The sequence below is a fragment of the Panthera onca genome, chromosome C1, assembly GCF_046562875.1.
Source record: "Panthera onca isolate mPanOnc1 chromosome C1, mPanOnc1 haplotype 2, whole genome shotgun sequence".
NCBI lineage: Eukaryota > Metazoa > Chordata > Mammalia > Carnivora > Felidae > Panthera > Panthera onca.
In genome coordinates this window covers 193346323-193416917 of record NC_138346.1, presented here as the reverse complement: position 1 = coordinate 193416917, position 70595 = coordinate 193346323, and the positions used below count along the sequence as shown (strand labels likewise).

General features: G+C 51.6%; 3 long non-coding RNA genes across 4 annotated transcripts; 2 read left to right on the top strand and 1 right to left on the bottom strand.

Moving 5' to 3' along the window:
* Positions 1 to 31247: 31247 nt before the first annotated feature.
* Positions 31248 to 42346, top strand: LOC132672952 (uncharacterized). The gene is made up of 3 exons (XR_009607800.3): positions 31248 to 31733; positions 33213 to 33379; positions 38909 to 42346. It is a non-coding gene; the product is annotated as an uncharacterized LOC132672952 (long non-coding RNA).
* A 4037-nt stretch (positions 42347 to 46383) lies between these two features.
* LOC132672464 (uncharacterized) lies at positions 46384 to 58485 on the top strand. 2 transcript variants are annotated; one of them, XR_009607526.3, is made up of 5 exons: positions 49659 to 50360; positions 50864 to 51330; positions 54105 to 54217; positions 54356 to 54509; positions 58374 to 58485. It is a non-coding gene; the product is annotated as an uncharacterized LOC132672464 (long non-coding RNA). The 2 variants fall into 2 exon arrangements; XR_009607525.2 differs by lacking the exons at positions 49659 to 50360; positions 50864 to 51330; positions 54105 to 54217 and adding an exon at positions 46384 to 46486.
* Positions 58486 to 59079: 594 nt separating this feature from the next.
* Positions 59080 to 62194, bottom strand: LOC144617271 (uncharacterized). Its single transcript, XR_013557640.2, has 2 exons — positions 61965 to 62194; positions 59080 to 61055 (listed from the first exon to the last, which is right to left on the bottom strand). It is a non-coding gene; the product is annotated as an uncharacterized LOC144617271 (long non-coding RNA).
* Positions 62195 to 70595: the final 8401 nt, after the last annotated feature.

The following is a 70595-nucleotide window of genomic DNA, read 5'->3' as shown; positions in this document are numbered from 1 at the left end:
ACTCCCCAGGATGTTCCCAAATCAATCACTTGGGGCTTCCCACTTTAGGCTTCCCAATTCGTCAGGTCCTGGGTGACCACCCCTCCCTGGCTGGAGCCCTGTAAGGGGACCGCTTATAATAATACCATTATTCTCCTTAGCCGGGGGCAGGCTGAGCCCTCAGTGAAGCGGGCCTGCCATTAGAACCCTGCAGAAACAAAGTAATAGCCTGCACAGAAAGCCATTTGTAATGTTGCTATAATTCCCATGATTCATTAAACAGGAATGGGAAATGATAACGTTTCCCCTGGAAAAAAACTCCTCTTGGAGTCACATGCTGAGTTCACTTGGCTCAATTATTTTATTGACTAAGCATCTTGTTGTGCCAATGTGAGGAACGCACGGGCCTGGCGCCATTTAGTTTTACAGCCGCTGAAATGGAAGCAGGGGAGGGGGTCCCGCCAGGCCGGGACTTGACCTTGGAAATAGAGCCGTTGCCCTCACTCGGGTGGCCCAGTCTGGCATCTCCTGCAGGCCTGGGGCCCTCTGGGGTCCAGGGTCTATTGAATGATCCTGTCTCCAGGACCGGGAGGGGAGCAGTGTGAGAGGGCCTGTTCTGTCTGCTGAACCCCGAGGTGGCATTGCCCAGAATTGCCTGCAGCAGGACCCTTCCCCAGCCCTCTGGGCACAGGTGATCTGTGACCCCCGGGTGCTTGCCCATCGCCCTGCTTCCGTTATATGGTCTTAGACCCTCACCGCTCAGCTCCCCAAATGGGAACCTGGGTGTCATCCTTGATGCCCCCCTTCCATCAGCCACGAGCCAGCTGTCAGCGCCCCGTCCCCCCTTCCCCCCAAACCAGGAGTCTCTGGCGGAGAGACCTCCTCTCTCTCCTCTGCCACTGACAGAGTACAGACCTCACCATCTCCTGCCCGCCCAGCCATGCCCTGACTGGCTACCTATCTGTGTCTCTGCCTCCAGCCTCCCCCTCCCCAGCGAATCCTCTATAGTGACGCCAGCTGATGGTTCCAAGAAGTAATTCTGACTGTATTTTGCTTGGAACCTCGGCTGGCTCCCCGTTGCCCACGCGATCAATCCAGAATGTCCTTGCGTGGCACCCAGGGCCCTTTCCATGCTGGCTGTAATCCAGTCTACCTTCTCAGCTCTACCTCCAGCCCCTTTCCACCATGCATTCCAGGCTGTACCAGACCTCAGGGTCACTCAGGGTCTCCAGGGATTACACAGGGTGTCCCTGTGAGTTCATGCCTTTTCTAGGCTGTTCCCTTAGCCCGAGATGCCCTTGCTCTTCCTCCCTGGGGAAATCCTGATTTCCTCTTGCAACAAGCCTCTCCTGTGCTCCTCCCCATTGCAGGTAATGGCGCTCCACCTTGAGGCTCAGCCCCAGGCCTTGGAGGCCTCCCCTCCCCTTTCTCTCATACCCTGTATCCTTGTATCTGATCTGTCACCAAATCCTGTTGCCTCCATCTTCAAAACATAGCAAGAATCTGACTACTTCCCACCACCCCCGTCCCCAGCGGGCTTGTTGGAACTATTGTCGTAGCTTCATCACGGGTCTCCCTGCCTCTCTGTCCCTTTTCTCCTTCCCAGGACCTTCTGAGCATGCTCCCTCAACCTGAAATGGGGTCACAGTGCTGGCAGTAAGCTGGGGGGATGTGGCTCAGACTCTGTTGCAGATTAGGTATGCGGACTTTGGCATCTCTTCTCCGGGCACTCGGACCCTGAGCTGTGGGTCGTCCATTCTCTCCCCACCCCCTCGCCCCCACCCCCCATCATCCCGTATCATTGATTCCACCCCCCTCATCTCTGGGCCCTTCTGGCTGACCTTCCGCTGTCACCTGTCCCCAGCAGTTTTCCCTGTCTCCTGTCTCTGCTCACTCGTCTGTCTCTGCCTTCACAGCTGCCAGCATGAGCTTTCTAAACTCCTGTCGCTACGTTTTTCACTCTGCACCTGTATTAGCAGGTGTTGATGTTACCTGCTGTCTAGTTAGTATCAGGTATATGTCGACTGAGCTCAGGAGGGTGGGATCCGGGGACCCTCCCCAGACATTCAGTAGGTGCTCAGTAAATGTTGGTTGAACCGAGCTGACTGCCAGGTTGATCCAGTCCCTCCCCTGCTCCACAACCTTCACTGGCTCCCCAGGGTCTTGAGTGGAGAGCCTGACGTAAAGGCCCAGCATGACCTGCCCCTGCTGACCTCTCCAGCTTCGGGTTCCAGAAACTTCACCGCACCCCCACCCCCCACCCCCAGGCCTCCATCTGATCATGCAGGAGCCTTGAGGAGCTTTGTGTGTCCCTCCCTTTCCTTGACCCTGGCAGAGCTACAGACTCAAAGCTGGCAGAGGACAGGCTAGAAGGCAGTACGTGAAGCAGGCTGCATGTAGGGGAGCAGGGAGCGGAAGCTACTGCAGTGAACTACTGAGAGCTCATGACCTCTGAGCATTTATGCCCAAATGCCCAGAAAACTCGGTGCCTGTTGACTCCCAGCGGGATCTGGCTGAAGAAATGCAGCCTAGGCCATGGGCTCTGCCCATGCAGACCTCCTTGTTAGCTATGGACCCCTTTGACCTTCTCCTTGTGAAATCTAGCTCCTCCTCCAGAGTCTGGTTCTGATGTCACCTCCTCCATGAAGCCTGCCGGGATTCCCTCAGCTGGCAGGACTCTTTGTCTACTCTGTGTTGTCACAACCTTTGGAACTTTCTAGTATTTGTTTCCTTTTGAAAAAAAACAAACCAAACCAACAAAAAAACAATGAGCACTTACTATGTTCCAGGTCCCATGCCAGGGGCCTTCTACATATTTCATCTCATTTAATATATACTTTAAAAATTAATATTTTGTTACTGTTTAACAATATGACATATATGCAGAAAAGTACATAAAATAGAAATGTAAAACATAACAAGTAATTATAAAGCAACATCCATGTAAATACTGTCCATGTCAAGAAATAGAATTTATTTCATTGATGAGGAAACACGGGACCAGAGAGGCTGAGTGATTGTCCTCCAGTCCTACAGTCAATAAGTGGGAAAACTAGAATTTGAACTTGAGGCCATCTGACCCAGGTTTCTATCATTCCAAAGAGGCCTCACCTATGACTGGGGTTGTCAGATTTAGCAAATGAAGATATAGAATTCCCAGCTTGTTGTGAATTTCAGATAAAGAATGCATATGTTTTAGTATAAACGTGTCCCAAATATTGTCTGAGACAAATATTGTCTGAGACATACTTACACTGCAAAGTTACTTGTGATTTATCTGAAATTCAAATTGAATACAGGGCGTTGTGTTTTATTTGACAACCCCCATCTCTTGAGCTTTCTTATGTGATGGTCATTGCGTGTGTGGCTTTCTCCTTCTCTTTTGAGGATGCTCTTCTGTGCAGGGTAGACCTTTGCCTTGTTCCCCATATACACCCCGGGCCAGACTCAGAGGGTGCTTGGTAAGTGCCGCTTGTATGGAGTGGGGCTGTTTCTGCTGAACTTGGCCCTGCCTCCTTCCTGGGCAGACTTTGGATGTTTTAGAGAAAGGAGACGAGAGCAGCTGGGTCCCCCTCTTTTCCCACCCACCCAGCACCCCGCTCCAGCTGCTGAGAACTGAGACCCTGGCTGCCTGCTCCTGAGACCCAAGCCCACCCTGGGAGGACCGGCTGGGGTGGCAGAGCCTGGAATCCTTGACCTGGAGCACCTCAGGAGCAGGGAGAGGAAAAGCTTGTTGTTCCCCTTTTACAGATGAGGAACTGAGGTCCAGCAAGGCTAAGTGACTGCCAGAGGTAACACAGCAGGTTTGTTTGCATTTATTTGTGTTCTAAAGGGATTTGCGTAGCTTGGTGGAAGTGGGATTTAGAGCACACGCTTCTGAGTCCGGTTCTGTCCCATTCCCTCCCCAGCCCCGGGACTGTGGATCCCAGCCTACAGGTCCCCTTCCTGGGGAGGGGGCGAGTCTTATGCATCAGAGGGTGGCGGCGGGGGCAGGGGGTGGCAGAGATGGAGGTCCCCCTCACAGACATAGGTGGGGAGGGTCTGGGGACCCATGGGGGACACCTCAGCCACAGACACTCCTGGACAGGGGCCATCCTGTCCCTCTGCGGCTTCAGAGAGGACCACGTCCGCCAGGATAGGCCAGGGGCTCTCCGTGTTTCAGGGCAGACTCCAGGCTCAGGCTGCCATTGTTTCATTGCCATTACACCTCATTAGCCGAAAAAATAAGCCACTCGTCAGCCACTGCTTACAGTGACAGTCAAGTCCTTGTCTCTTGGCTTTCCAGCTCTGCCGAAGCTGAAGACCCTAGGAGCTTATCTCTGCCCCCTGCCCCTCCCACCCCCTACCCCCCCACACCCCCCACCAGGCACAGGGCTCCAGCCCCAGTGTCCAACCCAGTCTCAGCTCCAATGTCAATGCAGGCCAGCCGCATCCTGATCCTCGTCTGCCCCAGCCCCTCTCCAGCCTCTGGGGTCCGAAGCCACCAGGATCTCCGGCTATAGCATCCTAAGGACCCTGGGCTCAGGCTTTGCTCTCTCTGGGTTCCTCTGATGGCACTCTTAGCCCGCACGCAGCGGCCACACCTACAGCAGGAGAGTCCTGGGCCGTCCCCGGGAGGGCTGACCTGGGAACACCGAGACTGCGCCCGGTTGTCAGATTCACAACCTCCTCTGGGGGCTGAGGGCCTGGTCCGGGCATCCTTCTGCTGTGAGGGCCCACCCTCCTCCACAGCAATCTGCCCTTCGATATTGCTCTGGATAGCAAGTGCCTCGATGCTGTGTGCGTGTACATATGTGTAAACCTAAGTATGTACATGGACACGTACATCTGCATGGGTGTGCCCACGTGTGCCCCCGCACCTCACTGCTCAGAGCACAGCTGGGCTTGTGTCTACTCCTGGGCCCTGGCTCTAGAGTGTGCCCAGGGGCGCCTGGGTGGCTCAGTCGGTTAAGCATCTGACTCAGGTCATGATCTTGCCGCTCAGAGGTTCGAGCCCTGCGTCGGGCTCTGTGCTGATGGCTCGGAGCCCGGAGCCTGCTTCGGATTCTGTGTCTCCCTCTCTCTCTGCCCCTCCCCTGCTCACACTCTCTCTCTCTGTCTCAAAAATAAGTGAACATTAAAAAAAAAAAATTTAGAGTGTGCCCAGAGGAGAGACCTGGGATGGGAGGGGACTCATCATGTCACATGTGTGAGGGTGGGGCAGAGGGAAGACGGCAGCCCCGTGGATAGCTGGTCAGTGGTCACCAGCTCTGGGTATGGAGGATAGTATTGTCTACCCAGCCCTGGGTCAGGGGTCCAGAAGCAGGGCGGGTCCTGTGGCCTCCCACCCTGGCTGTCTCTGGTAACCAGAAGCCGTGAAATGAGGTGTTTCAGTTCCCTGAGCCAGAAATGGACAAACCATAGGGAGAGTGATTTGCTTTTCAGATAGAGCTGCTCCAGCTGGAGGCTTTACACCTGAGTGGCTGCTTCTCCCTTCCTCCCTGCAAAGCTGACTGGCCTGGGCAGGGCTGGGGTCCCAGCGCCCCGCTCCTCCTTAGCCTCCGAGGAAAGACAAGACAGGAGAGCACCCCGCCCCTCAGCTCCCACAGACCGGAGGCCTCGGTGGCCTCCCACGCTGTGTCCAGCAGGCCCGTCTCACGGCCTCAGCACCTTAACCTCAGCTCCCTCAGGCACCAAATATTTACTCTGCATTTCTTTAAAAAAAATTTTTTTTTAACGTTTATTTCTTTTTGAGACAGAGAGAGACAGAGCATGAACGGGGGAGGGGCAGAGAGAGAGGGAGACACAGAATCGGAAGCAGGTTCCAGGCTCCGAGCCATCAGTCCAGAGCCCGACGCGGGGCTTGAACTCACGGACCGCGAGATCGTGACCTGAGTTGAAGTTGGACGCTTAACCGACTGAGCCGCCCAGGCGCCCCTATCCTGCATTTCTTTTGACTGAAGTAGCTCTCTGGGTGCTGGGGGACACGATACAAAAATCCTTGCTCACCTGCAACCATCATTCTCGAGGCAGGGATGATGAACCACAGGCATGAATAAGTAAAACAGAGAGACAAGTTCTGTGAGAAAAGTGAAGCTGGGACGCAGGGCAGGGAGCGTTAATTAGCGTGGTGTGGGGAGGGAGGCACATGAGCTCAGTCCTGGAGGGGGGAGCGGTGGCCCATGCGATCCCTGCGGGACAAGAGGGCCAGGTGGCTCCTGGCCGGTTCCCCCGCATCGAGGGCACATGGTGAAGGGAGACTCCTCTGTCAGGGCTTGGGTCTGGGAAGGGAGTTATAAAATCAAAGGCCTGCAGGTTTATGGTCTGGCTGCCATTTCTTGAGCCTTGTTACCGGTCAAGTTCTGTCCTAGGTATTTCTACAGTGTAATCTCCACAATCCCACAGAAACCACGGGAAGTTGGTACTAGGATCATTCCCAATGAATAGATGAGGAAACTGAGGCTCAGGCATGTCACATGACCTTCCAAGGTGGCACAGACCACGACAGGGTCCTGATTGGAATCCAGACTGATCAGACCCCAAGTCCCGTGCTCTTGAAACTTTAAAGTCTCTCAAAAAGGTGAAAGAAAAAAAAACAACCTTATTATTTATTAAGCCTAGCCCCACTCTGGGGAGATTTGAATTTAGTCCCCCAGGGTTTCCTCTGAGAGGTAGCCCCTAGGTCAGAGTTTTCTGCGTGGATGCTTCTTCCAGAATTTTCTACATCTAGGGGTTCTCTGTTTTCCATGGACCTAGGCACCCTTGGGCTGCTTGGAGTCTCCATGGGTCTACAACAAGTTCTGTCTGCCAACCTACCTTCCCCAAGAAGCCTTCCCTGATTGAACCCTTCACTTCTGGTGGTTGCCTCTCTCTCTGCTCAGTCCTGACATCGAATAGCTCTTTAATCTTGTTTTCCTGAAGTTACAGGCTGAATTGTGTCTCCCTCTACTCCCCCAATTCATATGTTGCGATCCCAACTCCCAGTACTTCAGAATGTGATTGTTTTTGGAGATAGGGTCTTTAAATGATGGTTAAGGTAAAATGAGGTTATCTAGGGTGGGCCTTAATCCAACATGACCAGTGTCCCTATAAGAAGGAGATTGAGGGGGACCCGGGGAGCTCAGTCAGTTAAGAGTCCAACTCTTGATCTCAGCTCAGGTCATGATCTCACGGTTCATGAGTTCGAGCCCTATGTCGGCCTCTGAGCTGACAGTGTGGAGCCTTGTTGGGATTCTCTCTTTCCCCATCTCTCTACCCCTCCCCTCCTGTCTTTCTCTCTCAATACAAATAAATAAACTTTAAAAAAACAAAAGAGAGGAGATTAAGATGCAGACCCACACACAGACAGACCATGCAAAGACACAGGGAGAAGACGGCCATCTGCAAAACCAGGAGAGAATCCTCAGAAGAACCCCCCCCCCCCCCCCCCCCGCTCCGTCCCCGCCGACTCCTGGAACTCAGCCTTTCAGCCTTCCAGCCTCCAGACTGTGTGTTGCTCAAGCCCCCACATCTGTGGTACTTTGTTATGGCTGCCCTAGCAAACGGCTATGTCCTCTTTCCCCTTTTCCAAATCCCTGCTCTGGACGGGAGAGCAATGCCTCACGGGCTCACTCTCCCCTGCCAGGAGCATGGCCAGCCTCCACCTCCTGGTGTCATGTGGCCCGAGTCCCGGGGAATAGAGGTCAAGGATATTAGCTCGCCACAGCCACAGGCCTCACTGAGATTCCCGTCCACCGACCGCCTGTCAAAGCAACATTCCCCCCGGCAGACGCTCCAATATGCATCCATTCTGCCACGCTGCCCTGCTGACGCACAGGCATTCTGCAGCCCTGTCAGTCGGACGTGTCGGCCGTCTGCCTTGCTTACGTTTGGCCCCAGCAAAATTCCAGAAAACTGACATTTGGAAACATAGACTTTGACGGCCGCTGCGCTCCTCCCCGGCCATGTGCCGCCACACGGACATCTCGCCCCGTGGACATCCGCGGCGCTCTGATACACGAGCCCTCCGTGGGCTGACCTTCCCCGGCGGAACGTCAGGGTCGGCCGGCCTTCCGAGTTGATCAGCCCGCGAGAGTTCTGTGCATTTAGCTCTTTCTCTGTCGCTAACATGGTCCTCCAGTCTTCCCTCCACCACGCCGCTTCATTCTGCTATCCACACCCAGAACCCTTGGCATTGACCTTGCCCCACACCACCTCCTGATCGGACCTATGACCCCCACTCACTCTCCCTTGATGTGCTCTGTTTAACCCAAATACACTGACGTATTTCAGGCTGCTCACACCATCTTCCGGGGCCGCCCTGGCCCCATCCCCACTGAGCACACAGAGGGCCCTTTACCCAAGGGAGGCCTGGCATCACTGGCCATGACCCACCGGACTGTGTCTCCTCACAATGCTCTGATACTATACACGTGGGGCCTTCTGATACCAGCAACCAATTCTTTGATTCTGCAACACCAGCTGGGTGTCCAGCCTTTCGATTCCGTTCTGACGCTGCATTCCCAGAGTCGGCGTCAGGCCCCGCGAGACTGCCCCCCACTTCAGATGCCAGTTGCAAGTTCTGAGCTTTCTGTACTTCTGACCGACCGGCTATCGGCCGGGGGCTCCCGTGACCCCTTCCTCAGGTTTGATAATTTGCTAGAAACCTTCATGAGACTCAGAAAGGCACTTCATTTACATTTACTGGTTTGCCATAAAAAATACCACTCGGGGACAGCCAAACGCGAACGGGTGCAAAGGATAAGGGGCTCGGAGCTTCCATATCCTCCCTGGGTTTGTCACCTTCCCAGTACCATGATCACCAGCCTGGAAGCTCTCCATACCCCCTTTGTTTAGGGTTTTTTATGGAGGTTTCATTATGTAGGCGTGACTGATTAAATCCTCAGCCACTGGTGTGTACCTCCCTCTCTAGCCCCTCTTCCCCTCCCTGGAGGCCGGGAGTGGAGTTAAAAGTTCCACCTTTCTTATCACACCTCCCTCCTTCTGGCAACCAGTCCCCATCCTGCGGCTCTCTAGGGATCCCCAGCCACCAATCATCTCATTAGCATACAAAAGACACTGTTAATACCCCAGAGATGCCAATGGTTTTAGGAGCTGCGTGCCAGGAACCAGGGATAAAGACCAACTGTTTACTTTTTATTATATCACACCCATGCACATGTGTAATTTCAACAAATCCTTTTTCCCCTGAAGTAATGAATGAGTCTGTCTGTTGCCGTTGAAAGATCCCTAGGTGGTCCCCAAGTGGTGCTGACTTCTAATATGGCCCTTAGCCTTTTCTTCTTCTCCGCACCGCCGCGACTCTGGAGTCCTGGGTTCTGAACTCAGCTGCTCCACGAGCTAGTTGTGCGACCTTGGGCAAATGCCACCCCCTCTCTGAGTCTCCCTTTCTCATCTATTACTATTATTGATGAACCACCCCAGAGGGTTGCTGTGAGCAGCCGGTAGGAGATACACGTAAAGCTCCGAGCACGGACGTGGCATACAGTCGGTGCTCAATCGGCAGGGAGGTGGCTCAGGCCCTGGAGCCAGACGCCTGCTCCCCTGCCTGGGTTTGGATCCAGGAGCCACCGCTTACAGGCTGTGTGACTTTGTGAAAGTTGCTTGACATCTCTGGGCATTACAAGTAAAATGGATATACCAATGGTATTCACCTCCCAGAATGGCTGTGAGGATTAAATGGCTTAACATAAAAAGGGCTTAGAGTGCCCTGCATGCAAGTGTCAGCTCTTAACGCTCATGTTGTTATTAGTTATATCAGTGTCGGATGTGTTGCTAGTTACAGGTACCCAAGTGTTACCTACTGCTCCTCACTGTACGTCCTCTGGACGACACCGTGTCCGTGGAATCCTCCCACTCACCACCTGGTGACAGAGAAAAGGCTCTTTGTGAATCCCAGAACCGCTGTCCTGCCGTAGTATCCCACCGCGTCGCCCCGTCCCCTCTGCCTGGCTGTTCTGCCCATTTTCACTCGGCCAGTCCCACCCGTGCTCTGATCTCGGGCCACACGCTGCTTCCTTAGGGAAGCCTCTCGGAGTTCTTGGTAAGTCAGCCCCGATACATGCGCTCAGGAGAGAGCACGTGCCTCTTGTACACAGCACTGATGATGACCGTTTTACCTCCATTTCTGTGATTATCTGATTCAAGCCTATCTGTTTCCTTCCCTTGACCATAAGCTCCCTAAGATCGCTGATATGTCTGTTTACTGCTCATCTTTTACTCCAGGGCTGACACGTCGTAGGTTCCCAGTTAATATTTGTTGAAACAGAGGAGTGAATGAATGAGTGAATGAATGAACGCCTTCCTTGTCTTCTCCAGCCCCTCTCCTCGGGGCTGCGTCAGAGCTGGGCTCCTCAGTGCATTCCTCTGTGTCACCCCCTGAGCTCCAAATCTGGGGAAGGGCGGAGAGGAGTGTTGACATGGAGTCAGGGGGACCAGGGGAGCAAGTGGCACTCGCGGCTGCACACACAGGCAGGAATCCGGGAAGGTCCCAGGATCGGCGGTTTCAGCCGTACGTGGGCAGGAGATGCTCTTATCTTAAGGGGGCGCCTCCTTGTTTCTCTTATTTCTGGGCTCCCTTCCTGTTATCCTCACCCACTTCTTGGGCTTAATCTTCCAATTTCAGACACTTTCAAGCGTGGCTGTTTTCCTCGAAGTGTCTTCCTAACCTGTCTGGGGGTGGGAAGAGGTCTGTGGAGGCTCTGGTTCCGTTCAGTCTTGAATTGAAGTTTTGAGCATGGCCGGATGGCTCACCACCCACCACTAGCTGTTCTGTGCTTGGAGAGAAGTCGCTTCCAGAGACCCTGCAACCTGTCCCGTTGATGAGCCAGCTCCAGGTCTGACCTCAGTGTCCCTCTGGCTTGTCTGAGCCTGGGCTCTAGTCCACATATCTACCCACCTCATGGGATTGAGCCCCCACACGGGGCTTGACACGAGTCAAGGTTGTGTCTGCGGAACAAGAGGGTTTGTGCTTCAGCTCTGCCACCAGCTTTCTGACCTTGAGCAAGCCGTGCCGCCTCTCCAACTCTCAGCCCTCGGGCTTAAACTTAGTCTCTTGTGGGGCTCCATCTATGGAGAGAGTGGGTGAGGATGTTTGTAAGTGATGAATGTTGAAGCCATTTGCCTCCAGCCCCACACTCGTCTGCAGGTCCTCTGATACCTTACTGGCTTCTGCGGCACCAGCCACCTTCTCCTCCTTCTCTCCTTGGCCCGGCCCAGCCCCCACCCATGTCCTGGATCCTGCCCCCTCGCTGGTCAACTGAGCCCCCGCCCATCAGCACACAAATGTGCTATTTTGTGCACATACGTGTTTATGCTCTCGTACCTACAACACAAGCTTCCCTGACCGTGAGGGAAGTCCCTTGAACATAGCACCCCCCTCTTCACCCACACGGCTTATCCTTCCTTCATGGTCAAATATCTAGAAGGAGTAGCCTAGATGTGGTTAATCCAGATTCTGGTTCTACTTGCAGCTGTATGCCTGGGGCAAGTCCCTTGACTTCTCTGTGCCTCAGTTTTCTCGCCTGTATAGTGGAGTTAATAATATTGACCTCATAGGAATGGTAGGAGGCTTAAGTGAGAGAAAGTGAGCACATAGCACAGTCTGGCCCGTAGTGAGAGCTACTTTAGTCGTGAGAGTCTATTGTGATTGTGGTCACTTTTTTTGTTGTTGTTTTTAATGTTTATTTATTTCTGAGAGAGAGACAGGATGTGAGTGGGGGAGGGACAGAGAGAGAGGGAGACACAGAATCTGAAGCAGGCTCCGGGCTCTGAGCTGTCAGCACAGAGCCCGACGCGGGGCTCGAACTCACGAGCCTTGAAATCTTGACCTGGGCTGAGGTCGGATGCTTAACCGACTGAGCCACCCAGGTGCCCCGATTGTGGTCACTTTTGTATCCCCATCTTCCATGTTACCCTCAGGCAGCCTGGTTTCCTTCTCCAGCTGAATAAAACACTTCTCTGGCTTGAATCCCTGATGCTTTTTCAGTGGCCAGTCCCCGTCTCCCTCCCCATGCACCCTCCCACCTGCCCTGCTGTGGGAATTGATCAGGGTAAGGTGGAAGGCTCCAGAAGTCCTAGAGGGAGCATCAGCCTGGGGATGGTGGGACAGCCCACACTGAAGGCAGGGCTGACCCACGGCTTGTCACCTCCTCGCTGCTCCATGTTCGTGGCGTGAATGAAAGGCTCTGCCAGGAGGGCTCTGAAAATGTAAGAAACAGAATTTCCATGAGCTCCAGTATGTTTGGAATTTGTGCCGGGTGTGAGGACTGGTCATTTGAAAGATGTTCAAAAGGAGTTTGGACCGGCAGCCCCTTGAGGGCAGGGACTGTGGGTTTTTTGACCAGCACAGAGTGGTATTCACAGCTGTTTGTTGAATGCACAGGAACGGGGGTGAATGTTTTCATGGACCCAGCATGCAGCCCATTCTGTGCGGTTATGACGAGGAACAGGGGAGTTAATGCTTCCTTGGGCTGAGCTCACGGCTCAGTCTCTGCAGTTCTAGGGAGGAATCTTTTTCCCTTTTAGCTTAGGCTGCCTGGCTCCTGCGTTGCACGGAGGGCTTGGTTTGATCTCTTATTTATTACAGAGAATATTCTCTGTTATGGTGGATGCAGGGGATGGAGTTTCAGAAGACTGGGTTTTCACTGCTGACTTTGCCAGCCAGCCTGCTGGGAACCCTGGCGCTTCCGATGGGCTCTCTGGTACCGCATTCACTCTCACTCATCCGTTCTTTCTTTCATGAAATGTATTAAACGCCCATCATGTGCCAGGTGCCGAGCCAGGTGGAAGAGAGGCCAGGAGAAGAAACATGGGAACTGCCATTGGTGGGCTGAATAACAGCCCCCACAGATACCAGGTTCCTAATCCCGTGAATGTCATCCTATTTGGCAAAATGAAGTTTGCAAGTGTGACTTAGTTGAGGATCTCCAGATGGGGAGGGTAGCCTCGATTGCCCAGGTGAACCCTGCATGTAATTACGCGTTCTTCATAAGATGGAGGCAGAGGATGATTCGGCACAGACGAGGAGAAGGTGATGTGGGTGGAGGTTGAAACGATGCTCTTACTCCTTGAAGACGGGGCAGGGGCCACAAGCTGAGGAATCCAGATGGCCACTAGAAGCTCCAAAAGGCAAGCAAATAGATTCTCCTCTCAGAGGCTCCGGAGGGAACCTCCCTGACAGCGCCCTGACTTTAACCCGGTGAAACTGATTCTGGACTTCTGACCTCCGGAAAGGTAAAGGAATGAATCCGTGTTGTTTAAACCGCTAAGTTGGTGGTCATTTGTTACAGTGTAACAGCAAACTCACATCCCATCCAGGGGAGGAAATGACACGTTTGCCCAAGGGTGCATGCTGTAATGGGGTACCAGGAGCTGCTTGCTGAGCTAGATCTTAGAGAATGGGTACATATTTCCTGGGTGGACAGTGGTGGGCAGGGGAGGGGCCTTGGGAATGAAAAACAGCGTGTGCACAGGCAAACTGGGATGTGAGACGCCAAGGCGTATTTACGGAGCTGTGGATGCTGGGGGCTGGATGGGAGCTCAGAGCTTAGGAGATGGGGCCGGAGCGGTGGCTGGGTCAGCCCCTGGAGGGTCTCCGCATCAGGGAGTTGAGGCTTGACCCTGCGGGCAATGGGATGTTACAGTGGTGAGTTGCATTTACGGCCCCAATTCTTGGCCCCTTCCCGTAGCCATGCCCATTACGAAGGGGCTTTGCATATCCTTAAGGGCAGAGGTTTCCCACTTCTTGATCCTAATTCAGCTGTGTGTCTTGCTTTGGGCAATAGAATGATGCAGATTGACCATGTGTCCGTTCTGACCCTAGGTCTCAAGAGGCCTTGCACATTTCTGCTAGTCCGAGGGGTGGATGTGCCCCAGTGAAGCCAGACCAGAGCTGAGGCCCCCAGCTTACCTGCAGACCATGAGTGACCCCAGCCAAGGTCAACTGACCCCAGCCAACCCACAGATGCACGAGTTCTAGCAATGACAGTTATCCTAAGCCACTGAGTTGTGGGGTGATTTGCTACCCAGTAAGAGCTAGTTGCTGCACCAATAGGGGGTTCACAGGAAGAGGGTCCGATCTGCATTTTGGAAAAACGTCTTCACTATTGAAGCCCTGGAGGATGATTAGAGGAGGGGAGCCTAAAGGCGTAATCCACGGGAGAGGTGGTGAGGCTCCCCCCTCCCCCTACAGAGGCAGGAGCAGTAGAAGGAGGGGACAGATATAAGCACCATTAAGGAGGCACATTCGGCCACAAAGCTGAGTTACACGTTAGACATAGGGGCTGAGAGAAGAGGAGATTTGGATAATGCCAGAATCCCTGCCAGCAGAAATTGGATTGGAATCGGGTCCGTGTGTGGAAGCAGTGAAATGGTAGTGGCCGGCTTTATGCTCCTGGTTTGCAGTGCCGTGGGTGGGACAAAGTCATCATTACAGGTCTGGGGCTGGAGTCTAGGCTGAAGTCCTGGACTAGGGGGACCGTCAGAGAATTAGTGACAGCAAATTAGTGCTGAATCAGTGAAAGTAGATGAGGGTGTTCACAGTAAGCAGAGCATAAGGTCAAGTTTTGAACCACGGGATTTATGGAGCAGCCGGAGAAGTGTCCCAGGGGCCGTGGAGGAGTCGTCACACGGAGAGAGGACAGCCAGGGAAGAGCAGGTGTCCAGACACCCCAGGGAGGGGCCACTTGGAGGAGAGAATGGATGGTTAGCAGTGTCCCTCGCAGAATGTCACAGACGGTGAAGACCAGGGACACCAGCCAGTGGATGGTCACCGCTGGCCTTGGCGAGAACAGTGTCGGAGGTAGAAGGCGGTGGCTTGCAGTGGGATCAGGAGGTGAGGGAGCGGAGACACTTGGTTAAGGAAAACCCTTTGGAGAAGCCTAATGTAGAGGGAGAAGAGAGTGGGCATGGGACGGGGGCACTGCTTTTTCTTAGGCTGAGGGACCGGAGCATGACGTGTTGAGTGTTCGGAGCAGGAGAGGGAAATGGTCTGATTTCTCTTGTGAAAAAGAGAAGGGAGGGGTCTGCAGCGTGACTTCCAGGTTTTTGCCTGAGTAACTGGGAAGTCTGGGGGAGAAGCAGGAACAGGTTTTGTGGAGGGGGGAGGTGTGGAATCATTTCGTCTTAGGAACGTTGACTTTAAAATACTTGTTAGGAATGCAAATGTAGATATCAAGGAAGCAGTTGAAAACGTGCATCTGGCGTTCAGGGGAGAGGTTTGGGCTGGAGATACAGATCCAGGAGTCGTCCACGAACACGGAGCATTTAAATCTGCGTGAGAGACTTCCTTGGGAGAGAGCAGAGCTGGAAGTGCTGGCTCAGCGTTGTCTTCTCTGTTGGCCTCCAAATGCCATAAAAGCAGGGGCCTGTCTGCCTTGTGCGTGACTGGGTGCCAGTGCCTAGAACGGTGCCTGGCACGTAGCAGGTGCCCGATGAATGCTGAGATTAAAATGAGTGTCATAGCGGTCGGTTAGGTCAAGGAAAGGAGAGGTATGAATGTGGCGAGGGCCATCCTGTGGGCAGGAGGTTCTTGGTTCCTCGTTACTGGGAAAGAATGATCGCGAGCCATTGCTGAGTTTCCCACCGCCAGGAATTCCTCTCCTCCCCCGGGCTCCAGACCCACATCTTGTCCACAGGAAGGCTGAGAGGCTGCTAAATCCCCGGGAGTTTCACTACGTGGATGGGCTGCCGGAGAGAAGGGGGATGGGGTGAGCCTGGCAGGTCTGCGGGACCCCGGTGATCATGTGCGTGACTTTTGCCTTCCCTGTGCGTACAAACCCGCGGCTTGGATCCTTGCCAGGGTGGAGGTCAAGTTAGAAAAACACTTTCCCTTCTTTTTTTTAAGTCGTTTTTGCTTATTTGGAATTTTCTCGCCGCTCCTCTGTACTCCACGCCTTCTAGTGCTTTCTCATCCACCCAGATGGGAATTTTTCTGGGGTTTGGAGACGCATCTTAAGCTCTTCCTGTTCCTTTTCAGTTCCCTTGGCATTACTGGCGACCTTGGCAGTTCAGCGCTTTGGCGGTTCTTGTGGGTCTGTGAGGTTCTCTGCCTGGTCCCCCGCCTTCTGCACAAGCCCCCTTTAAAGTTTTTTTTTTTAAGTTTATTATTTATTTTGAGAGACAGAGAGAGGGAGAATGAGCAGGGGAGGGGCAGAGAGATGGAGAGACAGAATCCCAAGGAGGATCTGCACCATGCGTGTGGACCCCGATGCGGGGCTCCATCCCACGAACTGTGAGATCATGACCTGAGCCGACATCAAGGGTTTGATGCTGAACTGACTGAGCCACCCAGGCGCCCCTGCACAAGCCCCCTTTATTTATTTATTTATTTATTTATTTATTTATTTATTTATTTTAAATTTTTTTAACGTTTATTTTTGAGACAGAGAGAGACAGAGCATGAATGGGGGAGGCTCAGAGAGAGAGGGAGACACAGAATCTGAAACAGGCTCCAGGCTCTGAGCTGTCAGCACAGAGCCCGACGCGGGGCTTGAACTCATGGACTGCGAGATCATGACCTGAGCCGAGGTCGGCTGCTCAACTGCTCAACCGACTGAGCCACCCAGGCGCCCCTGCACAAGCCCCCTGTAAATCCAGGCTTCCCAGCGAGCTGCCTCCCTAGACACCAGCATCCTCCTTGTCCTTCTGTGCCAGAATCACTGCCAGTCCTGATTGACTGTTACATTCCCATTTCTGGAGCCATCTTCCCCTCCGCAGACCCAGACTGGGGCTCGCGTCCCTCTATGAGGAAAGGGGAGGGGCATTTGTCAGACCATGTCCTGCTTTTCCTCTTCTCTGACCCACAGCGACTGGTACCACCAAGCCCCTTTGTGCCTCTCCCTTCCTTGGCCATGACTTAGTGATTAAAGTCTGTCCAGAAAAACAGTTACTTTTTAAACAATTGAAAATATTGAAAATTGAAAATTTGACATATAACATTGTGTAAGTGTAAGGTCTACGACATATTGATTGGATACGTTTATATATTTTTGTCAGTTCTTTGATCTGAGCCTTGGTTTCTTCTTCCTTCCTTCCTTCCTTCCTTCTTTAAAAAGATATTTATTTATTTTTGAGAGATAAGAGAGACAGAGCAGGAGCTGGGGAGGGGCAGTGGGAGAGAGGGAGACACAGAATCTGAAACAGGCTCCAGGCTCCGAGCTGTCAGCACAGGGCCCAATGAGGGGCTCGAACTCACAAACCGTGAGATCATGACCTGAGCCGAAGTTGGACGCTTAACCGACTGAGCCACCCAGGTGCCCCAAGGGCTTCCTCATTTCTGTAGTGGTAATAATAACACCTGTTGGGGTTCTTTCAAGGATTAAATAAGATAATAAATTCAAGGGCTCCTAGGAGAGTTTTGGAAAGCTGCAGGCATCGAATGTTGATCTCGTGTCTCTTCCCTTCTGTCCCCTTATCTCCCGTCACCTCTTCTCCTGTGTCCTGGCTATGAAACTGTCAGGAGGAGTCACCCAAGCCCCGGCCAACATTCAAGCGTTGAAAGGGCTGCGCCACGTTTGGTTAACTTGTCCCAAGCTGCCGGCTGGAGGGCAGAGGGTGGCTGCCATTCTCCTCTCGGGGACAGTCCCGGCTGGCTCATCCCCAGCGGACCGACCACCCGAGCTTGCGTAGACTTGAGGGGGTATCTGAGACGTGCGACCTCTAGCGCCAGTGCCAGAAGCAGACTCTACCTGCCCTGTCTGTTCTGACCTCATCTCGCATGAGGTCTGCAGGGCTGGCACCGTGCTGGATCTTATGGTCGCAGTTTTGGCCAGGGGCCCCGGTTCTGGGCTCTGCCGGCTGGCTTACCGTTTTGCTATCTCTCTCCCTACTCAGCTAGGGGCGTCCCCTCTCCACCCCCTTGGGGATGGTTCGGAGCTGCAGGCATGTGGCCCTGGAACCATCAAGGCACCAGCGTGGGCTCCTTCATACCATTGGTCCCTGCCACTCCTAATCGCTTTCGGGTCGCCACCCCGCACCGCTGTGCCGTATGCGAGCCAATTACTGTGCGTCTCCCTGGGAACCCGTCCTCAGTCTGGCTCTGCTGTGATATTATCAAGACTCTCTCCCTGCTTTACCTGTCAGCTCTTGGCTGACCCCGAGAAGCAGATCTCTGAGAAGCGGCTGTCATTTCTGCGTCACCAGCCCGAGGCTGGGCTTCCCGTGCCAGGCAGGGGCTCAGACTGTGTCTCTGAACCCTTCATATCAGCTCTGGGAAGCCAGGCCCTTAGTCTGGCAGCCTAACTTGTGTCAGCTGGTGGTGCAGCCCTGGGGGAGGGCCCGTGTGAGCAGAGCCCCTTCGCATGGGTGACCCTTTGACTCAGAAAGACCTGGTTTTCATTCCCGAGTCCACCGTTTACTCACGGTGCAACCTCAGGGCCATTAACCACCCTCTCTGGTCTTGCTCCCTTCTTTATGTGGAGAGCTGGAGGCGTAATACCTTCCACACAAACCCACTGAAGGAAAAGCTCTCGCCAGAGTGCGGGTGCGGTGCTGAGCCAGAATCTGGCGGGAGCTGACCCTTTCCTTGTTTCCGTTGCTGTGGGACCTTGGTTCATCTGTCTCTGGCCTCCCTGGCGTGAGACTGTCAGAAGTAGATGGGATAATAATAAGCAATGGCAGTCCTGATTTGACCTCTTTTTTTTTTTTTTTTTTTAACAAGCCTGGGACAAGTTAACCAAGTTTGACACAGCCTTTTACACACGGCTCAGTCGCACCCAGCTTCACTAGACCCTTGGGGGTGGGGCACGGGGACTTGGTGACTCAGTCTCAGGAAGGAAGAGAAGCCTCTTTCACAGACTCCTCCTCCTCTTTCTGCCTGACCATCCTGGGGGTGGTGGACCGACCTCTAGGCTGGGCCTGGCCTCAGGAGGCCCCCCTTCTCTAGTGGTGAGCTGGAGTCTTGGGAGAAGCCTCTAGGTGTTTTTGAGTTTCCACTTGGTCATTGAGAAATGGGGATTTAAATGTCTATCTAAGAAGTGTCCCGTCTCCCCCTGCTACACCCTATCTACCTAACAGAGGTTTGCGGGGGTGGGGGGGCTGTGCTCCAATAAGATAATGGGCACAAATACTCATTGCAAAAAACAAAGTGCTGAGTGCATGGCGGTGGGAATGTGGTTATTATGTGACTTTTAGGGAAGAGCCAGTTCAGTGTCCTTCTTCTCTTTTTGGGGGCATGGGATGGTCGCAGGAGGGGTAGACGGTGGGGGTTGGATAAGGGTGGGGGGGACCAGGGAGGGCCCTGGGGGTGGGGCAGAGGGGGGGCTGTAGACAAAAGGCCCACTGCCCCGTCGTCTGGGGCTCGGCTTGTCTCGGCTTGTCGCTGCCTGGCTGCATTGATTTACTTGAAAGTTTTTAATGGGTTATAATTGGAAAAGGCCTGGGTGAGATTTGCATATTGATTTGACATTTAAGTATATGATTAAATAAAAGCTGACTGAGGTCATCACTTGACTAAATTGGCTTAATGAGTGTTGATTACCCTGTGCATGTTAATTTCATTTGCCCTGATTACTCCATCCATCTTTCTCAGCGATCTGTTAGCACCTTTGACTGGATTGTACTTGTTGGGATGAGGAGCAGGACAGGGGTCAGTGGGGGTGGTCCCTGGTCTGTCCACCTGTCCATCTGGCTGAGTGCGGAGTTCCAGAGGTTCTAACCCCCTGTAGCATGTCCTCGGTCTCCCACCCTCTTCCTCCTAATCACAGAATCTGATCATCGACTCTTTCTAAGCAGGAAGGTCACCACCCTGCTGCCAGAGAAATCAGAGCCGCAGTAGGAAGAGGAGTGGGTGGCGGGCTGCGAGAAGTGTCCCGTCTCCCCCCGCTACACCCTCCCCTCCCAACACACACAAGGACGCACCTTCCTCATGCGGCCTCTGGGGCCCTCTTCCACAGGTGGGCAGCGTTTCTGAAGATGGGGACCCCACAGCTGGCTTCCATGTCTTCTGTTTGCCTTTCCAGAGCCACTCACTCTCTGCCCTACTCCACCCTGCTCACCCCTGTGGACCCGTGAACGGACTCCTTTGCCCTCCTGACTTCCTGTTGGGTTCAGGCAATGGGGATCCCCCAGCAGGAAATTGGAGGGAGGGAGGAGAGTGAGATTAGGCTATTTCTTGCCTGGCTCCTTCCTGCTGGCCGAACAAAGGGCTGGGTGTCCAGCAACCCAGCAGGCTGGCTTCCAGGCTGTCTCTCTCTGGATGGCTACTGTCATTCCTCTCCTTGTCCCCCGCGGCACCAGGGTGGTGACAGAGTACCAGTTTCCCCACAAATGAGCCAGAAGGAGGGAACTGCCCTTCCCTGAGGTTCCCCTATGCCCTGCCCACACCTTTGTAAATAGACCCTTCATAAACTCTCCTTAAATTACCCAATTTGAGTGTGCCATCTGTTTCCTGCTGAGACCCTAACTGTTACAGCAGGCAACATATTTTCCCACTCAAAACTCAGGACACGTGGTTGAGATGTCCAAACGTGACTCAGGAACCGGGACCCAGCCCGTATCAATCCCGCAGGATTGCTGTGCCTCGTGTGCTGGGTCCCAAGCACTGGAGGGGGCTTCACCCATGCAGACTCTGCCATCACCGTCCTGCCTCCCCCTGCTACCCCTTCTCTGCACTGGCAACGCCCACTACTCTGACCTTCCTGGGGCCACCTCCCCCTCGCGCTCGCCAGACACCCTCGCCTCCAGCTTATTAGGAAAAGAGGCCAGTATTCTGTAAGGCTCCTTAATGCTTGGTCCTTTCTCACCTGTGACAGTTCATCTTTTGGGGATCGTATTTTCTGAATCCTGTCCAGGACATATGTCCTCACCTCTGCCTGGTATCCTCTCCCATCTGCTTGCTGCAAGGACCCCCTGTGGTTCCTTTCCCCCTCTCTTGTCTCTTCCCTGAAGTGGGGACGGATTTCTCCCTCACGTCTCATCCTCTCCTCCATCGCAGGCAAATATTGACGGGGCTACGTCAACTCGCTTGCTCTGCTCCTTCAGCCTCTCCGCGCCCCCTTCTGTGGGAGGCTCCTCTTGCCGGCTCACCACTGACCTCCATGGTGGCCACAAGGGATTCCTCTCTGGTTCTGTTCCCCAGGCAGGCAGGGGGTCAGCAGGAACAAGCCCCCTCTCTCCTTCCCTGGGCCAGTGTGGAGATTATAGCCCAGTATAAAGGGCTTTGGACTCTGGAAGCCAGGAAGATGAGCTGGGATGTGACATTGTCCTGACATACCTGCCTGGGTAGGTCAAAATCAGCTGGCCAGTCAGCAGACGTCCCCGTGTGGAGCCCACCTTCACCTGATGTGGCACCTGGACACAGTGTCAGCAGCTCCTCTCTGTTGTGTAGACTCCCTTCCCCCACTCTCCCTCCAGCGTCAAACAGGCCATACATTCCGTTCCATACAGTCCCTTCGTCTCCATCCCAGGCAACACGCCTAGTTCTGGCCTCACCATCTCTTCCCTGGCCTGGTACCACAGACCTTCGCGGCGCCCCTTTGCCTGCCAACGCTCCGTCTAATCCACTCTCTGCTCCTGGCAGCCAGAGAGGTTGTCCGGAAGCACAGATCTGAACCTGTGATTACCCCTCTGCTTGAAGCCCTTGGCGGGTTCCCATCACCCACCGGTGCAAGACCCAACTTTTTTTTTTTGTTAGAGAGTGGGGGAGGGACAGAAAGAGAGGGGGACAGAAGATCCGAAGAGGGCTCTCTGCTGACAGCAGAGCCCGATGCAGGGCACGAACCCACGAACCACGAGATCATGACCCGAGCTGAAGTCCGACACTTAACCAACTGAGCCACCCAGGCGTCCCAAGACCAAACGTTTTTAGCATGGCGTGGTGTGGGCCTAGGGAACTCCTATTCATCCTTCAAGGCCCATTCCATGGTCTTCTCAGTAAAGTTTTCTCCACCCCCAGACCCAGCAGAGATCCCCTCCCACCCTCCTCTGAGCCCCGCACCACCTGGTTCTTGTGTCTTCCAGAGAACACATGACAAGGTATCATAATGATCTGTTTCTACATCTGCTTTTTCCATTGTCTGGGAGCAAAAAATCGCCTCTAAGGTGTCTTTGTAGCCTTAGGGCCCAGGACAAGACCTGGCAGAGGGGGGTCATCCATTCATTTAAAACATATGTGTTTGGGCTTCCTGTAGAAATCATTGTTCTAGGATAAGGCACCGGGGTACAGCAGTGAACGAGAACAGACAAAAATCCCTGCCCTCCTGAACTTACACCCTAGCATCGGGTGGAAGGAGGCAGACAATGAACAACAAGATGATTTTTTTTTAATATATAATTTATTGTCAAATTGACTATCATACAGTGTATACAGTGTGCCCTTGGTTTTGGGGGTAGATTCCCGCGATTCAGCACTTACATACGACGCCCAGTGCTCATCCCAACAGGTGCCCTCCTCAATGCCCATCACCCACTCCCCTGCCTCCCACGTCAACCCTCAGTTTGTTCTCTGTATTTAAGAGTCTCTTATGGAAAAAAGAGGCAAAGTGCCGGGCAACTTTCTCTAGGTCACAGCAAACGAGGAGAAAAAGTAGAGCTTGAACTCAGTTCTTTCATTCAAGTCTTTTGCACATTGCCACCCCCCCCCCGCCCCACCTCCCTGCAATTGTAGACCCTGGTTGCACACTTCTCTGGAGGATGTGCCCTTGGGGTCCCTCCCCTAGCCCCTGTTCCTCCATCAGTAAGTGGGGTGGGGAAGTCATGTTTGCCTGCTTCCCTTGGGGGATGGAGTTGGTGGATGTATTACTGCCCTGGGGCTGCCATCACAAAAGACCACAAACTGAGTGCCTTCTAGAAACAGCGGTCTATTTTCTCACGGTTCTGGAGGCTAGAAGTCTGAAATCAAAGTGTCAGCAAGGCCACGCTCCCTCTGAAGGCGGTAGGGAAGAATCCTCCCTTGCCTCTCTGTCCTAGTTTCTGGGCACCTCTGGCAATCTTTGGCGTTCCTTGGCTCACAGCTGTGTCACTCCAATCTCTGCCTCTGTGGTCACATGGCCTTGTCCCCGTGTGTCTGTGTGTCTGTTCTCCTCTGGAGAGGACCCAGTTATGTTGGACGAAGGGCCCACCCTACTCCAGTATGACCTCATCTTATCTTACATCTGCAAAGACCTACTTCCAAAATAAAGTCATGTTCACGGGTACCAGGGGTTAGGGATTCAATATATCTCTGGGGAACACAATTCAACCCACTATAGCTGGTGTGAGAAGAAGAGAGAACAGACAGGGGAGGCTTGGAACCGAAGATAGGAACATTAGACCCGTCTGGGCCTGGGGCCAGGCAAAATCTGGCTTCTTGTTTGGGGGCCCTGAACCTGGGAAGAGGTCACCGGGCCTCCAGCCTGGAGCCCGGGGAAGGAACCGCAGGGCTTCTGGCTCAACCCCACCTAGCTGGGCTGTAGGTGGGGGTGACTCAGAGATGGGGCTGTCAAGCTCGAGGGTGTCCTAGAAACGCAATCCTGTGCTTCTGGCATATTTCCCTCACCTTATGGGGCCGAGAAATACAACATTTTTGGAAACTTGGAAAGCTTGGGTTAAAAAAAAAAAAAAACCCAAAACCCTTTATTTTTCTTTAAGGGGAAAAGAGAAATTTTGGGAAGATTGGAAACATACGCAATACTTATTTTTGTAGCGTACCCTTTTCATATCTAAAGTCACTCTCTCAATTTAGGAGTGCAAATGCAAACCTTATGTAATTTGGTTTGCTCAATCAAATGATCGTGTTTGGCAAATTCAATCAAAAACTATAGCTTGCTCAGACAATAATGACAAATTTGCTAATTGAGGCAAGTTTTCAATGTTTTAGACTTTGTGACAAATGGAACTCTGGGCAGCTGAGTGCCAAGCATAAGCTCCTCTGAGGTGAGCAGAAAAAAAAAACAGTGTGATGGGAAGACGGACTAACACATGGAAATACACACACACGTGCACACACGCACACTATATTCTCTATAATAAAAATGCCAAATACAATATAATGTTATTAATATTAAATAACCACAACTATGACTTGTTAAGCACCTGCTATCCCGTCTCGCTTCACGTAATCCTATGAGACCGTGCCATCCCCATTTTACAGAGGAGGAAACTGAGGTTCAGAGAGGTTAAGCCTCTTGCACAAGATTCTACAGCAAGTCACAGGTTGTGGCTTCAGATATATTAGAAGCTGAACTTCGGTTCTCTTACCAATAAACATCTCCTTCTGTCATGACACCATAAAGCTATCAGCACACAGAAGCCATAAAGCTGTAGAAATTTCTGTTTCTTGGCTTTGGTGTTGTCTACTGGGTGAGGCAGCTATGGCTGCCGTCTGCATTAGGAAGTGATCCGAGAACACGAGGGTACCTTGAGACCCTACAGGAACTAGGGCAGGGACAAGGCAAGGATGTTGGGCCCTAGGGGGATAGCTTGAGGATGCCAGACAACAGAGGCCAGGTGTTAGGTGACCCAGGGTGGGGTCCAGAGGGCAGCTAACCGTGGGGAAGGCAGCTGAAAGGGAGTGATGCGGGGGGTGCTGGCATCCCTGGGCCAGGGGCTGCCTGGGCTGGTCTCTACGAGGCCGAAGATGATGCTGGAGCCTGTACCAGAGTTGAGCTGGAAAGAGGCTATTCTTGATCGAGCACTCCAAGCTTCAGAGATGCCCAGGTTCTCCATAGAGATAGAGCAGCACAGGAGAAGGTAGAGAGGGGGGGTCCCAGTGAAGCCAGGCACAAAATCTAGAAAGGAAGCTAAGGCAAAACAGGCCCAAGTCCTGAGCATACCTTTTTGCCCCTGGACACCCTGTCCAAATCAGTCTCGTTTCTGACCCATCTGTCAGAGCTTTCTGCTTCCGTACCTTTATTATTTTACTTTGTACCATCTCCAGTGGCTTTGGAGGAAGGTGGGTCCCCAGGTCCCTGCCTCCTCTGGACTTGGTCTTCCTGCCCTTCCAACCTGGCAGTGACTGGCAGAGCTGACTTCCTCCTGGGCCACCTGCACCTGTCTGGCCCCCTGACTCCCCTTCCATGTCCCCTGTGCCCTCCATCGCCCATTCTCTGGGCCCCAGACAGCCCTTCCTCCAGGGGGAGGGAGCTGGTTTCCTGGGCAACTGGTGGGGAACAGGGAAGAGGGGGAGGAGGCTGGTATTCCTGCCGGTGAGGGCTTGGAGGAAGCATATGCCATCCCGGCTGCCCTGTGAATTATTCAGCGGCCGTGAGAACTGACTCACTCCCAGTCTGCCGTCTTCTCCTGAAACCTTCCTGCTGTCTCCTCCCCAGCAAGCCCTCTCTACCTCTGTCTTGGGGAACTTAAACCCCTGTCTGGGGCCACTACCCCCAGAATGTCCTTCTCTGCGTATCTTTAAATTTATTATTAAAAATTTATTATTAAAAAATAAAATTTATTATTACTTATTCTTTGGCTCTCTCCTTTGAGCCACTGTCTGGCTGTTTCCTCTATACTCACCACTGTGCTCAGTGCACAGATGTGGAAACCGTACCCACTTGGGTAGGTGAAATAATGTGTCCAAGACAATACAGTTATGAAGCGACTGAGTCAGAATTAAACTTGGGTCTGACTCCAGGGCCTGTGTTCTTGGGTCTTGGCATGGTTCTAGGAGCAACGGAGAAGATTCTCTATAGAGTCTGTCCTGGGGCCGCCTTGGGGGCTGGCAAGAGGGTGTTCGATACGGCAGGCGTGGCTGGTGCAGGGTTTGACCTCGTGGACTGTGGATCTGAATCTAGAACCTGGTGAGGGGTGTCGCCAGTGAAGCGGCCCTTCTACCGCAGGTCTATTGCAGGTTTGGCCAGAGTGGAGGTTCCTTAGAGGTCTTCTGGCCTGGCCACCTCACCCTTCAGAGGAGCAGGGCCAGGCCTAGATGCCTCGCCAGCAGCCCGCGGGCCTCTCTCTCCTGTGCCCTGCCCGTTCTGAGGAGAGGAAACCCTGCTCAGGGAAACCTGGGTGAAGTTTCAGTACTGGGGTAAAGGTTGCTCACAGAGGGGCCCCAGGGGAGACCTGGGAGAAGGGTCAAAGGAGCTGTGACCCAAGATGGCAGCGGCTGGGGAGGCCCCAGGGTAGTCTCTGGTCAGGCCCCAGGAAGCACCCTGGAAAACGCGGCAATGCCCCAGCAATCCAGGTGTGGACCTGTGTGGCCCCCACGAGGGGTCCAAGGGCTGTGACCACTCACGGGCTGTCGTTCTGAGGTGCAGACAGACACGTTGTGCTTGGAGGCCAGGAAGGGGCAATCTCCCTGGCTCACTCAGGGACTCAAACACGTGTTGCAATTTTTAATCTAGTCGGTGGGGCTTCCTGTAACTAGGGACGCCTCCCTGAGAGGTTATATGCTGGGATCTCTGGAGGCCCCAGGCTCCTGAATTTGTTATCCCCCCGCCCTGCTCCACGTGCCTGATGAAGTTGGCGCGGATAATCCCATCTCCCATTATGTTCCCGAGGGGCTCGTGACCCCTCCGGAGTTGCCAGCAGTGCTGTGTTTCTGCTTTAGACTCGGTTCAGGGATCAAATCAAGAAGGGTCATCTTCACTGGAATTTTAAAAATGAGCCACCTTGTGAGAATAAGGCTTGGGTCACCGTGGCATCCACCCAGCAAGGCACTTCCGGGTACCCCTGAACCTTTGCTCACAGGGTTCAGCTGTGATGAGGTTCAGATCTATGGCTGGTGAGGGAAGGGGCAGAGGCTGGTGGTGGGAGCAGAGGAGTTAGCCTGCTCAGGCATGTCATCTGGTCTCTCGAGTGCAGTGGCTCCCCCCCCCCCCCCCCCCACAGGCCCAGGCCAAGGCTTATCTCACAGCAGGCAGGTCCCCTCCCAGTTTCCTGTGCCTGGGGACACAGCCCCCATTTGAAGCTGTCGCTGAGGTGGGGGGTGTTCTGTTGCAATCTGGAGGGCTGCCACTAGGCGGATGGTGGGGGTCTGTGGTGGTCTGTCCCCTTGAACAGAAAGCCTCTCCATGGTTGTGGATAATTGTAAGCATATTTAATGTTTTCCCAACTCTATGCATTGTAAAAACAAAACAAGAGAAAACAAAACCCCGATTCTGTGTGTGTGTGTGTGTGTGTGTGTGTGTAATATGTGTCTATGTGCCGTCGAATTTATTAAATAACAAAGCATAACAACTACTAATCTCTAATGACTACATATAAAAAGTGATGGCTAATTTAGAGCAAGATGTAGAAATAGCCAAACATCTGGGCAAATCAGGAATCCTCACCGGCCCCTCTGCTGGCAATAATTAAGCCTAATTTTATTTTGACTCTCAACTTCCCTCATTCTCAGGGCAATTTAATTTGGGCTTCTCTGAGGCTTGTCTGAGCCCCTGAGACCTCTGGTCAGCTAGACGAGGTGTTAAACCCCGAGCCTTTGCTTTCTGCAGCTTTAACTGTCCCGGTGAAAGAACCTTATCTGTGATTGCTTTCTGCAAATCCTGGCAAGGCCTTTGGTCCCCTTTGTCTGGGCTCATGGCCCCTTCCTCTCCCCCTTTCGCTGTGAAAAACGGACGAGACAGGGGATCAAGCTGCACACGGGCTACATTTTCCAAGGGCTGTCTTTTTTCCAATTATAAAAAAGCATTTCCTCACCCTGACCCCTTCTCCTGCCCAAACTTCTCAACCTTTGGAGATGTGTCTTGTCTGAAATTTCAGTCTGCTTTTAATTCTTGAGGTCATCCATTAACCTCGTGACTTCACGGCACTTTGGCTCAGGCAACCTCCTCTTTGTGGAACTCTGCCCTCTGTTATGGAGGTTTCGAGTTAGGGCAATTATAAGTTATCTCAGCCTTAGGTTTTTGAAACATGATGAAAAGTGCATACTGACGTTTTAAAATGAAAATGTGTGCCTTCCCCAAGGGAGCTGTGATCTGGTAGAGGATGTATCAGAGTCTAAGGGGTCTTAGGACCATCAAGGGAGCAGGCCATAGACCCCCACTCTTTTCTGCCTCCCCCCCATACCCAGGCACTTGTTGCTGTCTACCCCAGAGCCTGGCAACCTTTAAGTCTCAGGGCAGGAGGGAAGTCGGGAAGGAGCTAGAAACAAGACAGGAGAGAGGGAAGGACAGACACCCTGAGCTCGGTTCAGATAAAAAAAATTTTTTTTTCAGTGCAAATAGGTGGTTTTATTTATTTATTAAAAAATTTTTTTGGGGGCACCTGGGTGGCTCAGTTGGTTGGGCGGCTGACTTCGGCTCAGGTCATGATCTCGCGGTCAGTGAGTTCAAGCCCTGCGTCGGGCTCTGTGCTGACGGCTCGGAGCCTGGAGCCTGTTTCAGATTCTGTGTCTCCCTCTCTCTGACCCTCCCCCATTCATGCTCTGTCTCTCTCTGTCTCAAAAATAAATAAATGTTAAAAAAAATTAAAAAAAATTAAAAAAAATGTTTTTTTAACATTTATTTATTTTTGAGAGAGAGAGGCAGAGCATGAGCAGGGGAGGGGGAGAGAGAGAGAGAGAGAGAGAGAGACAGAGAGAGAGAGAGAGAGAGAGATACAGAATCTGAAGCAGGCTCCAGGCTCTGAGCTGTTTGTTAGCACAGAGCTTGACGTGGGGCTCGAACTCACGAACTGTGAGATCATGACCTGAGCTGAAGTTGGATGCTCAACCGACTGAGCCACCCAGGCGCCCCTGTTCAGTTCAACTTTTAACATTCACAAAGCACTTGCTGAGTACCAGGCTTAGTCCAAAGTGTTGGAAATTCAGAGCATGACCAGACATATAAGTTGTGGGGTACAGTGCAAAATGAAAACATGGGGTCCTTGGTTCAAAAACTATTTCAAAATTTCAAGATGATGATATAGAATGTTAAATCAAATGTGTGTGAGGGAGGGGCCAGACACATCCCAAGGTGCCTTGGTGACCCGAGGAATATAGTTGGAAACACATTGACAGGAGAGCCTGGGGCAGGGACCCCGTGCAGGTGGTTCATGTCTGGGACCATCTCAGGGAGCAGGGAGATGAAGGCAGGGAGGGAGAAGCCACTGTAGGAGTAAGTTATTAAGGTTGCTTCTGGGGCCAATGGGAGCATGTTCCCATGAAATGACCTATGAATGTTCCAGAACCGTCTGCCTGAATGATCAGCGCCGAGGTGTATTTTTCCAACCTTCTAACCCCACTGGTTGGAGGGTGCCCCTGGGGACACTAGCTTTCTTGCATTTCTGAGTTGAGCTTTTACTACAACCAAGTGAGCTCCTAAGCTCCTGGAATGTTTGAGAAGGTCCTGGGGGGAAGCAGAAAGATGCCCGGACACAACCCCTTTGAGGTGGGACTTTTCAGTGCTGTGGACCTGAGCTTGCGGAGAACTGGCCACAGGCAGGAGGGGCTGACATCGCAGGTGGGCTTGGGGGAGGGGGAGGTGACACCCAGCTCACAGGTGTCTACTCCAAAAACTTTTGAGCAGGGGAGGGACACGGTCGTTCTGCATGTTGGGGGCTCTTCCCTGGCATCTGGCAAGGAGACAACCACCAGAAGAGGGGACAGGAGCTGCCCTGTCTGTGCCCCCACAGCCCTCGAAGGCCCCTCCCCTGCTCTCACAATTACTTCGGGCCCGTCCTCCGGGGCCTAGTTATTTCCTCCTGCTGCTGTGCTATCAGGGGCCAGGCCCGGGGCTGATTAGATCTCCCGGGCCAGCGACCGGTGGGCCCGGTTGTCACAAGTCGCTGCCTAAGCAGCCTGGCGCCTTCCCATTTGTCACCGATATTAGCACTCTCGCAATGACCTGCCTGGAGTTCGAGAACGGGTCCCGGACGGCCAATGTGGATTTCCAATTTAGAATTTCCGTCCATTTACCAGAGAATCACCCCTAAAGAACACCATTTGCGGAGCTGACAAAGGCCAATTAGATTTCAGATTCCACTGCTGAGTGTCGGTGACAGGCCGAGGGCAATGAAACAGCAGAGGGGAAACTGCAAACACCACGTTTGCAGGAAGACGTGCCGGCTCGTCCTCTCGCCCACAGCCCCTATTTCTCTGCAGCTGACCTGTTTCTCTCTCTGGTCCTATTTCTCTGAAGCTGCCTCTGCCCTTGGCTCCATGAACATTCTTAGCCCAGGTCCCTTTCTGTGACTTCTTTGGCCTGTATCTGTCCCTTTGCGTTCCAGGCATCTTTCCTCGGTCCCCTCACCCTCTCCCTGCCTTTGCTCCTTATGACCATGTTTCCCTGCATCCAGCCCCTGGACCTCTTTCTCTGGGGCTCTGCCTCACCCTCTGTCCACTTTTGGTGGCCATCTGATTCCACGGATGGAAACCTCTATTCTGTGCGATCCGAGGGCTGTGGCAGAGATGATGACACGTGTTCCCCGGAGCCTATTGTATTCCTTCCCTGGGCAAGGTGGAAGACTCTGGAAAGGGATAATGTTAGCTTGAGGCTCAAAGCATGAACAGAAGCCAGCCATGGGATGAATGGGAGAGAGCATCTCGGGCAGAAGCTGGGATCAGTGTTCTGAGGGGCAACGGTTGGCCTCTGGGGACTGACAGAGGCTGACATGACTGGATGTGCCAGAGGGAGTTATGGGTTCCAACTCCGTACTCCCCTGTAGCGGTATGATAGATCCACACACCGGCAGTGGCCTCCTGGCGGCAGGAGCAGGAGTGCATTTCGCCACTGTTTTCTTTTAGGGCTTGATCATGTGACTTGCTTTGGCCAATGAGATGTTGGTAGACGTAATGGAAGTAGCAATTTGAATTGTACTTGTGTGGTGGGCTTGTGGTCTTGGGTTCTGCCACTGCTGAGAGAAGGGCATGCCCCAGAGTGCCCCGGAACAATGAGAGATACGCGCAGGGCTCTACACTGTCCTCCTCATCTGCCTCTTGAGGCCAGATGGGGCTCCTGTGTCCCAGGCTCGTCCGGCCAGCTGCCTGGCCATCCTGCCTCCTGCTGGTGCTCTGTGTGGGTCAGTGTTGTTTCCATCAGGTTCCTCGGGTCGGAAAGGTTGTCTTCACCTCTGGCATACAAGCAGTTCCCAGGTCCTGTCACGCTGACCTCCTTAAGAGACCTGACTGACGCCCTTCCTCCTCCTCCAACATCTCCTGGGAACCTTCTCTGACCTTCTAGAGAAGCAGGGCCCTTATCATATGCTTTTCTGCTTCTCTGCTCTTCTCCTGGGCAGAACTTAATTACATTTGCAATGAAATAAATCATCATATATTTACTTTTTTTAGTGTCTGTATTTCTGCTAGACCGTGAGGGCAGGGGCTGTTTCTGTCCTGACTGTCTGTGTATCCCCAGTACCTGGGATAACTGGTATATAGAAATATGTACGGAGGGCATGGGCAGTAACGGGGAGGGGTTCAAGACCCGGGGAGCGGTGGGGCCAGTGCTCTGGTGTTCGACACCTGCTCAGAAGAGCACTTAGTACGCTCGGGTGCAAAGCCCTGAAACTCTTTGCCCGGGCTCCCCCCGCACATCTCTGAAAACAGCGGCTGCTGAGGCTTTTGTTCTATGACAGGAGGCGAAGCAGCTACAAGGTCCTTAATCACCTCTCCACAAACATGGGGAAGCCTCATTAATCCCAGTGAGCGGATGATCTATTGCTTCCAGCTCAGGTCTCTGGTGGATCGGCCTTCCTCTGCAGAGGCGGGAACCCCATGCACGCACAGGGGCCACCCATCCCCTTCTCTCCTGCGCTTGACCTGCCAAGACTTGGTGATGGGACCCCTGGTGGGGCTCTGGGCCCAGGTGAGCCCCGGACTGAGTCCAGGACCAGTCCTCCACGGTGACCATTGCTCCCCTACCCCATGGGCAAAGTTGAAAAGCTGCATTATGTGCTGTGCTGCGGGGAAAGCGGCACTCAACGCGTTGTTGGCGGAGGTGTGTGTGTGTGTGTGTGTGCGTGTGTGTGTGCGGGTGTGCATGTGTATGCGTGCCATCTGGTAGCATGGGTGGTTAAACTCAACTCTGGAGCCAGACCGAGTTAAAATCCCAACACTGGCACTCGGCAGCTACGTGAGCTTGGACAAGTCCCCTGTCATCTGCGTGCCTCTGTGTTCTCATCTGTAGAGTAGGGATAATAGGGGCGTCTCCTCATAGGGCTCTTGTGAGAGCAGGTAAGCTGACGTGTGTAAAGACTAGGTTTAGGTCCTCCTCGATCGGAACTGAAACCCTGCAAAAGCCCTATTCCTTCTCCTCACCCCAAACCTCAGGGCGAGGGTTGCTATGGAAACGTGGGGTGTCACCGGCTTCTCCTCGGCCAGGGTTTTGGGTCCTTCTTGGAAGTGAGACTCTAAACTCCTCCTGGCTTTGCTTCTGACTTGTGTGAACCGGAGCCGTTTGCCTTTCCGCGAGGCTTCAGCTTCTCCACCTGCACAACAAAGGAGCTGGCCTAGAAGAGACACGAATTTTATTCCATATGCCACTTCGGGTCGGCTGGCGGCAGCCAGAGACCTGGGTTGAGAAGGATTCTGGAGCCGCATTCAAGCTCTGTGGGAGAAAGTACCTGGGATTGATTAGTGATGTCGGTGGTGGACATCGGCAGTGGATGGGAGAGTGGGACATCTTGTACTTACCATCCCTAAGCTAGACGCTTAATTTCTGAGGGGTCCACCTTCTTGATCTAAAGGTGTTCAGTGCTGTGCATGTTCAAGATGAGAGTCATTAATAATCTAGACATACTCTAGGCATTAGTCCCAGGAAGCCGCTGTGCTTTAATAGTATTCAGGTTCAAGGGGGGGTGGAAAGGAGTCTTCTAAAGCTCTGTCCCCATTTACCCATAAAGGTAGCTGGTGGTCACCAGGAAGGAGAGAGAGACTTTGGCTCCCGGGAGTGGAACCCACATGGGGTTGGGAAGCATGTGGGCAGGAAATAACTAGCCTGGGAGGGGCCAGGATAGTGAGCACCAGGGGGTCCCATGGAACATGAGCAGCACTGGGAGAGTTACCTGGGGCTGGAAGGGGCGGGGATAGACACTAAGAACAAGGGAGCCAAACTTACAAGTGTTCTTGGGGCTGGCTGTGCCCAGAGAGGGGCTGGTGGTTGGGCTGGGATAGAGGAGGCCTCTCTGGGAACTCCTTCCAGAGCACTCCAGCTCAAAGCCCTACCATATTGGCCTCTTTTTATTTTTTTATTTTTTAAATTTTTTAATCTTTATTTATTTTTGAGGGAGAGCGTGTGAGCAGGGGAGGAGCAGAGAGAGAGGGAGACACAGAATCGGAAGCAGGCTCCAGGCTCTGAGCTGTCAGCACAGAGCCCGATGCAGGGCTCAAACTCACGAACCATGAGATCATGACCTGAGCTGAAGTCGGATGCTTAACCAACTGGGCCACCCAGGCGCCCCTGGCCTCTTTTTAACAGAGCTCTCTCCTGGACCTTGGAATTGGGAAGCCAGGGCCAGGAAGTCAAGGCCAAGAAGAACTCTCTGGGCTTGGGCTGCAGCCTTGAAACGGGAAGCTCTGAAAGCAGAGGGTTTTTTTTTTTTCTGGAGCCTCCTTGGAAGCTTTGAGGTCATTATGGATTGCAAGGTATGGAAGAGGTGGGGACAGAAGAATGTGAATAAGGGCTCTATTCTTGGTGATGGAGGTTTTTTTGGAGGACATCTGTCACGGGCCCAAGGGTTTCCTAGCCTGCAGGCAATTTTAGAATCGATAAAGTTCATAAGCACAGAGCTCATCAACAATTAAGCTCGTGTAACCATCTCTCTCTTTATAAATTCACTGAAAGTTAGGAGAGCGAATTTTCATTGTTCTTTAAATTTATTGTCTGCTAACTCAATCAAGGTTCTTTTAGTAACTTAATTGTTTCTGGATTCAGGAGCTCCGAACTCAACAAAAGTGTCAGAAAATGAAGTTGATAGTTTAAAAAACTTTATTCTGTAGCCAGCAAGTACCCCTTCATATCTTTAGACAAGGAGCCATTTTCTGTACTTAGGCTCTAAACACACAAGCCCAGGACATGGTCTATGGAGCTACGCAGCTGGGGTCACATATAGCTCTGGTAGTCAGACAGACCTGGGTTCAAGGTTCTTTCCCTGCCCTTCACTGCCACATGCAGGTTTGTGACCTTGGGCAAATAATATAGTCTACTTACACTTCAGTTTCTTTACCTGTAAAATGGGTCTAATAATACCTGCCTTGCAAGGTTGTATGATTTAGTAAGGTACATAATTGTATTTAAAGCACGCAACAGAAGGCAGTCTGACACGTAGAAGGTGCTTAACAAATGGTAGCTATTATTATTTTTGGAGTAAATGCAAATTCACAGTAACATTTAGCTGCAGGAAAGCATGACTTCAGCCACTCATGCCGTAACACCTCGATACGATAACATAAATACAGGAGCACATAGCTACAGACTATAGCTATAGCCCTACTCATGATACAGAAGTTGCCACGTATCTGTGGTTTTGCTTTCTGCAGTTTTGGCTACCTGCGGTCAGTTTGGGTTTGGAAGCAGACAGTCCTCCCTCCGACGTATCATCAGATGGTCAGCAGTAGCCTAACGCTATGTCACATGCCTGCATCGTTCACTCACTTCATCTGGTCACGTAGGCATCGTATCATCTCACGTCAGCACAAGAAGAAGGGTGAGTATAGAAGGCTAAGATATTTTGAGAGCTACCACATTAACATAACTTTTATTACACTATATTAGTATGATTGTTTTATTTCTAGTTATTGTTGTTAACCCCTTACTGTGCCTAATTTATAAATTCAACTGTATATATATTTCAGTGCTATCTGAAATTTCAGGCAACCTCTGGGGGTCTTAGGACATATCTCTGTGGAGAAGTAGAGACTACTGTATCAGAATCAGTTGCATGGTAACAGTAATAACTCATAGATGCAGTAACACACACAGCCACAGTTACATATACACATGATAACTCTCAGCCACACTAAGGTAGATACGTAATAAAGTAACAGAGCCAAAGTATCAACATGCCGTATCACACAATACAGTGATATGTATGTGATGGTAATATATAGATACAGTAAAAATAAATACTGTAAGTTTCAGCTAAGGTAATATTCCCTCTAACAGATAGATAGCTCCGAAATTACGCGGATCCCATAATATGGTTACAGCGTCTTATGGGAATTGTCATGGATAAGTACAAGGACAGGTGGACAGAGGAATGCACCGTTAAAGACCTGTAGGAGCACTGATATAGACAGGTCGTGTTGCGTCCAGTGTTCTCTCTGCAGTGGGAGTTTTTATACTTTTTGAGCCATATCTTTTCTAAGAATCTTACAAAAGCTATGGATACTCTTCTTAGAAAAAAAAAAAAAACACACCTCCTTAAATGCACTTGTAAATGGCAAAATTTTGTACCCAGATAGCCTTAGCTCTAGCCTGGTATTTAGGCACCCTGGATTCAAATACTTGAGAATCAGAGCAAGGAGAAATAATCTCTCAAGAGATCGGACTTCAGTCGACAGGCAGGGCACAATCCAGGCTGGTGCTTCGGTCTTCTTCCTGCTTACTGGACTCTGATCCGATTTGGCATGTAGGTGACCCAGACTCTCATTCTGCCGGGGCAAGCAGAAACCTATCTCTCTTTTTCTCTGATCATGGTTTCGATGCCCAGCTACTCTTGTTTGCTAATCTTACCTCTGCTGAGGCGATCAGCTTTGCCTGAGCAAAAGTTTCTTTTGACCAATGTCCTGTAAACCCCCAAAGGTCAGTCCCCAGTAGAGCACACATGGGCCGGTTGGGTCTTTTGTACAGGGATATTAGCGGCTCCTGCAGCCTGGCTGGCAGTGGAAGAGGAATAACTACCTAGGGGCAGATGTTGGCCCCTGGAGCCAAGCTGATAGACTTCTTCCTAATCCTATTTCCCTGGACCAGTGTGGAGACCCAAGTCCTGACTTGCTTTATTAGTTAGCTACTGCTGCATAACAAAATATCCCCAAAGTTAGTTTAAAACAGCACACAATTATTATTGCTCATGGGTTTGCAGGTCAAGTGGATGGTCCTTCTGGTCTGGCCAGGTTTTAGCTGGACACACCTGTGCATCTGTGGTCAAATGGCTGGTCTAGAATGGCCTTGATTGGAGGAAGTGGCCCAGTTAGGAGCTCTTTCCACGTGTCTCTCACATCCCTCCAGCAGGCTTATCACACGGCAGCATCAGGATTCTGAGCGGGACAGCAGGGTTGGGGGGTGAAGAGAGAGGAGAGGCAGAGAGAGACAGAGAGACAGAGACAGAGATGCAAGTCTCTTGAGGCCTGGGCTTAAAACTGGCGCCCTGCCTTAAAACTTCTGCTACGTTCTTTTAGTCACAGCAAATCATAAGATTCAAGGAGTGAGGAAACAGGCTTCACTTCCTGATGGAGGGGCTGCTGAGTTACATTGCAAGGTGTTGATACAGAGAAGAGTAGAGGATGAGGGCTATTTTCGTAATCACTCAACCACACATGCTGTTTCAGGGGTCATTGCCAGGGCCTCTGCTGAGCCCTCGTTTGGATCCTTGAGCAGAACCGGAACTGTGTTGTGGGGGGGAGATTTCCAAGCCCACATGCCTGATGCCTGGCTCCGTGTGGTCAGCGGGGCACAACGTCTGACCCTTAACCCTCACAAGCTCCTCTTCCTCTTGGCTAATTGGTCCAGGGTTACCCTACTGGGATCCCAAGTGCTGTCTCCACTGGCTTCCACCTGTGCCTTGCAGGATTTTCCTCAAACAATGAACTGGGTCACATTTCTCTCCTGGGAATTTGAAGTTGGGGTGCAGAGGTCTTGGGACAGTTAGTGGTGAGTGGACTCAGAGGGCTCACGGTGTGGTCCCAGGGTGGGGAGAGAAAGCAGGGAGACTCAGAGAGAAGCAGGGCAGAGACAGGCCAGCTGGGGCCAGAACGAAGGTGGGGGGAGAAGAGGCCAGGTCCCAGTTTCCATAAAACCTGGGTGAACTTTATCTTCTGTCCTTGAATCCAGGGGAACCTCTGTGTGTCTATACCGCAGTCCTCACTCTTGCTTAAGAAGGTCTGACGGGGGCTCTATTCCTTTTAACCGGACACTGTTGATTATAGGACTCCTTTTGGGAGAGAGGGCAGGCCAGACATCTCAGCTTCCGTGGCAGGGTGCCCAAGTGGAGAGCGCCCAGCTGGGACCCTCCGGCTCTCCCATGTATCCCTCCACACGTGCCAGTGCGTCTGGCATTGAGAGCTCAGCCATGAGAGCACTAGCTCTTTAGATCTAGCTTCTGCCCTAAATCAGAGAGATAATTGGTATCTGACAGAAGGGATAAGAAGGTCACTGACATTCGTTTCTGAACATACTAGAAGCTCGTAGGAAGAGGGCCACATCACTCATCACAGAGATGGTTTCTCTAAACTAGGTTTGAATGTTCTTCTTCCTTTTGCTTTCATATAGGGCTGATCAAGAAACAGACACCTGAAAAGGGTTTCTACACCTTCTTTTAAACTCTCATTGAAAGCACTGTCCTTTAAATATCTTCTATACAGAGTCCTATGAGGGTGATGAATTCCTTTATTTTTTATTTTTATTTATTGTTTATTTTTTTTTCAATATATGGAGTTTATCGTCAAATTGGTTTCCATACAACACCCAGTGCTCATCCCAAAAGGTGCCCTCCTCAATACCCATCACCCACCCTCCCCCCCTCCCACCCCCATCAACCCTCAGTTCTCAGTTTTTAAGAGTCTCTTATGCTTTGGCTCTCTTCCACTCTAACCTCTTTTTTTTTTCCCTTCCCCTCCCTCATGGGTTTCTGTTAAGTTTCTCAGGATCCACATAAGAGTGAAACCATATGGTATCTGTCTTTCTCTGTATGGCTTATTTCACTTAGCATCACACTCTCCAGTTCCATCCATGTTGCTACAAAGGGCCATATTTCATTCTTTCTCATTGCCACGTAGTATTCCATTGTGTATATAAACCACAATTTCTTTATCCATTCGTCAGTTGATGGACATTTAGGCTCTTTCCATAATTTGGCTATTGTTGAGAGTGCTGCTATAAACATTGGGGTACAAGTGCCCCTATGCATCAGTACTCCTGTATCCCTTGGGTAAATTCCTAGCAGTGCTATTGCTGGGTCATAGGGTAGGTCTATTTTTAATTTTTTGAGGAACCTCCACACTGTTTTCCAGAGCGGCTGCACCAGTTTGCATTCCCACCAACAGTGCAAGAGGGTTCCCGTTTCTCTACATCCTCTCCAGCATCTATAGTCTCCTGATTTGTTCATTTTGGCCACTCTGACTGGCGTGAGGTGATATCTGAGTGTGGTTTTGATTTGTATTTCCCTGATGAGGAGCGACGTTGCGCATCTTTTCATGTGCCTGTTGGCCATCCGGATGTCTTATTTAGAGAAGTGTCTATTCATGTTTTCTGCCCATTTCTTCACTGGGTTATTTGTTTTTCGGGTGTGGAGTTTGGTGAGCTCTTTATAGATTTTGGATACTAGCCCTTTGTCCAATATGTCATTTGCAAATATCTTGATGAATTCCTTTAAAAATTCACTGATAGATACATGTCACGAAGAACATTTCACAAGAGAGACTTCTAAAATCCGATCTTTTCTCCTCTTGCCACGACTGCCAGGGAACTCACACTACTTGCAGACAGCTCCTGATGGTGCCCATGTCTCTCTGAAAGCATCCTCTGGCTGGGGGAGAATCAACGAAGGATGAGCCTTGATGAGCTTAGAACGGAGAGACTGCGGTCTCCAAGTGGGGGTTTCAACATGATCTTTTGGAAGTGGGAAGAAAATACCAGGGCTGCCGTGTATGTTAATTTATTTAAAAACAAGAGCCAAGTTCATCTTTCCTAACAGTTAACATATGGATTGACACGCTGGTGTCCCGTCATATGTCAGGCAGTCACGGGATACGAAACGGCCAAGGTAGACGGAGGGAGGAGTGGATCTCCACAAGCAAGGGGGTTAGTGGTGTATTTGGCCTCCTCTGTCACTTCTGGTTCTATATTTCCAGTTTATATGTGGTTGGTTGAGGGATCTATGGGTTATGCCATCTAGTTTGATTTTCAATTTTTTATTTGAAACTTAAAAAAAATTTTTTTTAAATTTATTTTTGAAGGAGAGAGAGAGAGACAGAGCATGAGCGGGGGAGGAGCAGAGAGAGAGGGAGACCCAGAATTCGAAGCAGGCTCTAGGCTCTATGCTGTCAGCACAGAGCCCGACGCGGGGCTCGAGCTCACGGACCGTGAGATTGTGACCCGAGCCGAAGTCGGAAGCTTAAACGACTGAGCCACCCAGGCGCGCCTGAAACTTTTAATTGAAGTATAATCTATACACAGAAAAGTGTACAAGTCATGAGGATACAGGTCAATGGATCTTTGGGAAGTAAGCACATCCGTATACACGGCACTCAGAGTAAGAAACATAACATAAAAAAAAAAAAAGTAAAAGTACCAGCAGACCATTTTTATGCCTCCTTTTTTTTTTTTTTAATTTATTTACCATTTTTTTAAAGTAGGCTCCAAGCCCAGCATAGAACCCAACATAGGGCTTGAACTTACGGCCCTGAAATCAAGACCTGAACTCAGAGCGGGAGTTGTACACCTAAGCGACTGAGCCACCCAGGCGCCCCTGTGCCTCCTTCTGGTCACTCGCTGCCCCTGGCGACCCCCATCCTGGTTTTAACAACCGCCTACTAGTTTTGCATGTGCTTGAACTTTGTGTAAATGAAGCAACATATTCGAGTTCTATTCAGCATCACATTTGTGAGGCTTCTGCAGGTCGCATCGTTTGTATGTATTTTTGTTGATTTGCTTGTCGACTTCCGTTGCCAAGTTGTTTGGATAGTTCATTGGTTCTCACCGCTGTATAACATTCCATCGCACACATATATCTCTTCCCCCATTAATGGACGTTTCTGGCGATCCCAGTTTGGGCTGCAATGAGCAGGGCCGCCAAGAACACTTTGTGTACGTTCCTTTATGAGACAGCCCCATTCCAATGACAGCAACCCTCACGAAGTGGGCAGTGGCTTTACAATTTCCTGTAAAGACACCATGGATGGAAGATAATCCTCATGGATGCAAGCTCCAGCAAATGGCTAGAAGATGGCAAAGCCTGAGACTTCTCCACATAGGAGGGGTGGGTCAATAGCAATGGTTCAGTCAGCTCCCGTGTGACATTGGACAAAAAAAGAGGAAATCTGAAGAAGACTCTGCTGGGTGGATCTCCACACCTGACGAGTAACGATGAGCCTTGACACCTTTGCTGACGAGGGCGTGAAGCATCTGCAGCGAGCAGACGTGGATGTCATCGGAGCCACAGCACCAGATATCTGTGAGCCTCTACTCGGCACAGGGCGGGACGGACTCCTTGGCCTGGTTGGAGTTAAGTGTGGCCATGTGACTTGTTTTGGCTATTGAAATCTGAGCAGACGTGACCTCCAAACAGAAGCCTTGAGCGCCGGTGTGCGATTGATCATGTTCTCTTTTCCTTTTGCCACAAGGGCTGAGAATATTCCGGAAGGAAGCGGCTTGGTCAGGCTGGATCCCAGAGGGACGGCGCTGTGGCCCAGAGCCCACAGCTGACCTGTGATGTGCCCGGACGTGCAACAAATCAGCACTGCTTTAAGCTACAGATGTTGGGAATGTTTGTTACCGTGTCGTAAGCTAACCTCTCCTTACTGCTACAGAAATAGCCTTAAAAATGAAGACCCACAACCCAGAGACAAATCTGTCATTTCTTTTTTTCAGTGACGTCTAAAGTTATGAGATGCTCCCTCTGGTTCTTTACACAATGTTCTGCTACCTCGCGACACATATTTAGATGCTTCTTTTGAGATTTTCTCACTTAATTGTGAAAGTTTAAAAGCCACACACCATCAAGGAAATGCTTGTTCTCCCTCAGGCAAGATGGATGAAATAATCCACAGAAACCAATCCACGGATGGACTAAAATGCATTCCTTTGTCAGCAAATGTGGCTGGAAGATGCAAAGAATATGCTGCCGTAGATGTGAAGCGACAAGTAGCAGGTTGTATCCAGTGTGGGTGATCTGCTCTGAGTTGAAAGTACAGGAGTTCCTAATATGCCTCGGTCTGTGATGTGTGTTAGATTTGGGTTCAGTGATGAGATACACAAAGAGTTACTTCTTTTTTTTAATTTTTAAATTTTTTTTAATGTTTATTTATTTTTGAGACAGAGAGAGACAGAGCATGAACGGGGGAGGGTCAGAGAGAGAGGGAGACACAGAATCTGAAGCAGGCCCCAGGCTCTGAGCTGTCAGCACAGAGCCCTACGCGGGGCTCGAACCCATGAACCATGAGATCACGACCTGAGCCGAAGTCGGATGCTTAACCTACTGAGCCACCCAGGTGCCCCGAGTTACTTCTTTTTTTTAAAAGAGGCGTACCAAGGAGATATCATTTCAATAACCAATGACTGTTTCGGGGTGCCTGGGTGGCTCATCTGGTGGGGTGTCTGACTCTTGATTTCAGCTCAGGTCATGATCCCAGGGTTGTGGGATCGAGCCCTGCACTGGGATCCGTGTTGAGTGTGGAGCCTATTTGGGACTCTCTCTCCCTCCCTCTCTCTCTCTCTCTTTCCCCCTGCCCCACTCATGCTCTCCCTCTCTTTAAAACAATTTAAAATAAATAATAAAAGCACTGTTTTAAGGGAAAACATTATAAATATAACTACTGATAGAGTGGATGCTTTAACTGCAAAACATGATTCCAGATTAAAGTTACAGAGATTTGCTCCGAACATGCAAGTGACTCAAAGGCTTGCCGTTGAAGCAAAGAAGTCCGAGGCCAGAAGTGCACAAAATGATAAAGGACGCCGTTGATGTGGCTCATGTTATAAAAAGATCTTTAATATATAGTAGAATCCTTATAGTGTTTTGCAACGAGGGCGTAGAGATTTGATTATTTTGTAATGAGATACAGAGATTTGATGGTTATCTTGTGGCAAAATACTTTAATGAGATGGGGAACTTCAGGATGAGTTATGCATTTTTCTTCTATAGAAAAAGAAGTGTTTCAAACTTGCCTACTATTTTTGTAATGACAACCGGCTGTCAATACTATGTGATACAACCAAAAATGTTAAAATAAACTTTAAAATTTGAAATTATTTTAAATTTACGGCACAGTTTCAAAGATAGTAAGTACAGAGCATCCTTGCATACTATTTTCCGGGTCTCCTATAATATAACTTCTTACAGAACCAAGGTACATTTGTTAAAACTAAAAAATTAACACTGATACCTGACTATTAACAAAACGCCAGACTTTATTTGGATTTCACCAGTTTGTCCACTAATGTCTTTTTTCTGTTCTAGACTCCAATCTGGGATACTACATTGCTTTTGGGTAACAAATATTAAAAAAAATTTTTTTTTCTTTTTTTTACATTTTTATTTATTTTTGAGAGACAGAGAGAGACAGAGTGCAAGTGGGGGAGGGGCAGAGAGAGAATGAGACACAGAATCTGAAGCTGGCTCCAGGCTCCGAGCTGTCAGCACAGAGCCCAACGCGGGGCTTGACCTCATGAACCATGAGATCATGACCTGAGTCAAAGTTGGACGCTTAACCGACTGAGCCACTCAGGCGCCGACCCCCCCAAAATTTTTTTTAAATGTTTATTTATTTTTGAGACAGAGAGAGAGGGTGGGGGAGAGAGCAGGGGAGGGGCAGAGAGAGAGGGAGACACAGAATCCGAAGCAGGCTCCAGGCTCCGAGCTGTCAGCACAGAGCCCGACGCGGGACTCGAACCCACGAGACAGGAGATCATGACCTGAGCTGAAGTTGGACACTCACCTGACTGAGCCACCCAGGCACCCCTTGGGTAACAGATATTTTGAAAGTAACGTGTGCGCGTGCACACACACACACACACACACGCACACACACATTTTGTTTGTCCTCTCAGGGCCTTCTCTTCTCTCTGTTTATGTGTCTTCTCTTTGACTTTTTTTTTAAGAGAAAGCATGAGAATGTTTATTTTTTTATTTTTTATTGTTTTATCATTTTATTTTAGAGAGAGAGCATGAGTGGGGAAGACAGGCAGAGGGGGAGAGAGAAAGAGAGAAAGAGGGAGAATCCCAAGCAGGCTCTACACTCAGTGTGGAGCCTGCCGAGGGGCTCGATCCCATGACCGTGGGATCATGACCTGGGCTGAAATCAAGTCAGATGCTCAACCAACTGAGCCACCCAGGTGCCCCTCTTCTGCCTCTTGTAAGGACACCTATCATTGGATTTAAAGTCCATCCAGCAATCCAGGATGGTCTCACCTCAAGATCCTTAGCTTAATTACATCTGCAAAGACCTTTTGTTTGCTATGCAAACACTGATTGGAAGGTAAACTGCTTCCTGGAAGAAACTCATGCTATGGAGAGAGCATTTAAAAAACATTCGCAAATATTTCCATTGTTCTGTGATTTGGGGGATAGAAAATGATGTACCTACATCACGTGTAGCAACTCTCCCGTGTATGTAAACTTTAAAAACTTGGAAACGGAATTTTCAAACCTGTTTTAAAAAAAAATCCTTTGAACACGGTGTTTCAGAACGTATTTGCTAAAAATATAAAAATGTAACACCTTTTGATTAGTTTGCAAGAGCTGCTGATTGACATCAGGGAAACTGGAAATTTGCTTGCTGAATTTCAACAAAAACCTTTGCATAATTGGTGGATGAGAATGAAAAATAATGGTAAGGGTTTAGTAAGCACAGCCAGGATTGCTGTTTTCCCACTTGGATCAATGCATCTTTGCATGGTATCTGGTTTTTCCCCCCAGCCACAACAGCAATTAAAATCAAGTATCACAATGATCTGAATTAAGAACCAGGCTTTGAGCTGCTTTTCATAAAGCTTTGCCTTTGAAAAATGAAACATTCCCAGGGCGCCTGGGTGGCTCAGTCGGTTGAGCGTCCGACTTTGGCTCAGGTCGTGGTCTCACGGTTCATGAGTTCGAGCCCTGGGTCGGGCTCTGTGCTGACAGCTCAGAGCCTGGAGCCAGCTCTGTGTCTCCGTCTCTCTCTGGCCCTCCCCTGCTCACGCTCTGTCTCTTTCTGAATCTCAAAAATAAATAAATGGTAAAAAAATTTTTTTTTAATTAAAAAAAAAGAACTGGTTGGGGTGACTGGATAAAGCAGTTTGGGATAGTGATAGCCATGGAACCAGCCCCTGGGGATGCTGAGAAGCGAGTAGCTCTGTGGAAGCTTGTGGGGGGGGGGGGGGGCTTCCGGGAACAGAAGGGGTCAGAGCTGCCAGACTCCCACGGCATGAGCCAGACATCAGGCTCTGTGCCAAGGAGGCAATCAGGACTGTCATGACAGCGGTGGCCCGATGTCACTCCAAGTTCAGGGGAAGGAAAGGAATCTGGAAGAGGCCTGTTGCCCCAAAGCAATGTCCAGAGAAATCCTTTGTGCACTCATACACCTATCAAGTTGCAGTCCTTCCTAACCCCACCTTTCGGAACTTGTCTGGATGTGGGATTCCCTGTGGTTTTGGTGACAGCACCCGGTGCCTTCTCTGGATCCTGGAACCTCAGGCTGCTTGTCTCTGTGTTGCCTCTGCCCAGGCCAGACAAGGTCCTCTGGAACCCCTCTCCTGTGGCACTTCACATTGTCTACAGGGGCTTCTATCATCTGGGGCTATGCCTTGCTCCCCCTTGCTTGGAGTGGGTTGAATGGTAGCTCTTTTTTTAAAAAAAATTTTTATGTTTATTTATATTTGAGAGAGAGAGAGAGGCAGAGTGCGAGTGGGGGAGGGGCAGAGAGTGAGAGGGAGACAGAATCCGAAGCAGGCTCCAGGCTCTGAGCCATCAGCACAGAGCCCGATGCGGGGCTCGAACTCACGAACTGCGAGATCATGACCTGAGCCGAAGTTGAACGCTTAACCGACTAAGCCACCCAGGAGCCCCAGAAGGTAACTATTAAAAAGATACATCTACACATCCTAGAACTTGTGCATGTGACCTTGTTTGGAAAAAGTGGCTTTGAAGGTGTAATAAAGCCAAGGATCTTGAGGTGAGATCAGGCTGAGCTACCCAGTCGGTGGTAATCTGTTAAGGCAACCCCAGGAAACCAAGACACCCACTAACTTTTTAGTCCCTGCATCGATATCTGGGAAACCTTCTCTGGCCTCTCCAGTCTGGGATCTAGACCCTCCTTCGGGTTTCTGACCCGTCTCTGTGCCAGGCTTCTCCAACTGGCATTTATTCATGTGTATTAGAAAACACCTGGTCCACCTGATGAGCTGTTACTTTGCTGGGGTCACAAGCCTTGCCATTCTTATCAGCCATTGTTCTCCACCGCCCAGAAACAAGCCCACTGTATGATGACCATATCTTATGTTTGTTCAGAAGTTACCAAGTAAAAGACATTACGAGGAGCATTGAGCACAATAGCTTATGGATTCCTTGCATCATCCTTACATGGAAGGTACCCATTATTAGTTCTATTATATAGATGAAGGTAACCGAGGCTCAGAGAGGTGACATGACCTGCCCGACGTTCACACCACTAGTAAACAGAGTCAGGATTTGAACTTGGATCTTTGGCTCCAAAGCTTGCATTCTTAGCTTCTACTGCCTCAGCTAGCAGGTGCTCAGTAAAGATTTGTCAAAAAAAAAAAAAAAGAAAGAATGATTCTCTCCTTAGGGCAGGATCCAGGCCTTCCTCATCTGGGATCTGGTACTTTTACGGCAGCGTCTTGGTCAGGGGCCTTTGCCGGAAGCCACGTGGCACACAAGTCTGGCGAATGGGTGACCTGGCTTCACAGCCCAGAACAGAGAAATCCGTCCAAGCAGGGAAGGGTTGCAAGAGGTGTCACTGTGCCGTCTAGAAGCTTGATGGGGAGCGGCTGGGAGGGGTGATGACTCTGGAATTTAGAGCAACTCCAGGAGCCCCACCTCTGCCAGCCCCAGGGGAATGCTGGGTGACGCCTTACTTTAGCAATGCGTGTTCACTGGTGAGCCCGGTATCCAAGCTAAGCTTAACTCCTGCTTGGCGTCCCCTGGTGTGTGTGTGTGTGTGTGTGTGTGTGTGTGTGTGTGTGTGTTGAGGGGGGTGCAGTGAGAGGGGATTGATACAGGGGGGTGTGATACGTTTCAGGCGATTTTTAAAAATCAAAAAGGGTTAAAATCAAAGTAGTATTTTGGTGCCTAAAGGGGGTAAACTCCCATTATCTCGAAAATTTCCTTTTGAGCAAAAGCCTGTTGCTGATAATTCTGAATAAATGAGGTGTTACCGTATTAATATTGTCGGTAATGACAAACATTTGCACAATTATTTTCAGGCTACAAGACATGCATTCATTCATTCATTCACTCACTCACTGGCCCTTGTATCATCAGATAGGAATGTCTACGGCTGTAAGATTTTGCATACCAAATAAGTGGCTTGAACCTAGCGGGTATTTCTTGTTCACGAACAAGAAGTTTTAAGGTAGGAGGTGCCGGGTGGATCTGGCAGCTGAATGGTATCCCTGAGGAGCCACGTTCTTTTCTTTCTCTTCTGCCATCCTCACTAACGGTGACATTTCCTGTGGTTACCAGTTGTCATCTGCAAACACCGCACCTCCCAAAGCAGCCTGGAAGGCGTGAGGAGGAAGAAAGGTCCAGGAGAAGGAGAGCCCTGTTCCTGCACCTCCCTCCTTTCCTCCCAGATGGAAACCTGTCCCCAGATCCTCAGGTGACCTTCCCTTATATCTCATTGGCTAGACCTGGGTCACGTGCCCACCCCATTCATGGTAAAGGGGAACAGTGTCGGCATGACTTATTTAGAGCCATCAGGCACCATTGTTGCTGGGCCTGAATTTGGGGTCTGTTCGCAAGAGAGAAGGCAGGGTGGCCATCGGGTTGGCCACATCCATTCGTTCCACAAACATCTTTCCTGTGCCTGTTCTAAGTGCAAGGGCCACACAAATGATCGAATGGAGTTCTGGTGACTATCCTCTGTTATCTCCATGTTACGGATGAGCAAACTGGCTCAGGCTACTGAACCGACCTGCCCAAAGCCCCCGACCAATGGGGGTGATTCAGAATTCAACCCCACGTCGTTCTGAAGTCCATACTCTTTCCACCACAAGGAGCTGCCTCTTTGCACTGACCTGTCTGACTCACTGACCTGGGTGCATGGCCCACAGCCTCCCTGGCAGGACGCTAACGGGGCTGTTTTATGCCTTGATCTCTCCTGGCATTTCTGGAGTCACAGGATGCTCCTGTGGGATACAGATGGGAGATACCCCCTCTCTAACGAGCAGGCAGGCTCCCTGCAGATGGGCCCCAGATGGTGGCATTATCTGAGCAGTGGGATGGAGGCAGGGGAGGGGTACTGGGAGAGGGTGGGGGCCAGGCTTGGCCAGCCAAGTGTTCGGTGGAGAGCATGGCCCCCAGCCTGGAGGGACAGTGCCGTGTAGATTCAGAGCTGCTGGCCTGTGACACGTTTGGCCAAAGTTGGCACCACTGGCCCAACCCTGACACTTAACTTTTCCCCTGGATCAGGGATCAGTGCCTGGTAAATAGTGGGGCCGTCTCTGGGCTTGTCGGGGCTTCTCGGGGACAGGAGCGCTCCTGGCTGGGTCTTCGCCTTTGGGCGCTGACCCCATCTGCAGACCTGAGCTCCCGGAAGCTCTTAGGTGGCTCTCTCTCATCGCCCACCCTTCGTGCCACATGAGGCAATAAGAGTTGGGTGCAGTCAGGAGCCTGGCCCTCTGGCTCTGCCTCCCAGCTCACCACTGATTCGCTGTGCAACGTTAGGCAGGTCATTCAACCTCTCTGTTCCCAGGTTTTCTCACCTGTCAAACGGGACCAATAATGGTGCCAACGCCATGGGATTGTTTTGAGGGTTGCATAAGTTAGTGTGTGAAACACTTTGCTCAGTGTTCGGAGCATGGGGAGTGCTCTATGGGCATCAGCGGGCCTTACTATTAACACCACCCACCCGGCCCCCGGCACCGTATGGGTCTCACTAGTTTGTTCAACCCAGATGTCAGCTGGATGTCTCCTTGCTGTTGTTTTTAAATTTTTAATTTATTTTTGAGAGAGCGCGCGCGAGAGAATGAGAGCATGGGAGGGGCAGAGAGAGAGAGAGGGAGACAGAGGATCCAAAGCAGGCTCTGTGCTGACAGACAGCAGCACGCCCGAGGTGCGGGCTCGAACTCACGAACCGCGAGACGGTGGCCTGAGCTGAAGTCAGACGCTCAACAGACTGGGCCACCCAGGTGCCCCACAGATGCCTCCTTGCTCTTGCATTTGAGTTAAAACTGGGGGGATCTTCCCAACTCCTATGGCTGGGGGAGGTCCGTGACTTCTCTGGGACTGCCATGAGATCCGGGCACCTGGGGTCTCTGGTCCCCACCACGTCACCTCAAGCCCACCCGGCTGAAGAATTCAGGTGGTTTTCACAGCCTCGCCAAGCATTTCAGGAGAGAGAGCGATGGGGGTGGGGACGTCACGAGGCCCCGCTGGCCACATGGTGCCATCTCACTGCCCATCCTCCCGCCTTTCTAGTCCCCCCTCCCCCGCCCCGCTCCTCCCTCTGTTCAGCCAGGATGCTTCTCCCTGAGTCATACCAGGCGCTACCATTTGTCAAGCACTGGTTGTGGGCCAGGAACCATTCTAAGCACTCTGCAGTCACCTCATTTAAACCTCACGCGATGTCTGTGACTATACGCTTTTCCTAGCCTCATTTTGAGGGGCAAGGAAATGGGCGACACGCTCGGCCCAGGCAGTGGGGCCCCGAGCCGGGGGTCCAACCATCCTCTGCACTGCTTGGCTTTTCTGGAAACCCTAGCTCTGGGCTCCGGGGCTGAGCTGATACCCACGTGAGCGCTCTGACTTGTCCCTTTTTCACTCTGTCTGTCTGTACCCACAGGGAGGCAGGCAGGTGCATAAGAAAGAGGATGAGCTTTGGTGCTGCTCAGACGGGAGTCCTGGGCCTGGCTCTCGGGCCAGTCACCTCGCCTCTCGGAGCCTCAGTTTCTCCTCCTGTGAAGTGGCTTAATGACAGTATACAGGTTGTCGGGAGGGTCAGCATGGGTGACTATATAATCAGCCTCTCTGTCCTCAGCTCCCAGCCTGGGTCACGCCGGAAAGGGCACGTTGGGTCACGTTTCCATGTCTTCAGGGCTGGCTTCTGTCTGTGCAGCTGGCCTACGGTATGGTCTTTCTTGTTCTATCCCTTTCTCGTTTCTGTCTCTGGCTGAGTCCTCTCTCACAGTGAACTCCCGTCTCCCTGTGTTTGGGGTCTCCAGGGGCAGAGGGGCTGCTCTCCCCAGTGCCTCCCGACCCCCCTGCCCCACAAAGCCAGCCCGAGGACAGAAGGAACAGGCTTGTGGGGGACAGACAATCTCTGAGCGGATGGGTGTGCCTGGCCCAGCCCGCCGCAGGCTGAGAGGACACGGGCAGATGACCCGGGGCTGGGCCGTGGCGGGCATCTCCCGGTGGCGTGAGAGGCAAGCAAAAGCTCCTGTGCCCACAATCTGCCTAGTTCCCTCTGTCGGCCCCGTGGCCACCTCACCGAGTAGAGCTGCGGAGTCAGAGGGCGACGGGGCTGGGAGTCCTCGTTTCCATCCCCAGGCCCGAGCGGCTTTCTCTGGTCTGTTCTTTCCACTCCTCTCCCATCAGGGTGGTCCCTGACCCTCCCCCACTCCTCTTTCCCCGTCTCTGTCTCTGCTTCCCCACCTGCCTCCCCTCGCCGTCTCTCCCTTCCCCGTGCCCCTCTGTCTCCGCCTTTCTCATCCCCAGCCACAAAAACATGCTGACAGTTGCTTCTCCGGGAGGCGTGAAGAGAGAGCTGGCAGCTGAGGAGCTGTGGAGGGGGCAGAGCCAGGAGCCTGGGGGGTGGGGGGACGTTCGGCATTCGGGGTGGAGAGCGGTGGTGTCCCGGCCAGCAGCCCCGGGAAGAGCCGCGGGGTCCAGTAAGGTCAACGCTAGGATAGCACTGAGGTCTGCAGGGAGCTGGAGGCAGGGCGGATAGGGGGTGAGGTTCTGAGGACGGGGTGTGTGCGCGTGTGTGCCCGCATATGTACGTGGGGGGTGGGAGTGAAGCCTGCAGGTTCTGCTGCTTTTCTGCGTCTTGTCCCTGTCCGCGCTAGCCCACCTTGGGCCTGGCCACTAACACATGGGGCCATAGCAGATGGCACAGGAGACCGGTTCCTGTGAGCCGTGGGGGCAGCAGACAGGAGAGGCCTGCGGGTTTGGGAGCAGAAGGGGCCCAGCGTGCGTTACCGTGCCGTCAGTGATGCCAAGGGGCTGTGGAGGAAAACTGGAGGAGCGAGATCCTTGGGTCTCCTGCTCTCCAATGCCCTGAGCACGCTCCACGGCACTGAAGCTGTGACCAGAGGGCCAAGGGATCAGTCATCCCACACTCTTCAGTGCCAGGGAGCTCACCGCTCACAGAAGCAGCCCGTTCTGGGTTTGGAAACTGGTGTCTCCTGGAAAGAACAGACAGGGTGACAAACTCCTATTCATCCCTCAAAGCCCAGCTCAGATGTACCTTCTCATGGGAAGCCCTTCACCGCTCTCTGCCTAGAGACCTGCCGTGGCACCGAGCCCACCATCTGGTAACATTGCTGTACCTTTGTGTCTTCTTTATGAAACAGCCCCTTGAGGGTAGGGCAAATATCTGATTTGTTCTATCAGCCCCTTGAGGGTAGGGCAAATATCTGATTTACCTCTGTGTCCCCAGTGTTCAGCATGGAGTGACCCAGAGTGGGTTCTGAGTCACACAGATCCTTGGGTCACTCACACTGGGCCCGAGGAGTGGGGTTGTGTGAGCAACATGCTTCAAGCCCCGGGGTCCCTAGGACTCCAGGTCTTGGTTAGTCACTTGTGAGCCCTGGGGACTGAGGGCCCATTCTAGGTACAGCTGGCCCCGGGACCCTGGGACGGACCCTGGGATGGCGGTGCTGGGAACCCCATTCTGAAGGGAGGGATGGCCCTGACAGGAGACCCTGCCGTCTGAGAAGGACAAAAGTGGCCCGTAGGCAGAGTGTGTCCCTTCACCCTCCAAGCTGGCTTGTCACCACAAACCTGGATGATGTCTGTCTGTCCTTCTTTAATTCAGTTCTAAAGTGATTCCTGCACTCCCAATCCTGTGTCTAACGAACCTGACATTCAGAGAAAATGTCTTCGGGAAAGGTCACCAGAGGGAGGTGGCGTTCTCGCTGACAGCACCTGTCCTTCCGGCACGGGCAGACTCTCCTTCAAGACAAGTGCCCGTGCTCCTGTCCCTCGGAGCTGCCCCTCCCCACCAGCTGCCTCTGCTCCTTCAACCCTTCATCTGGAAAGACACAGCTCAGGACCTGCCTCATTTGTCTGTTCATGGTCCCTACTGGCCATTGAGACACAGGGACGACTCCGATCCCAGCCCTACCTGGCAGGGCACCCGGGAGGGCAGATCCTGGGCATGGCTACCCTGAGATCACGGCTCAGGGGCGGGAAAGAGACGAGGCGGGCAAGGGAGGCAGACCCTCGTGGTGAGACGTCACATGCCCTGCGCTCAGAAGTTTGACCTTCGTCCTGAGGACAATGGTGAGTGACTGAAGAGTTTAGGCAGGGAGGGGCCCCTGGGTGGCTCAGTCGGTTAAGCTTCTGACTCTGGCTTTCGGCTCAGGTCATGAGCTCATAGTTCGTGAGTTTGAGCCCCGAGTCGGTCTCTTGTGCTGATGGTGTGGGGTCTGCTTGGGATTCTCTCTCTCCCTCTCTCTCTCTCTCTGCCCCTCCCCCGCTCATGCTCTCTATCTCTTGAAATAAATAAATAAACTTAAAAAAAAAAGAGTTTAGGCAGGGAGATGTTGGTCATATCTGTGTCGCAGGAGGACTGCTCGGGCTGCGGGGTGGAGGATGGGTGCAGGGGGTGAGAGGTGATGGGGTCCCCTCGCTTTTTGAGAGTTCTTCTTTAGATCCTATTTCCTTCTGAGAGTGTACTGATTACTCAGCACTACAAGCTGGGGAGCACCTGCCATTGTGCTCCCATTACCGATGGTGGTGGTGGGGACAGTTTGGATGACAGGCTGCGCTTTGTCTCAGAAGGTCATGCCTGACTCCCCATTTGGCGTAGTTGTAATCTTCGCTGATTGCTGGTCACGGATTTGCCTTGCAGCCGTCAGCTCTTGGTGTTCCTAGAGAGTTAATGGGGCTGGAATTTGTTGTCTGACATCGTGGTTCAAGTCCGTGGGAACTGGGGCACCAGGCTTGGATCTGTCATGCCTCCAGTTCCTCGTTAGTAAACCGGGCACGGCGGTAGCCCTCTGCCCTGCACACCCAGGACGGTAGTGAGAAGGACCCGCTTGTAAATGTGCAACGTTTGGCTGACGTGTTTGTCGTGTTGAGAAGCTGTTAACCCAAGTGCCGCTCCCGGGCTCTAGGAGACCATACGGTTAGGAATGTGTGTGCTTTAATCTTGGCTTTGTGGTTTCCTCACTGCCTGTCTCAGCCTCAGTTACTTAGTTTATAGCAAGGGGGTCATGGTAGGTGCCTACCTCAGGGTGTATTGAAGTGAAAGCTCTTTTCAAACCACAGCTGTGGACGGGGCGTTCCTTCTTTTGGGAAAGGGACACAGGTCTTGGAGCGACACGTCCTATGACTCGATGGCTGCGTTTGGAGCGCAGATTGGCCGCCCCCTCCATCCAAGGGCGTGGACTCCACGGGTGGCGTGTGACCTTGCCTCGATCCGTCGTAGCAGGGGCTGTGGCGCCCTGCCCAATCCCCCAGCCGTCAGTGCTGTCCTTCTGCAAGGTCCCGCAAGCCTCCGACGGAGGGCTCTCTCTTGCTTTGCACCAGGTACAGGCTGGAGCTGGTGCCGCTGAGAGCAGCCCTCGGCTAGCAACGGATGCAAGGTGACAGCTAAACACGGCTTCTCTGACCCTTGGGGGGGCCACCTGTGAGGCGTGTTCCACACCGTCTCCCGGGGGTGTCCAGTGCCACCGAGCCCCGGGTGCCCACGGTGACAACCCGTTTGTTAACACTCTCTGTACTGGCTCCCTTCCCTCCCCCTGTCATCCCCATCCCCTTAGCTTTGCCTCCTGGGGGCACTTCCCAAATGAGCCACTCGTACCCAAATCCTCAGCTCTGCCTCTTGGTGAACCCAGTTCGGGACACCCGAGATGGTGGGGGGGGTGAGGGATATGCTTCCCCCGGAAACGAGGGAAGAGATGCGAGGAGGCTTTTGAGAGATGGGGGGTCCGAGCAAGATGGCGAGCACCCACAGGCTTAAAGACGAAAGGTGGCGACAAAGCATTACCGGGAATGGCTGAGGTCAAGAGCACTGGTTGACTTCTAAGTCACATGCTGTGCTGTGTAGCCACTGTCATGGTCCTCAGACCTCCAGGAGAACTCACTCGGGTGGAACAGCACGGCACTCACGGTTGCTTTGCAGAATCAAAAGGAAAGGCTGCAGCGTTCTTTGGGTTAGCTTGGGGCAGAGGGAAGACTCCAGTGACGGGGGTCGGGGGGGGCAAGACCCGGATGAGACAGAGAATTCGGCCGCGTGATGTCTAGGAGAAATAGAAGTCCCTGCAGGTATTGTTGGGGTTGCGGTGCCCCCCACCACCTGTGGCATACATGCTGGGGCCATTTTGCTTACCTAGTAAGAGCAGGGTGAAGCCACAAGATTGGACAATGTGGGGACACCCAGGTGCCTGCCAACAGGAGGTTATGTGCGTGAAGCACCCAGCTCAGTGCTTGGTTCACCCTCATCACTCAGGAGATGGTAGAGAGGGCCCCTTCTGAGCAAGATCGTATGCTGTGCCAAGCAGGTGCTCCAAGAACATGAAAGCTTGGCCTCGTAGAACCGGATTTGAAATAGTTGGGCCAACCCGGTGGGCTGAACCCCAACCCATCCCCTGTCCTCGCCAAGTGCCTGGGGATCCTCTCCATGCCTCACCTTCTCCTTTGTTAAGCAGGAAACTCCAGCACAAAATACGTGTTCTTTTGGTCGATTTTCTGGACATCCTTCATTTGGGAGCACCCAAATCTCACACTCTGGGGGCATTTTATTTCTAATTTGTGGCTAGACATACATAGCCACAAATAGGACTGCCGGTGAAAGTTGCTAAACGACCAGGAGGCAACTATTTTCTGTTTTTCCTTTTGTCTTGAAGTTGTGGTATCTTCCTGCCCGCCACAGGGCCTTTGCACACACCGTTCTCTCTGCTCAGAATGCCATCCTGCAGACACCACCCCTCCTTGCCGAGTTAATTCCTATCTGTCTTTTGCGTCTCAGCCCGGGTCTGGCTTATGAAGGAAAACCCTCCTTGATTCCGGGTTTCCTCTCTTACGGACTGTGTTCTTTCCCTCAACCTCAGCCTATGTGATTATGTGAATGGCGCCCGTGAGCCAGGAAGCACTACGAGGCAGGAATGGCGTCTGATTTTCTCCCTATTGTACTGCCAGCACCAGCACAGCTGGCCCAGAGAAGGTGCTCATTAGATATTTGCTGAAGAAATCAGTGGAGATATTTTTAGTTCCAGGGTAAAGGGGTAAACTTGGACCTCATCTGTGGGTTCCAGGGCTAATGGGGCCTCTTACGAGCCATCCCTCTGCCCTCTGCCTCCAGGTGAATCATTGCTTAAAATGCAAACATTCCCAAGTCCTGGCTCAGCTTCCCCCCTCCCCACCCGTGTGCCTGAGGAGCAGTAATTGTGCGGGGATGCAAGTGCTCATTACATGAACAGAGGGCAGTGTGGGACATAAATCTAGAAAATTGAAAGGTAAGTGTTCTTTGTTCTCTCTCCCTCTTTCTCTCTCTCTCTCTCTCCTCCCCTTTCCTCCCTTCCTCCCCTCCTCACTCCCTCCCTCCCCCTCCTCTCTCTCTCTCTCTCTCTCTCTCTCTCTCTGTCTCTCTGTCTCTCTTTCTTCTATAGGTTCTTCTCTGAGCTTTCAAATGCTAATGAACATGGTGAATCCCCAGGAGGGTCTGCTCTGTAGCATGTCCCAAGTGTGTTTGATCCTAGAATTTATTGATTCATTGATTTTTTTTCTTTTTTTCTTTTTTTCTTTTTTTTTTTTTACGGAGCAAATTTGAGATTCGTGTTTCACAAGACATTCTTGGGAAAATACTGACCTACAGAGTTAAGTCCAAGTTTCTTAGCTTTAAGTTTAAGGTCCATAAAGACCTGGGTCCTGTACGTCTCAGTGCTCCCCCTCCCTCTCCAGTTACTCCGCTCTAACCACACAGGGAAGGGTGGTTTTCCCATCACCACATCCTCTCTCATGTCTCCATTCCCTCTGTCAGGATGTCAGTAACTCTGTTGTCTGCTGGCTGACCTCCTGTTCAAGACCCAGACCAAATATCACCTCCTCCGTGAAGCTCTCCCTCACCCTTCAACTGTGTTCCCAGAGCCCCTGATGTATCCTTCCACCATAGCATGGCCATGATTGGCTATAAGGAGCTGTAGTGTTTCTGACCTCTTTTTAAACTCCCCGGGGTCAAGATCAAAGTCACGTATTCACAGCCGTGTCCCCAGTGATCAACACAGGACCTATCACATTACTCATGAATAATGGCATGAATGAGGGCTGAAACGGAAATGTTTCCAGTCTTTAGAAGGGTGGAGACAGAGATGGCCCAGCCTCCCTTGCCAAGATCTGCAGTGAAAATCTCTATCCCTCCATCCTTGTCTTCTGCTTCTATGGTTAACCCCATCCTGGGCAGCTGGAAGTGATATAGTCCATTCTGGTGAGCTTTCCTTCGGCTCAGGGGTGGATGCTGCACACAGTGTTTGCCCTAATCAAGGTTATGGGCTGGATTCTTCTGGTCACTTTGGGGTCTTCACCGAACTTGGCCTCTCATCGACACTGAACAGAATTGCTCACTCTCTCCTTGAAACATCATCTCCTCTAGGCTTCTAGGACACCACATCCAGCTCCCCAGTCCTTCCCCTTCCCCCGCCGGACCTCCAATTGTTGCGGGGCCCAAGGGGCTCAGTCCTGGGCTCTTCTCTACATTCTCCCCCAGGACATCACGTCTACTCCACTGGCTTTGAGTAGCACCTCTGTGCTGCTCTCTCCTGTCCTGACCTCACCCCTGAGATCCAGGTGCATTCACCCAAAAGCTCCACTGGATGTCTGAAGGCATCCAAACCTCCCAAGGCCAAAGGGGGATCCTTGGTTTGCCCTACCCCCAAATGGCTTTCCTCTCTGGTCTTCCCATTCCAGAAAATGGCCCCATTACTCACTTAGTTGTTGAAGCCCAAAACCTCTTAGCAAATGAATCTGTCAGTAAGTCCTGCATAGTTTATTCCTAAATATGGATGCGATCTGCCCCTTTTGAACCCTTCCTCTGCTATTGTGCCACCACGAGCTCTCACCTGGACCATTGCAACAGCACCCACACTGATGTCTCCGCTGCCCCATCTGCCCTACACTCCTTCCCATTGCCACAGGACAACCTCATAGAGTTCGTGAAAGAGTGAGGGCTTTGGGGTCAGACGTGGGTTTATGTCCCGGTTCTACCACGTATGATCTGTGTGACCTTGAAGGAAGGACTCAACTTCTTGGAGCCTCAGTTTCTCATCTGCGAAATAAATATTCAAGCAATCAACTTGCTTTGGAGCTGAGGTGTCTCTGGAGCCTTCTTTCCTATGGTTAAGATGATGAGATAGAGCTACAGGGTAGACTCCTTGAATTTGATTTCACCAGGAAAACACAAAGTCAGACTAAATACCCGGGGAGAATTGCATTTAGAAATATGTGTGTGCTAATTTTTGTGACCATTGTAATTGTATCTACTAAATGTCAAGCCCTGCTTTGGGTAATTTACATACATTGACATATGAGGTTTAAAACAACCCCGTGAGGATGCTTGGCTGGCTCAGTGTGTAGAGCATGGGACTCTTGATCTTGGGGTTGTAAGTTCGAGCCCCACGTTGGGTGTAGAGATTTCTTAAAAATAAAATCTTTAAAACAAGAATAAATAAAACAACCCCATGAGATATACTCATGCAGGAGACTCAGAGTAGTTAAGTAACTTGTTCAAAGGCACACAGCTGCTAAATAGCAGGGTCAAGTTTTTGAACCTTGGTTCCATTCTTTGACCCTAAAGAAGCTGGTGCCGCCCACACAGAGGTGGTCTCATTCAGCAGAGGGAGCCCTGGACTCGGAGTTGGCCCTGGGTTCGAGTCTAGACTCTGCTGCTCAGAGAAGTTGCCTCAGTCAAGCCACTACATCTCTCAGAATCTCTATTACCTTGGGGCGTCTGGGTGGCTCAATCAGTTAAGCATCCAACTCTTGGTTTTGGTTCAGGTCATGACCTCACAGTTCGTGGGTTCGAGCCCCACGTCAGGTTCTGTGCTGGCAGCACGGAGCCTCCTTGGGATTCTCTCCCCCCCCCCCCCCACTCATGCTTGCACTCTCTCTCTCTCAAATAAATAAACTTAAAAAAAAGAATCTCTATTACCTTGGGGCGTCTGGGTGGCTCAATCAGTTAAGCATCCAACTCTTGGTTTTGGTTCAGGTCATGACCTCACAGTTCGTGGGTTCGAGCCCCACGTCAGGTTCTGTGCTGGCAGCACGGAGCCTCCTTGGGATTCTCTCTCTCTCTTTCTCTCTCTCTCCCCCTCCCCCGCTCATGCTTGCACTCTCTCTCTAATAAATAAACTTAAAAAAAAGAATCCCTATTACCTTGTGAGAAAAAAAACATGAAGACAATAGCAGTTACCTCCTTAGGTGGTGTGAAATCAGATGTGATATGGTGTGCTAACGTGTTCCACAAACTGTAAACACGTGAATTATTATTTCCCCCCTCGGTATTTGTGAGCAATATGGGTCAGAGAGGCTGCTTTTGGGGGCCCCCGTCCTGCATCCTAGAGTGCATCAGCGTCACCGCGGTGTCCCCTGCCTTGTGAGCCGGGAATCTCACTTCTGCTCACCCTCCCCTTAGCTGCTATTATTTTCTTGACTCCGTTTCTCTCTTGAGCCATTCATCTCTCGGTCCTTATGTTCCATTGTTCCAGCCTCCTGGAAAACCTGCCTAGAGGCTCTCACTTGTAAGACAACATCTGCCTATCCAACTCCCAATTTGTGTTACTGTATTATTCTCACTCAAGGGAAGACAGCCGTATTCTTAGCCCCCATGTAACAGTAAAGTTTTTGTTTGTTTCTTTTTGCATTTCCAGAGATGTTTCTTATTGGGATGGGGTTGTGAGAGGCTGCCTCTGTTCAGACCCAGGGCTTCCTCTGCTTCCTCATTCGGGTCCCTGGGACGTAGCCCCCAAACCTACCCTGACCCCAAGAGTTGAGCGCATGATGGCCTGTGGCCAGCAGGGGGCAGCAGAGGGCAGCAGAGTATGACCTAGAAGGGGCTGGCAGAAAGGATGCGTGGTTGGTTCTGTCCCTGCTGGGCCAGGGGCTCCAGGGGAGCCAGACCAGGGTCTGGTCACTGGGTCTGCCCTGCTCCGAGTCTCTAGGCCACACCCTCTGGGCTGGCCTGGAATAGACAGCAATGAAATGGGAACTGTCTCCAGAAGGCTGGTGGAAAGAATGCATCTCTAATAGGGTAAAGGAAGGCTGGTTGCAAGTGACAGAGATTCCACCGGAAATAGTTAAGACGGCTTTCATGTTTTATTCTCCTGCAGATTGGCTCCTTCCAGGAACGGGAACCATGGTCACCAGCAACTCCTGCCTCACGTGTTCCCTGATTCATCGTCTTCCTTTGGTTCTGATTGGCCAAACCTCAGGGGGTGACTTAAACTCTGGAGTTGGGTTATGCCCTGCCCATGTGGCCGGGGGGCGGGAGCGTCCTCTGACTGACAGCCAGGGCTGCATGCTGGCCTGGGGGAGGAGGGTTCTCCAGATGAAGGGCTTTCTCTTAGGGGGGCGTAGATGGGCACTGAGCAGACACAACAATATGCATCTGCCACGGCCACGGTTGTGTGTGACAGTGTCCCTTTGGTACAAAGGCACCCGCCATTTCTCAGATTCACGAGCTGACCTTCAGGGCCCAGGTTAGCAACCTTCGTCCCCAACCCCCTTTCTGAAATGAAAGGGTAGCATCCCAGGAGGACGACAACCTGTCTCTCCACCTTAAGTCGCCCTCCCCTCTGATCATGTGATGAAGGGGTTACCACGAGCTACAGTCTTAGCTGGAGGGCATGAGAGGAGAGGAGGGGCCTGACTACCTCACTGAGGTCTCAATGAAGATCTGAAGATCGGCAATAAGGGATTATTACAAATGCTCTGCTCAAGATGCATTGTAAAGAGTGACTCACTCTGTGCCCGACATTTCCTGCTAGCCCTGAAAGCTAAGCAGGGGCTGCCTGTGCCGCAATAAATGCCACTATATGAGCATTATTAGTGGTATCTTCTGATCTGCGGGGTCATCTGGTGAAGCATGGGGGGCAGAGGGGTCCGTGCAGGCTGGAGGAGACCAGAGCAGTGTCCTGGAGCCCCCCTGGAGGACGAGGCAACCGAGGATGGGGACGGTGTGCCACACACCTGGGGCAGGCTCCGCCGTGGGTCCCATGGCGGGGTGGGGGCAGGGGGCAGACGGGACTCAGGGGATCTGGCCAGATCATTGGGCAGTTTTCACCCAAATTCCTTAAGTGTGTAGAGTATCTGCCATATTTGTTCCCATTTCACCATTGAGGAGGTGGAGGCTAAGAGAGAAAATGATTTGTTTCGATTCCCAAAGTCAGTGGTCAAAGCTAGGATGGGGTCCGGGGCTCCTGATGCTCAGACCAGGTCACACTCTCTGTTGCCTGGAGGGTAGAACACAGGCGGCTGGAAGGGGGAAAGAGAAGGCAGCTGCCGGGATGCGTCCCAGACATCTGGGGACAGAGGCCAGTCTGTCCCGCAGCACCCTGGTGGGATGCATGAGGGGAATTCTGTAAAGTGAGTCATTGGGATTGCTTTAGTGACAACGCTGACTGCCGAATGCTACTGGAGCAAATGGGTGTGCTCCCGTGGATGACTGCATTCCACCTTCTGGCACCTTCTTCAAGTCCAGACCTCTCTCCTGAGCTTCCAGTCCGCATGTGCACAAGGACATTCCCTTGAGGAGCTCTCAGTCCTCTCTGTCTCCTTGGATCTCAAGCTCATCTCTCTTTCTCCGTCCCCAAACCGCTCCTTCTCCAGGACCCCCCACCTCAGTGAATAGGACCATCTTCCCCAAGTCATTTCAAGTCAGAGCCCCAAGTGTCACCTTCAGTTTCCACTCCCCTCTTCCCCACGTCCAGCCGATTCCTGGTCGCCTGGACTCCTCTTCCCTAGTGCCACTCAGATGCATCCTGGCCCGGGTCCCATCCAAGGGACCCAGACGATGGAGGCTGGTGTGGCTTCTCCAAGCACCTCTGGGGAGGTCTCCTCTTGCCGGGGCTGAGAGTGAGGCATGACGGGAGATGCCCCCCATCGAGGGAGGGGCCAGCAGACTTGGCATCCTTTGGGGAGGGGAAGTAGGCATGGAACAGAACTGTTGACAGACTCCGGGCTGCTATATTGGGAAGATCTGACAACACACACAAGGAGAGAGTGAGGGCGTGTTGACGGCTGGTGAGAGGCGCGGGGGCCGGCTGGGGACGTGTCGCCACCACCCACGCAGGAGGAAGTTGGGAACAGATGGCTTGGGACCCGTGCCAGCCTCCTGAAGAGTCGTCCGCTCCCTCTCTCCCGGTGCTGGCACCTGCCGAGCAACTGGGGAAGGGACTGCCGCGTTCTGAATGTGCGTCCCGAGATGAGAGTCCAACTGTGCACGGAGAGGCCTCCCTACCATGTGGCCTCAGTTTCCCCAGCCCATCCCAAGCCATCCGACCCTAACATCCTGCACCTTTATGTTCCCCTCCTGTGTTATCTCCTCCCGTCCCCTTACCTCCGAGGCTCCCACCGTCTTATCCCATCCCACATCCCACATCCCACAAATGACCCACGAGACATTTCTTCCAGTTGCATTTCGTGGTATCTCACCTTGAGTGGATGCGAACAAGAGAAAGAGGTTCGTTTATTATTTTAGGGCTCTGCGCCCCACGCTGGTTTGGGACCCGCTAAGCACTAGCACAGGAGTTGGGCAGATAGAGTCGTGGAGAGGGTGGCTCGGAGGACAGTGGTCTCGCCCCTTCTCCTGACTTACCCTCCAGGCACAGACAGACCTGGACAATCACAGGCCTCTTCTCCAGGGGCAGCCCCATGGGGTTAGTCCACAGTCCGGATTCCTTCTGCCTGGTCTCCCACTGGACGAATCATTCCCTAGGGCGATGCGAGGGATATTTGTAGTTGAGTATCTCTGGGCACACGGTGGATTGAAGCTCCTGGCAGAGCGGACCTGGCTAGGAGGGGAGAAGCAGAAGTGCCTTGTGAGTGTTAGCGCAGCCCCGCCCCGTCCTCCACCGCAGGTGACAGAGGGGTTGAGGGGACCGCGACTTGCCTCCCACATCACTGACTGGATCTGAGGAGGAAATAAGAAAATGAGAAGTAACCTCCTTGTAAAGTGCCTGATGTGAGCACTCAATCCATCAAGCCCGTGTCGGTGGTTTGGGGGGAGTTGAAATGCCGTCTCTACTTCCTTGAATTATTTGAGCGGCTGCTCTGCAATGCCCCCCCCTCCCCCATCTCCTGGATCCTCTGAAATGGGATCCCCATTCCCACTGGAGCTGTTGTTCCTCCCGAGGCAAGGGGGCGGGAGGGGAGACAACGGATTCCGAGAGACTGGCCAGCCTCAGCCCCCCATCTTCTCCTCCCCTCAGTGAAGGGTGGTCATCCGTAAGGGACAGGGCACCTGCTGGGGCCGAGTCCACGCTGGCCCCTACCTTCCTCCCTGGGCTCCCCTCCCCTCCTTGCCTCAGCCCCCTCCTTCATGCTCACATGGCCCTTCCCACTCCTCCTGGGAGGGGGGGGGGTCCCACCCTTCCTGGGAAGTTCACACGGACCCTATTCTCTGAGAAACTGCCGAGGGGACCTTGGCAATCAACCTCCTTTGTAACTCCTTTTCCGCTATGCCTCTCAAGTGACAAGGTCATGAATGCAGTCCAGAGACTTGGGACTAAGCTAGCAATTACTGAATTCCTGAGGGGGAGGACCTGAAAAGCACTTGAGTGTGTGTGTGTGTGTGTGTGTGTGTGTGTGTGTGTGTGAGTGTGCTCGCGCGTGTCCGTATGAATGTGTGTGAGTATGTGCATGCATGCCCGGGGAGTGGGGCACAATCTGTGAAGGACTCTAAACAGACCAGTTAATCATACCTAGAAGTAACCGGGTGATGAGAGCGGATTCCTGGAACTAGCTGGCCATTCAAGTTTTGGCTCTGACCGTTAGGAACTGTGTGGCCTTGGGCATGTCAGTTCACCTCGTGACTCCACTGTCCCCACTCCCGTGGGCGCCACGGGTAGATGTGACTCCTTGTTGGGGGCAACCAATGACATCAGGGCGGGGCAGGAGCCCTGGAGAGTCAGGTGCTGCATGATGGCCGTTGTCATCACCAAGTGGCAGTTGGGACCCCCATCCCCGCTGACGTTCTAGAAGACAGCTCCACCAAGTGCACAGACAACCATAGGGCTTCAGGCTGGGGATGTCTGGAGGCTCAGGACTTCCACAAGCAGAGATGAGGGTGGTCTGGAGGACATTTCATGGGAGGGCAAAGGCTCACCTGGAGGTTGGAGGGTTGCGAGGGCAGCATCTAGCAGTAGGGGTTCCTGCGTCTCAGGAGAGGTCACCTGGACGGGAAGATTGGCCAAACCAGTTGCAGCCCAGGCTGGCGAGAATGGAGAGCTCAAATTGGCCAACCCACCCTTTTCACAGATGGGCACACTGAGACTTGGAGACGGGCAAAGACATAGAGCTGCTGCAAAAGGAACTGGGGCAGCTCAGGTCTGAGCTCCCTGTCTCCACTTCCTCTAGTTCCAGAGGCCTTGAATGTCCAGCTAGAGCACTGGTCCACCTTGCTGCCCCGGGAAATCACTGTTGCCTCTCGAGCTGGGGAGTGTGGCTGAGAGATGATAGCAGACTGGATCAGCTTCCCTTGAGTGTTGGCGCCCCTTGGACACCGCTGGGAGCTTCTGACTGACGACGCTGATAGGCTGGAGTCGGCTCAGGATGCTGGGCTGAACCGTCAACTCGCATCTAGATGGGAGGCCCCCATCCTGACTGCATGTCGGGGTCACCTGGAGAGCGGAACAAAGTGCCCTAGGCTCTCCCAAGCCCGCTCTACAGGTGATTCTTCCCCAGCCAAGCTGCTGGCCATCAGGGCTCCACGGGGCCATCACACAGTCCCCTCCAGAGCCAGGCCTGGGGAATGGGTTTCCTGAGAAGAGCATGCCGGAAGCGTGATTTGTTACAGCTGAATTTCCATGGGAACAGGAAACCCGTGTCAAATGCCCCAGCCGGTCCCTCCCTTACGCACGTTTCCAATCACGTGCCACTGACCTGTCTGAAGCGCCTTACCCTTGGGCTGATTCTAATGAGACAGCACGCCCCGCCGTCCCCATTTGCTGGATCCCTAACTACCGCTGCCTTCGGGATGGTCATTAGCACCTCCACATTAATATCTCCCGTGTCCATCACGGCAGTGATTAGGGTCTGCGACTTGCCCGCCGGCTCCGGCTCCGGGGGTGTGGGGCGTCCCCGGGGCCTGGCTGCCATGCCCGGAGTGGGTGGGGGCAGCAGGGGGACAGGCCAGCTTGTTAAATCTAATTACCTGGCTGCAGACGGTGGGCCTGAGCCCTTCTGAGAGCCGCCCGGCCCACCGCCTAATCCTCTGCCTGCCTTTCGCCATAACGAGCCTGTGCCACCAGCTGCCGCGCGGCTAGATGGGACTGAGTTTAATTGCTACCCCAAATGTCAGCCCTTTCAAACCCACAGTATTTCATCACTTACCTTTAAAGAAGAGGGGAAAAAAAATCAATTTGGACCGTGAGTTTCGGCAGCAAAGTCTGCAGAAAGGGCTGCCCAATTCTTCAGGAGAGCTGTTCTTTTCATTAAAATAGCTATTTTTAAAACTCTCTCCCTCTCTCTCTCTCTTTAACACGAGATGAAAAATCCCAGCTACAAGGAGAAACCCTTTCATGAGGGAATAATAATATAAAAAAAGAGTTTAAAAAAGCCCACTTCTAAAATGGGTCCTTTTTTTTTTTTTTTTTTAACCTCTCAAAGGTTAAAAAAAGAAAAGAAAGGGTTTTATTCTCAAAGGGCTTTCACACCTGTGATCTCATCCACTCTCAGAGCAGCTGGGGGGTGTTGGGGGTGGGCAGGTGTCATTGTCCCCATTTTACGGATGAAGGAATGCCCCCAGAGGCTAAGGAGTTGCTGGGGGCGGGGCGGGGGGGGGGGCGGTGGCTGTCACACATCTATTCAAGCACCAGGAAAGAGGATCCCCACTTTCTGTTCCCCAGACTGGCCTCTTCCTCTGGGTCCATCCGGTGCTGTCGCCAGATACACCCACCTCCTAAATTCAAGCTATTTACCTACTAGTCAGAAAGTACAAGTAAGGGGCATAACAAAACAACAACAACAACAAAAACAAAAACAACCAACCCCAGAGACCCATTGGAGTTTAACACTCATTTAACTCTCCGTGAGATCACAGCCATCCTTTCTTCCCTAGGGAGAATTTCCCCCCTTTCCTTTCAGAAGAAAGGGATGTAATTCTTTTGGAGATTACATTCCCCGGAAACTGGTTTCTTAAGCTCCCGCCTGAAGAAGTGTTCCAAAGTCTGCAGACTAATTAACCCCATTGTTCAGAATTAATCACCTCAGGAATATTTGGAGTCAACAAGAAATGTATCAATTGGGCTCTTAATAAACCTAATGAAACGACTCAACATAAAGGCATATGAAATAGACTGAAAACATTAGCATAAACCACCGACCTCCCCCGAGCTCTTAGCAGCACAATCTTAATTGACACTTTATTAGCACTGAGAATTGCTATCAATTTGGCAAATCCCCCCACATTGCCTACTGAAGTGATAGACTTTTTTTTTAAAAAGAGAAAAGCGGGGGGGGGGGGGGGGTAAGAAGTGACTTGGAGTTCTGGGAGCACGGAGACAGAGGAGACATCGCCTCCAAGTCCCAGCTGGAAACGGAGTGACCTTCCGACCTTCCCCTCACTGGTGTCCAGCCGAGGCAGGGGTCTGCACCACCGGTCCCTTCAGGGTTGAGCAGCTGTCACGGACACACAGCTAGAAGCAGCCCCAACCGTCTGCCTGGATGGTTTGCCAGCATGGGCGCTCTGCAGGGTTTGGGGTGGGGAGTCTGGGCACAGGTGGGAGTGGAAGAAGGGGTGAGTCATGAGGAGACTGGAATCTTCCTTGGGCTTTAGCTTCTTCTGGGATGAAACATCTGCTTCCAAACATTGGGGACTGTTTCTCGTCCCACGTTCTCTAGTCCCTATTAATTTCTGATAATTCTGCCCCGAGTTTGGGGTAAATGTCAGAGGGGGCTCCAGGTTCTCCTTAGCAATCCCAAATTAACAATGAGCCAGGAAGTCAAATCCCCTGAGGTTTTTGTTTGTTTGTTTGTTTGTTTTCTTTACTTTAACGGACTTGACAGGGTTTGGTGTTTCTGTCCTGGGTGTCTGTGACCACCCTGACATCGATGATCTGCTTCTCACCTTCTTCCTCCTTCTCCTTCTCTCTTTCCTCTGCCTGTAATTCATGAGACACGGTTTTAGGGCTCAGCCCAGCTAGGCAAGGTGGCCCCACATGTTTTGGAGTGGCTCCTGCTTGCTTGGAGCGGCCAGAGGGGAGGAAGTCTTGAAGAACACGATGCTGTCCCAGACAGGGCAGAGACAGTGGCAATGTCCAGCCCTTGGACAGAGAATTGGAGAAATAAAAGGGAGACAGCTCCTGCTTGATTTGAGACTGACAGGGGAGTCTGGCAGTTCCTGCGTAAGCCCCCAACTTGGCTCGAGCTCTACATTGTGCAGCTATTACGGGAACGGGCCCGGGGCCACACTGCCTGGATTTGAATCCTGGCTCTGCCACACCTTACCGATGTGACTTTGCGTCGGTCTTCTCATCCGCAAAACGGGATAGTAACAGTGCCCCCCTAAAAGGATTGTAATAAAGTTTGCGGGGTGCCTAGACGGCTCAGTTGGTTGAGCATCCGACTCTTGGTTTCGGCTCAGGTCATGCTCTCACAGTCTCGTGAGTTTGAGCTCCGTGTCTGACCCTGTGCTGGCAGCTCAGAGCCTGCTTGGGATTCTCTCTCCTTCTCTCTCTGTACCCCGCCCCCCGCCCTCACCGCCCTCCCCCCCACCCGTGCCGTCTTTCTCCCAAAAATAAATAAATAAACTTAAAAAAAATACAAAGGGGTTGTAATAAAGTTTGAGGAAGTAAGTGCAAAGCCCTTAGACTGGTGCCTGTCACGAAATAAACACTCTACAAATGCTCTGCTCTTGTTAGCGAAAAGGAAACCGAAAGAAAGCGTGGGCGAACATTCACTGACCATTCATTACATGGTGTCATGAAAGCCCAGGGCGGAGAGGATTGTGAAAGGGAAAAGTCAACAGGGTCGAATGCCCCAGATTGATAAGATGCTGCCTGGGGGTCTCCCACTAAGGCCTTGGTGACCACTGGATCCAGACTGACTGAGATCTGATGTCAGACTGATCAAGACCACACACGCCGTCCCTCACATGCATTATCTCGGTTCATCTTCACAGAATCCTCTAAGGCAGGCACCTTATTTACCCTCACTCTATACACAAGGGAGCTGAGATACAGAGGGGTGAAGTACTTGGCCCACGATCACATAAATGTAAGGGACAGAAGTAGGACTAAAACCCAGGCAGTCTGGATCCAGCTTCTGTAACCTCAACCAGTTAGCCATGCACTGGCTGGGACTTCGTGCTCCAACTTGGAGAGAGTAACATCAAAGGGCTCAGTGGTAACTGTTTTTCTCTAGAAACCGTGCCAGAGCTCGAATCTGGGAGCAGAGGACACTGACTGGGTCTTTCTCTGAAGCCCGTTTAGGTCGTTCTAGTGTAAACAGACTCGAGCTAATCGTGCTATAAAGCATCGTATCAGTTTCGACGGAGGCTGATAGGCACGGAGGTTTCTTTAGGTCACTGTGATCGGCGTGCAGAAAGATTTTTAGAGTGCCGTGGCACTGTCTGCCCAGGGGCACATGCCCTGCTTTGCCCAGGCTATGTGGACTTCCCCTACGGACACTCTTGCTGGGACGTCCCACGACTTTGCCTCACTTCTTTTTGCCTGAGTAATTAGTGTCCAAAAGAGCTGGGCTGTCGTGTGGTACTCTGCCAGTAGCTGTCAGCATCCAGGACAGGCAACACCCTACTTTGAAATGTCCTTGAACCGCGATCTGAGCAGGAATATGTTTGCCCACTTGGGTTACACAGAAAGTTTTCAAAATTAGACAGGGGCGCCTGGGTGGCTCAGTTGGTTAAGCGGCCGACTTCGGCTCGGGTCATGATCTCGCGGTCCGTGAGTTCAAGCCCCGCGTCGGGCTCTGTGCTGACAGCTCAGAGCCTGGAGCCTGTTTCAGACTCTGTGTATCCCTCCCTCTGACCCTCCCCCGTTCATGCTCTGTTTCTCTCTGTCTCAAAAATAAATAAACGTTAAAAAAACAAAATTAGACATGATCTGTCCCTTCCCTCGCAAAGACCCTGATCTTGCAAAATTTCCCTTTCTCCTTCTCTTCGTCTCTTGCTTTAAATGTGATCCTGGAACAATATATTCCCAAATAATACGTTGTTTAGTTTGATTTTCTAAAAAATACTACAGCCAAATGGTCTTTTCAAAATGCAAACCTGATCAATCAATGTGATACACCGTATTAATAGAATAAAGAACAGAAACAAAATGATCATCTCAATAGACACAGAAAAAGCATTTGATAAAATCCAACACCCTTTCATGATAATAATGCACGACAAACTAGGAATAGAACTCTCTCAACCTGATAAAGAGCACCTATTAAAAACCCACAGGTGACATCACACTTAATGGTTTAAGCCTGCGTTTTCCTTCTAAGATCAGAAATGAGACAAGGATGTCCGCTCTTAACACTTGTATTCAACACTGTATGGAAGCTCTAGCCAGGGCAATTGGGCAAGAAAGTGAAAAAAAAAATGAAGCAAAGGCATTCAGATTGGAAAGAGAGAAGTCTATTTGCAGATGATGTGATCTTACATGTAGAAAACCCTAAAGAATCCATAGAAAAACTCTTAGGATGAATAAGGAAATTCAGCAAAGTTACAGGATACAAGATCGATGTGAATACCAGTTGTATCTCTATATACCAGCAATGGGAAATCTGAAAATGAGATTAAGAAAATAATTCCATTTACAAGAGCATCGAAAAATAGTAATAAATTTAACAAAGAACGTGCAAGAGTTGTGCTTTGAAACTTAACTGAGTGGAAAGACATCCACATTCATGGACTAGAGGACATCATGTCGCCAAGATGACGTGGCATTCCCAAGCAAACTAGAGGCAGTGCATTCCTAGTAAAATCCCCACTGCCTTCTTGCTCTCTCTTTTTCAGAAATGGACAACCCGATCCTAAAACTCCAGGGGAGACATGAGGCGCCCCAAATAGTGAAAACAATCTTGGAAAAAGAAGGACGGAGAGGACCCACAACCTCCTATTCCAAACCTTACTACAAAGCTGCAGGAATCAAAATATTGTGGTGAGGCAGAAGGATAGACATACAGATCAGTGGGAAAGAAGGGAAAGTCCAGAAATAATCGTAGACATCTGTGATTTTCGACAAGTTTGCCAAGATCGTTCAATGGGGAAAGAAGACACTTGCTTCTTAGCAAATGGTGCTGGCTCGGACAATGGCAATCCACACGCAAAAGAATACATTGGTAGTCCTATTTTACACAATATTAAAAGGTTAATACGAAACGGACCCAAGACCTCACTGTAACAGTTAAAACTATAAAACCCTTGGAAGGAAACAAAGGTGTGCATCTCAGTGACCTTGGATTAGGGTCTGGTTTCCTTCTTTCTTTTTTTTTTTTCTTCTTCTTCAAGTTTTTATTTCAATTCCAGTTAGTTAACATAGCGTAGTATTAGTTTCGGGAGTAGAATTCAGTGATTCGTGGTAGACAGACAACACCCAGTGCTCATCCCAACAGGTGTCCTCCTTAATGCCCATCACCCATTTCACCCATCCCCCTCACACACCCGTAGGGTCTGGTTTCTTAAATGCGACACCAAAAACACAAGCAACAAAAGAAAAAAAATAGACAAAGTAGACGTCAACAGATTAAAACATTTGAGCGTCAAAGGACACTATCAAGAGAGTTGAAGAGACAGCCTACAGAATGGGAGGGGATATTTGCAATTCATCTATCTGACAAAGGCCTGGTAGCCAGAGTATATAAAGAGCTTTTACAATTCAATAACCAAAAGACAACCCAATTTAAAAATGGGAAAAGGGTTTGGATAGATAGGTATTTCTCCAAAAGAGATATGCTAATGGCCAATGAGCACACAAAAAGATGCTCAGCATCATTAGTCGTCAGAGAAGATAAAAATCAAAACCGCAAGGGAGCATTTTACACCCACTGGACGACGATGTAGAAAACGAAACGAAAAGGACAAGCGTTGGCAAGGACGTGGGAAAACCGGACCCCCTCGTGTGTTGCTGGTGAGAATGTGGAAACGGGGCAGCCGCTGTAGGAAGCAGTTGCGCGCGTCCGCGAAAAGTTAGACAGAGTCGCCACATGACCCAGCAATTCCACTACTAAGTACGTACGGAACCGAACATACACGTTTCCACAAAAGCTGGAACCGGAACGCGTATAGCAGCAATACTCAGAATAGCCGCAAAGCGGAAAGAGCCCAAACGTCCATTAACTAGTGACGGGGTCCACAAAGTGTGGTGTAACCACGTCATGGGCGATGTCTGACCATAAACAGGACGGCGGTGCTGACGCGTGTGGCGACACGGGGGGCCTTGGAAACGTGACGCTCGGTAAAAGAAGCCTTCTGCAAAAGGCTACGTGTTGTCTCCTTCCACTTACGGGAAATGCCCGGAATGGGTGATTTCACAGAGACAGAAGTAGATGATTCGTGGTTGCCGGAGGACAGGGGGAGGTGGGCTTTGGGAGTGACTACTTACTTAACGGGTACCGGTTTTCCTTTTGGGGTGAGGGAAATGTTCTGGAACGCAGATAGTGACGATGGTTGTACAACACTGTGAATACACGAAAAGCCACTGAATTAGACATTTTCTTTTTTTTTTTTTTTTTTTTTTTTTCAACGTTTATTTATTTTTGGGACAGAGAGAGACAGAGCATGAACGGGGGAGGGACAGAGAGAGAGGGAGACACAGAATCGGAAACAGGCTCCAGGCTCTGAGCCATCAGCCCAGAGCCTGACGCGGGGCTCGAACTCACGGACCGTGAGATCGTGACCTGGCTGAAGTCGGACGCTTAACCGACTGCGCCACCCAGGCGCCCCATGAATTAGACATTTTCAAATGGTGACCTTTAGGTCGTGTGAGTTTTATCTCAATAAAAATAATTGCCAAAAAAAAAAAAAAAAAAAAAAAAAAAGCAAACCTGATCATGTCAGTCCCAGCCTGAAATCCCTTCACTGGCTTCCTGGCGTGACCTCGGCTGCTCTCCACCATCCCCTCGGCCCCCATTTCAGGCCATTTGGTCCATCAGCCTTTGGATTTCAGCCTTCCTTCCATCGATCCCTCAAGGGAACGTGCATGTTCCCTCCTCCCTCTGGGCCTTTGGACAGGCTGCTTCCTCCGCCTAAAACACTGTTGTTCCATTCTCTGCATCTTCCAAGGAAACTTCCATGACCTTCCAAACTATGCCAAGACTCACAAAGCCCTTGTTCTTTTCCTTCTGAGTATTTGCCCCTATTTGTGTGTTTGTATGGGCACACG